Source organism: Sceloporus occidentalis, unplaced genomic scaffold (genome assembly GCF_023333645.1).
Source record: "Sceloporus occidentalis isolate IW3139 unplaced genomic scaffold, rSceOcc1.0.p SCAF_26, whole genome shotgun sequence".
Lineage (NCBI taxonomy): Eukaryota > Metazoa > Chordata > Lepidosauria > Squamata > Phrynosomatidae > Sceloporus > Sceloporus occidentalis.
Genome location: NW_028317006.1, coordinates 8,384,562 through 8,456,650, shown reverse-complemented (window position 1 = coordinate 8,456,650; position 72,089 = coordinate 8,384,562). Strand labels below are relative to the sequence as shown.

Here is a 72,089-nt window from a genome sequence, read left to right as displayed (position 1 = left end):
ACTCCATATCCAGACCTCCATGGGTTGATAAATTTGATTTCCATTGAGAATTTTTGTGTGATTTTGTTGTCAGCACAACTATGTAAAGACAAAAGTCTAGGATGTGTAATCTTAGTGTTCCCTTTAATTTTTGGAGCAGTGTATATATATATATAATTAATGGGAAAGGACAGATGTGCAGCAATAGGGTGCAGAGCAAAGCAGACATACAGCAGGTGTCATATACAGGAGGTCCAGCTTTTTATTCTGTAAACCTCAGTCTTTACAGAGATAATTAACTGGTAGCTAACAGCACACAATTTTCCTAATCAGTGCGGTATGATTTAGAGGGAAATGCTTGTAACTGTCTTTCAATTCATATAACTCTCTGGATTCATGGCCTTTAACTATAACGATTTTGAAGTTTAAAGGATGCAGCCGAAATAGCTAACAATTTATCGGATGTTACAACGTTCTGATCATCAAATGCAGCTCACAGTCCCGTTCATTATGTCCTGGCCCCCGCGAACAGTACACAGGGTCAGCTGCCCTTGATTGATTTACACTTCTGCTCCTGAATGTAATCTCATCCCTTTTGTTCTTTCAAAATAGTTTTTTTTTCTCTCCCGGCCATTCTGGAAATTTGCAGTTTGATAAGTTAAAAACTGTTTTTTTTGAAGCTCTAAAGACAGATAATATGCAACTTAAAAAGGCCAGTCCTCTCCTTTAATGATCCGACATTTAAAAACATCTGTGAATATTGGAAGGAAGCTTGGTATTAATCACAGAATTGATTCTGTTGAATAAAAAAATGAGCTTTCTGTTGCTGTCATTATTATGGCTTGTGGAAAGTCATTGTGTCAGGTAGCCAGAATGTTCGTTGACATCAATGGTTTTGTGCTCTATGAATCATACCACTGTCTTTCCTTATACCTGATGAACATGTGGAGGCTGTCACATACATATTATTTAAGGAATACTAGATTTTAGAGCTATAAAGAGGATCATATGACATAAATAACCCTTATATTTTAAAGGGGAAGTTCCATTGGAAAAACATCTCCTTCAGCATACAATACACAACTGTTAGCCATGTAATATTTTGGGTGACTTCCCCTGTTTTAACACCACATTCAGCTGATTCTTTGTGGCAATGTTGATGAAGTCTGTCCCTCCATAGACTTTCATTAGTCATGGTGTCGTGCTGGGAGATCCATTTCTATAGTTTACCACATTAAATGGAGCCTCCTGTCTTGATGTTAAGTTATATATATATACGCAAAAACTGCAACTGTTTTTAAAAAAAGTTAACTTCTCAAAAAACCCATGGAAAAAGAAACATTCTGTTGGCTGTTATGGTATTAAGATCACTTAGATGTCCATGGCTGTACTCACTCATGCACATGAAGGACACTCTGTATGAAGCTTGTACATATACCGAGCAGTTTGTAATCTTCATTGGCCTCTGGTGCCCATGAAAGCAGGACACTGGCGGAATAACCCAGAAACACAGGGCCATTGGGATCCAAACATGTGTTATATCTAATGCTAAAACTTGGGTAACACGGGTAAATTGTAGCATTGGGGGGATACTTGGGGATACATAGAACACAGACATTGTACAAAAGAGCAATGTACCTTCACCAAAATCAAGCACACACTGACAGTTACTGAAAGGCTTGTTTAGTAGGAGGACCCATTGATGGAAAACAGGATCCAGCCAGGATCATACTAGACATATACGGTCATATGTGGAAATAAATATTAACAAGCACAGGAGGGATGGCACACAAACACATCAATGCCAGCATACAAACACTTACACATACAAATCCATGCTCACACACACAAATGCTTACACATTGTGAGGAACCACTTTTTCGCTGCCTGAACCATGGCTTTTTCATACCTGTGGCATTTAAATCTGCTACCACTAGTGGCCACCCTCTGCCCTCTGGAGCACTCAGAACTCTATTACTAGGATCAGGTGTGCCTTGTTACCTGGGTTGAGCCCTAGTCAACACATCCAGCTGGGCCTTGTTACCTGGAGTACTCTGCCTTTATGAACCTGCCCTTCAGTCAGGGCCTTTGTATTGAAGTCTATGGACCTGCACCTGCACCCCTGCTTTGTGTCCTTCCAAGCGGGCTGTGTGCCTTTCGTGCCCTTCCAAGCGGGCTGTGTGCCTTTCGTGCCCTTCCAAACGGGCTCTCTGTCTGTCGTGCCCTTCCAAGTGGGCTCCCTGCCAAAAGACTTATTAACGGTATTTTATTTTGCTATATGTTTCTTGCTTAGACTGTATTACCCTTATTTGCTGGTCCTGTTATATACATAAAATACACTGCATTACCTGGATTTCTGCTTGTGGTGTCTTTGTTTGCATAATCATGCACCGTGGGTTACAGACTGAACCCCAAGTATCCCCTGCGCATGGGCTCCTACCCGACCTGATCACCCGAGTCCTGACGCACATACTCATTCATGCTCACATACGCATTCATATTAATATATATATATATATTCTTATTCTGACATAAATACATATACCATCCCTTGTCCTCTCACTTGCTCCATCCCTCTCGCACCCCTCTTTCACACTGTGCGAGTAGCCTCGCTTTTGTCATGGGGTCACTATAACCTCACATTATGTGACCCTGCTGTGTTCCTGCCGGTCCAAAGTTTTCCACAAAGGGACAGTGAAGTTTTCAATTCAGGTGCAAACAATATTGCCAAAGCAATATTTTAATTTGTACAGTAACCTTTATGAGGAACTGTACCCAATTTTTTTTTTTTTTTTGCAAAATCCAAATAAATCACATTCACTGCAACCTTATTCTTTGCTGTACCATCCACATAATGGTAAGACACAAGGAACACAGCGTGGTGTTTGAGCTTTAGAAGATTTCTACAGCAGCAATGGTGCTTTATAGAGTGCTGGCATATTTTACAGCGGCTCCTAACAACTTCATTTTCTGCTACAGCGAGTAAAGGACACAGGGCTGCTGATTGATGAGGGCATATTTCAATTACACTGCTCAATTTGCTATGAAAATAGGCAGCCGGACAGACAACACTGTTTGTCAATGAAATGGAAAAGTTGTGATTAAAAAGTACAACACACAGCTTGCTCGAATAGATCATTCTAGTAACCATTTATGTGCTGGCCAGGACTAAAATATAAAAAATAACTACAGATAAAATGCTAGAGAGCAATCAGGTCCATTACTTATGTGACACATGGCCTAATCCAAAGACATATAACACTACGCTATATCAGGTCATTCACACACTGAACATATCTTATGTCCATAAATTATGGACATATTAAATTTGGGGTGGGTAGGGTGATTTCATGGTACTAAAGGCAGTTATTAATTAACTACGTTTTAAGTTCTCGGGAACCAACAAATTCCAAATTGATGGGCTATCAATATTCACTATTTTCAAAAGCCTCCATTGGGGTATACTTATTCGACTTGTGCATTCGTCTTCGGGCGAACATGGAAACGAACACGAAGAGTGCGTTTTCGTGTTCGTTCCGAAGAGAAGACGGCGGCGGTAAAACGTAGACGAAGACACACACCACGAAGATCTTCGTGATCGTCTTCGTCTACCATTCCCCCCCCCCTCTTCTAACTTACCTGGTCTTCGCGGCAGTTCCCGGAAGCGGAAATCCGCAGGTTCGCCGTCACGGGTTACAGGGCAGTGCGAATGAGCTTATTGGTCGCCTACAGGGACCTCCTCTGGCATCAACCAATTGGTTGATGCCAGAGGAAGACCCTGCAGGTGACCAATAGGCTCACTCGCACAGTCTTTGTAACCCCTGACAGCGAACCTATGGATTTCCACTCCCATTAACCCCTTCGATGCTGCGTTAACGGGAGCGGAAATCCATAGGTTAAAGGGCCGTGCAAGCGACCAATAGGCTCACTTGCACGGCCCCTTAACCCTTTAAAAAACAAAGTTAACCCCTAACTAATTGAACAAGGAGGGAGACCAGTGGGATCTGCCGGGTAAGTTGCAGCATTGAGGTTTTAAAACCCCAATGCTGCAACTTACCCTGCCGATGCCACTGATCTCCCTCCCTGTTCAATTAGTTAAATGTCCGTACGAGCGACTTTATTGTTCGCTCGTACGGACATTTAATTAATTGAACAGGGAGGGAGACCAGTGGGATGTGCCGGGTAAGTTGCAGCATTGGGGTTTTAAAAGTCTGCACGAGCGACCAATAGAGTGGCTCGTGCAGACTTTTAAAACCCCAATGCTGCAACTTACCCGGCACATCCCACTGGTCTCCCTGTTCTATCAGTTAATAAATGATAGAACAGGGAGACCAGCGGGATCTGCCGGACAATTACGGCACCAGGAGTTTAACAGTCTGAACGAGCGACCCTATTGGTCGCCAGCAGGGGGCTCGTCTGCCATCAACCAATGGCAGACGAGCCCCCTGCTGACGACCAATAGAGTTGCTCAACCCCGTTTTAACCCCTTAACCGGGGAAAACGAAGAAAACCCGAACACGAAGAATGTCCGCGAATATTCGCCCGAAGAGAAGACAGGACCAGGCGAATATTCGCGGAATACGAAGTTTTGTTTTTTTTTGCCGAAGACGAACATGAAGAGCCCCCTGGTGCCCAAGTCTAATACTTATATATTTAGGGTATATACCAAACTCTCGAATGCTATGGCTTCCAATATGAGTTTCTAAAAGCCGTAATAACTCTCTTTGTTGCCAGATAAATATAGTTTTAAATCTTAAAATAAATACAGCTGAGATCCAGGCCCTAAATATTGGCTACTCCTCCCAGGTAATTCAAACACTCAAGGATTTGCTCCCATATGAGGAGGGGTGACAAGGTTAGTGTTGCCTGGGTGCAGTATTTCCTCAGTGCCCCCCACAGTAACTAAAACCCACGCACACACCAACACCCACTCACTTGAACACCATGCATTTGCACATACTGTACATACATGCACTCCTTCATTCCCCGTACCATTTATTATAGGCTCATCCCTGACTTTCTAACACCATACACTGAGAAACATTCATGCTAACATCATACACCAACATGCTAAAGCCATACACTCACATACTCACTCTAACACCTTACATTTAGACACACACCCACTTACTTTAACATAGCACACTTATACATACATACATATATACATTTTCATTCATCATGAGCTATGTCAGGGTATCTTGCTGTATACATCACACTGAGCTGTTTAGGAAGATTCTCTGAAGATGGTATCTTGTGCCACTACAACTAGAGTAGTTTAGTAACAGCCAGAGTGTTTAGTAATTCTGACTGTTCTGTGTTGGAGAGATTTCGGTCAAAAGGACATGATGCTTCACATTTGGTAGAACTGTCCACCTATTATAAACCTTTGGCTTACAGATGTTTCCTTTACATTTACCGTATTTGCTCGATTATAAGACGAGGTTTTTTTCAGAGCAAATGCTCTGAAAAATACCCCTCGTCTTCTAATCGGGGTCGTCTTCTAATCAGACCTCAAATAGAGGTCTGATTAGGAGACTAAGATCCAGATCCCCCGCACCGCTGCAGGGGACCTGGATCCTCCTGTCTCACCCTACTCCCCCCCCCCCCCCATCATACACACTTACCGGTGCTTCCTGCTGTGTTGCCGGGGCAGCGGGTTGACGTCTACGCGATCCGCGTAGACAACGTCCGCTGCAGCCGGAAGGAGGTGTGGCTAGCAGCGGGGGTTGTCTGCGTCCGTCGCATAGACGTTCCCCGACTGTCAGAGATCAGAGTTCCACGCACCGGTGCGGGGAACTCTGATCTCTGACAGCCGGGGAAAGTATACGCGACGGACGCATACAAACCCCCGCTGCTAGCAGGGGCGGACTGGGCCGGGGGGCAGGGGGGCAATTGCCCCCCAGGCCGCCCTAAATCCGGGCCGGTGGGCCGGACGGACGAGCATTCAATGCGGCTGCGGCCGCAAAGTTAAAAACTAAGCGGCCGCGAGCAGGATTGAATGCGGCCGTCATGCGTACCTGGCGTGGGGGGGAGGGGGGCGGTCCGCCCCGGCTGCCGCTCATCTGAGGGGTGCCACCAGGCCGGCACGCCTTCAGAAACGATGCGCGCGGCACAACATTGAAGCCACGCCCACCGTCTTCCGCGCTCAGTGCACCGGAAGGACAGGAAGAAGAAGAAGAAGAGGAGGAGGAGGAAAAGTGAGAGTGAAAGAAGAAAAGGTAGGAAAGAGTGGATTAGTAAGTGTGTGAGAGTGATGGGTGTTATGCTGAATGTAAGTGTGTGAGAGTGATGGGTGTTATGCTGAATGTAAGTGTGTGAGAGTTATGGGTGTTATGCTGAATGTAAGTGTGTGAGAGTGATGGGTGTTATGCTGAATGTAAGTGTGTGAGAGTGATGGGTGTTATGCTGAATGTAAGTGTGTGAGAGTTATGGGTGTTATGCTGAATGTAAGTGTGTGAGAGTGATGGGTGTTATGCTGAATGTAAGTGTGTGAGAGTGATGGGTGTTATGCTGAATGTAAGTGTGTGAGAGTGATGGGTGTTATGCTGAATGTTTGTGAATGAGGGTTTCAGATAGCATGGATGTGTAAGTGTTGGGGGATAGCTTGGCATAGGGAGTCCGTAATCACATTCCTTTCATGCCCAGATTCCAGCATGTAGTGGCTGCCTAGGCATGGTAGGAGTGTGATTGCTGTTATAAATTATTTTTTGGTCCAACTTCGGTGTGTTAACACTTTTATTGGACAGAATAATTCAATGACAGTATTAATATATATATATATATATAATTGCAAACAGCAATCACACTCCTATCATGCTAAGTCAGCCAGCACATGCTAGAACCTGGGCATGATAGGATTGTGATTGTTGTTATATATGTGTGTTTGTGTGTATATATATGTTAATATTGTTGTTGATTTTTTTGTCTAATTTTGGTGTTACTTTTAATAAAGTATTTTAAAGTTTTTTTTTTTTTGTTTGTTTTTCAGTTTTGGCCAAGTGAATGCTGAATTTTTAGTTTCAGTCCAGAATTTTCATTTCGTTGCATCCCTACTATATACTATGCCAGTCACTAAAGTGGTAAGCCTACACCACATCAATGTTTGGCTTAGTATATAGTGATAGGGGTTGTCAGTGTCTGGCTCAATGTATAGGCACACATTGACGGTGGTACCGCATAATCCCTAAGCATATAATGATAACAAATATGCTGTACCCCTGTCAATGTTTGCCTAACCATAGAAACTATGCAGTTTTAAAGTGTGTGTGTGGGGGGGGGGTGCCACATACAGGGTCTGCCACAGGTGCCAAATACTCTAGGTACGCCCCTGCATCATGCGGCAGTCAGACCCAATGGCCATGCCTCAGCTCCTCTTCCCACGTCTTAAAAGGGGTGTGATGAAGAGCTGAGGCATGCGGTGCGTGCACGCCGGCCACTTTAATTTCATTAGGCGCTGGTGGAGTGACTGCCGCACGACGGCCGCTTTCAATGTCGCTCGCAGCCGCTTTGATGGTGCAACGGGCCAGTTGACTAGACTTGCCCCCCAGGCCTTAGGCTGCCAGCCCTCCCCTGGCTGCTAGCCACACCTCCTTCTGGCTGCAGCAGAAGGCGACGTCAACCCGCTGCCCCGGCTGGAAGCACCGGTAAGAGATGGGGGAGAGCGGGGGAAGGGGGGGGAGAGAGTGTGTGTGTGTGTGTTAGTTAGTTAAATGGGGGTATAGGGTGTGTGTGTGTGTGTTAAATGGGGGCATAGGGCATTTCTGGAGTGGCGTTAAGGGGGCATTTAATAGAGCACTCTGCCTCCTGAAATGCCTTATACCTCCCTATATGCCACTCTGCCCCATAATATGCCTTTTAACCCCCTAAATGGCAGAGTGGCATATAGTGGTATAAGGCATTTCTGGAGGCAGAGTGCTCTGTACAATGCCTTTTAACTCCCTTAATGCCACTCTGCCTCCTGAAATGCCTTATACCTCCCTATATGCCACTCTGCCCCATAATATGCATTTTAACCCCCTAAATGCCAGAATGGGATATAGGGGTATAAGGCATTTCTGGACGCAGAGTGGCACATAGGGGGTCAAAAGGCATACCATGGGGCACAGTGGCATATAGAGGGTTAAAAGGCATATCATGGGCCACAGTGCCATATTGGAGTGGCAAGCCTGGGGGCAGATGTGCGTAACTGGGGGACAGGTTGGAAAATACAAGAAATAAAAACAAAAAAAATCTTTTTCTCAATCATAGCTTTTATTAAAAAAAATAGTTTACATGAATTAACATTTACTGGTAAAACTTTTTTCCTTTGGGGTCGTCTTATATTCAGGCTTTTCCTTTGTTTCCTAAGTTAATATTCAGATTTTGGGGGGTCGTCTTATAATCGAGCAAATACGGTATATCTTCACAGATAGCCCATGTGATATATATATTCATTTATACGTGTATTGCAAGACATTTGAGACAACTGCCTACTATATGGTAGGTACTAGATTCTTTAATTTACATAATCCATAAACTTTGAGTGTGTCCAAAATAGAATAACATTTTATTTTCTTCTCTTCCAGCTTCCCTAGTTTGATATTTGGGGAGGAGGGTGATGGTAACAACAAAATAATATCACTGTAGAGAAGATTGGATGACGCATTGCTAATAACCAACATCAATGGGACCAACGTACTATGGTGTCAGTGTGTTTTCAACAGTGCAGTATAAATTATATATAGCTGGAGCCAGAGTATAGAGGGGGGAAAATCTGTTCCTCCCAGTGAGTGGGGACACGTGGACTGTAATAAAACCAAGCAATTGTTGGGTTAAAAATGGAAGTAAATATTTTTGACTACTATTATATAGGGATTCGCGTATTGTTAAATGTAACGTGACCACACTAGGCTAAAACACATGGTATGTCAGGATATATTATAAAATGTAACGTCAATGTATTACAATGAATCCAAAAATATGTTTACATTTTTTTTTATCTTTTCTACTGTTTGTTTATTGTAAAATAAAAAAAAGATAGACTTCTCAACACATTGATTTTCCTGTTTGTATAACAGAATACTCCACTGAATAAAGACCAAATGCAAAAATAAATATGGACTGCTTGAGTGAGGAATTTTCAATAAATCTATGCTTTACTGTTCTGATGTCATTCAATTGTCTGTACAACACTCCAGAACATATGGGCTATCCAAATGTGATATGAACCGCCATTTATGCTATAATGATCCAGTGTTGTCTAGCTCTTTACTTAAGACAGCTGCATACTATTAAGAAACACAGGTTAAGGGGCCAGTGACATTAGTCATTAAAGTAAGAGTTTGCATGTGATGTCAACTTTTTAACTTACCTACTTTGCTGCTCATTAAGAAACATCGACCATATTGAGACTCTCATGTAATAAGGGTGTAGCGTACAGTACAAAATGCATAATGAAAGGAACACACCAGGAGTGTGATCTTACATATTACTTGTTTTTATTAAATGTAGATGCATAGAGGAATTCATTAAAATCCTACTCTTTTCCCCACATTCCCATTTTTCCTGAATTTACTCTATTCCTTATCCAAGCGATTTGTCTTTCTGGAGATGTGTTTCATCAAACACTTATTACCCATTAGTACGTATGTTCAGATTCTCGCTGGCAGGCAGCCCCAACACTGGCTAACATGAGATATCCATGGGGTCAAATGAGGGGCTCAAGCAGCAAATCGGGTAAGTCTAGCACTCAAGCAGCAAACAGGGTGTTGGGCTATCATTTGCCAAGTGTGTCAGATGGCCAGCCTGGACATGCATTTCATTGCTACTCTTTATTTAATTCATACCTAATTAGACCTTTGTCCTTTACTCATATCATTCCCTCCATTTAAATTCCCAAATACCATCTCATTTCACAATTCCCCCTCCACCCTGCATTCCAAGACACCCCACATACCAAGGTAGGCAAAGCTCCAGGAATTGGCCTTGCCTGTAGACATCCATATTCTTTATCTTATAAACTGTTCAATGATCAGAATCTGTATTATCTGCAAAGCTGAACATGGGGGTGCTACCACCTACGGTATGTCTATGTTACACAAATCGTGTAGCTTTCTTTAATTTTATTTGCTGTGGGTTACATGAAACAAAACCAGTTTAGCACAATACCAGGGCTTAGAAAGTCATTCCTTTAGTAAAATCCTTTTAGTGACAAGTATGTCAGAATAGTACAATTCAAGAAGATCTAATTAATGCTGTGTTTGGTTCACCTTCTCTTTTTTAATCCTCGAGAGTGACTCTTAGACGTCACCACTGTCTGCGACAGAAACAATAAGCAGACCTCTCACATGGTAAATATTTCATTAGTGTCGCTTTCTTTTGCCGACAGTAGAAATAGCTTGATGCGTGTCACTATTTGCCATCAACATTCAATGTTCTAAGCCTAGAGGAGGGCATTGCCAAAAAAGACCATTAGTGAGATGAGTTGTCTGGATTTAATAAATCAAGTTCTATTCATGGGCAGATTCACTCCGCAGTGCACAGCGGTGTCCTCTGTCTGGATGAGGAATCAGCAGCTATTATTGCTTTCAAATGATGCTATTTTAGAAATGTTTCTGGTTAGCTTTTGCCTGAAGGTGTTCTGATACTAACACCAATTTGCAAATATGGAAGGTCTTTTGGACAATCATTTTTAACCCTTTCTCAAGTCAGCAATGAAGTAAACATCCATACAGTTGTGTAATAGCCAAACAAGGACAGCCGTCAATTTATACAAATGCCAGTTTTGCTCCAGAGGTGAAAACCATAGGACGCTCTCACCTATTTTTTTTAAACCTTTAGTATTATTTATTATATTATATCTATTATTTATTTTTGAAAGACTAAACTTGGAACTAAGGAAATACTAAGAGGATACAGATTTTAGAAATTGTACGTTAAGGTATCCCTACTTACAATAAACATTACTAAAATGTTCATTATTAACCCCACAGAACGTAAAGACTTATAGTTCTCCAGCAATCACAATGCACGGAGCGTTCCACCCCAGGTCCATCACCCAGAGACTGTACACCAGCCGGAAAAAAGGCGAGTGGGGTCTGGTGTCAAAGCCACCATCCTGGATGAAACCCAGAGCATCAGTAAGGTGGCACTCAAAGATGAGCTGCTTAAAGAATGCCTGAACCAGCAAGAGACATGGAAGGAAGATCAAGTATTATTATTATTATTATTATTATCTTTTATTTATATAGCGCCAACAGTTTACGCAGCGCTTAATACAATACATAAATTCAAGGGATATGACAAGACAAGAATTGACAGACTAAGACAAACCGATACATTTGGTGGAGAGAGCCCTGCTCGCAAAGAAGAAGTATCATGGCAAGCCAAGGCCCTGCATTGGATGTACCATCGACAAATAGCGCAGATGGCTGACATTGGAAAATCCTACTAGTAGCTAAACAGGGCAGGACTCAAAAACAGCACTGAGGCACTGAAAATGGCAGCACAAGAGCAGGCACTAAGCACCAGATCCATTGAGGCAGGCATTCACCGCATCAGGCAGGACCCAAGGTGCAGACTATGTAGAGAGGCTTCTGAGACCGTCCAACACATAGTTGCAGGGTATAAGATGCTTGCAGTAACAGCGTACACTGAACGGCACAGCCAAGTGGCTGGCATTGTGTAAAGGAACAAATGGTGATAGAGAATAGCAGGGCTAAGATCTTGTGGGACTTCCAGATCCTGACAGGCAAGCAGGTACTGGCCAACCCAACATCATGGTGGTAGACAAGGACTAGAAGACAGCAGTGGTGATAGTTGTAGCATTGTCAAACGACAGCAACATCAGGAAGAAGAAGTATGAGAAGCTGGAGAAGTATTAGGGCCCAAAAGAAGAATTAGAGAAGATGTGGAGAGTGAAAGCCAAAGTAGTCCCAGTGGTCATAGGAGCATTCTGGTGGCAACATCAGATTCCAGGAACAACATCAGAACACTCTGTCCAGAAGAGTACAGCACTAGGAACAGCTAAGATACTGTGCAGAACCATCAAACTCCCAGGCCTCTGGTAGAGGACTACAGGTTGAGGAAGATACATACCACCCATAGGGGTGAGAAGGGAATTTTATATATATTTTATATATATATATATATATACACACACAATATACACACTTACACTCAAATAACGGAGTTAAAATCTGTGCAGAACTGCAGACTATATGGAAATGTGGTCTGTGACTGAGATTTGGACTCAATTAGGATTACATTTATATTTTTGTTTGGGCTTTAATTAATAAAAAATGTTACGTTTCGAATATTGTTTTTTGGAAGCAGGGATACCTTGGTATGCAGTTTTTGTTCAGACAACAGATGAATTATCTGTAGATAAAATAGAATTGCTGTATATGCTTCCAACTATCTCATACAAAGGAAGAGTAGGGAAATCTAGACAATGTGTTATCATGACACAGACTGTCTACATACATTACCTTTTACTTGCAGAGAAACGACTAACCTTCTGACTAACCACTACCTAATAACTGTGTTAATGAGGACATGTTCCTGAGAGCTATTTTTTAATATTGTTTCTGCAAGAAGCCACCATTGATATGGGAACCAGCTGGTCAGACTGACTACACGTAGATTGTGCTGAAATGTCTGATGATTGCCTAAAGGCTGATTTTTTAACCCTGAAATTATCCATGTTTTTACAATGATCCTTTTGTTCCAATTGTTTGATACAGAAGCAGACCAGAGGACAAACTAGAGCAAGAATATCAGGAATGTAACACATAAGAATAGCCATTTTATATGAAGATTTTGCCACACAGTGATTTGTGAAAGTCACAGAAGTCATTGAATCAGTTACAAAGATTACAACTAGCAAAAATATGAATTTAAGACCCAGGACGATTAAGGTTTGAGTCTTTACAGTAGATGACATAGACCGATGGTTCTTATCTGCTGTCAGATTCTATGCATCAATGTGGTTTTGTGACACTCCTAAATTTAATTTTGAGTTTAGTTTTAATTTGATATAAGTGAAAAAATATTTTGTAAATGACAAATTTCACATTTTTAATATAATTTTTTAAATTGACACCCAATAACAACCATTCAGCCCATCTAGTGTGCGCAGTATTCATGCTGTAGAGACCTTAATCAGTCCTTGGTCTTGTCTTAAATTCAGGATAGCTATATGCCTGTCCCATGCATGTCTCTCACTGAAAAGAAGCACAAAACAAGGGACAAAATAAACTATTTTAATGTCTAATTTGATTTCATGTGGAATATTTTTTTACTGCAGAATAGTGGTTCAAGCTTTGGTGTTTAATATGGTTAATGTTTTTCTTTAATAAAAATTGTTTTCTGCACAGAGACCTGTGAAGAAAACCATGCTTCCAGTATATTGTAACCTTTATTTTTTATGCATGTATTTTTTGGTATGATCCAACAAATTGAACAAATTTACTGTCTAAATAAATGACTACTTTTATAAGGTATCTATAATTCATTGCTGTCAAAATAGAGGATTTGGTTTTACGACACACATTTTATTTTATTGATTGGGTAGTTTCCCAAAGTGTAAAATTAGTCACAAACCATGTTCTTCAGTGTTCCTTGTCAGATATTTTTCTATTGACTGTGAAATGTACCATTGCTTGCCAGTGGTAGACAAGTGAACGTTTTATATAACTTTTTATATAACTAATATTGCGATAGTGGCCACAGAGAAGATAAGCCAAGAAAGGCTGTGGTACTTTTTAGTGGAGTTTATAAGATAAGATAGACTTACAAAAGCTTTGTCAAAGGTACCTTCTTCAGATGGGATCTGTGACATTAAAAGCTTATGTGACTCATCTTACTCTAAGAACGCTGGTATTCCAAAGAAAGTTATTACAAACATCTTTGGAGGATCTTCTCTGGGCAGATGTTACTAGGGCTCTTGGCATCTTGGCCAGGGACAGAGGTCTCGCCCTGTGATGACATCACATCTGCTTCTGGAAGTAGAATGAAGTGGAAGAAGGTTGCAACCAGGCAGCTCAAGTAAGCCCCTCACCTTGTGGCACCTGGTGGGAGCTGCCCCTCTTGTTCCGCTGGTCTCTGGGACCAATACAGTGATATCCATTTTGTTGCACATGTCAAAATCATTCACTACAAAGTTATTATTTTCTATAATTCTCAAACAGTGATGCATTTCACAGTCAATAGAAAAATATCTAAAGAAAAACATTAGATAAGATTGTTTGGGGCTGATTGTTCTCTTCAGGTGACTGTGTAATCAATGATATAATTGAATGCTTTTCATAAAGCCATTGCCTGAACCAGATTTAATTGCAAAGTGTCAAAGCTGATGCCATTACAATTCTACAATTAAAATCATGAGCACCAATAACTGGACTTGGACCCATACTGGGTAAATGTGTAAATACTGGGTAAATACTGGACGAGCAACCAACGTCCAGTCATTTATACAGGACTCACTGTATTATACACATGTACTCTATTCCCCAAGCCTCAATTATTCTCCAAGCAGAAAAACAAGAACCCTGTACTTACAATCCATGGACACCAATCAGGAAGTTGGCATAAAGGTTTCTTCTTTATTGCTCGCAATTGTAGCACATAATGTTAACACAACCTTCATGTAAACGATGATAAACCTGCTGTATGAACGCCAGATGTATCTCGTCCCACCGAGGGACCTTAGTCACAGAATTGTACAAGGCATTTAACAGCCTAAGTTTAAATGGCGAATATTAAACATGCAGCAACAAATAATTACATTTGTAGAGCTGAACCTTCCCTTATGTATGATCATTTCTATGACTGCCTAAAATATAATCTGGTAGGAAACTGGTGTAAATCCCATTGTTATAGCAGGTAACATACATTTCTCTAAGCACATCTTGAATTATTGTTATTTTTCTCCTGATGGTTAATTTTGGGCTAACTTGGAGTTATTCCGTTGCGGTTATAGGAAAGACAGAGATGGATTAAGAGCTGTTTTATCCTGTCTTTGAGTTATACTGTTTTGTATTGTCATTGGCGTTAACACCAGTCATAAATCATTACGTAGGCTGTCTGCTTGCATTACTTCTTACTGGAAGAGAAATGACTCACCTGTGAGGCTGAAGGCATTTGAGTCACTCATATTACATTATAACAATGGTACAGAGCACACGCTCGTGAGAGATATTTATAGATATTATAGATATTTTTGGTGCTGTAGTGTGCATGAGCTGGTTGGCGTGAGTGACTACACTTTGACCTAATGTGCCAGTCGATGACCTAGTCGGTGATTCCTTAAACTTGATGACTTTTCACCTTGCTTATATCAAGTAATCTGAATTAAATACAGATTTTAGGGTCAGCTAAGGAACAACTAAGCTTTCAGTCCCGACTTATTCGTGGAGTTGCATCAGACTGACAAAACAGATAGCCTGGGACTCATTAACCTTATATTTGCTGTATAAAAGTTGGAGTAAGAACACTGTTCAGTAGGAAGCACTCCAGATGTCAGTCTCCTTGACAAATCAGCACCTCCACCCCAACTATTGACATCAAGTCGGAAACAAACCCAAACACATCCATGCATTGGCTAGTCTTCTAAATATAATGAACTAGCGGACCCAGGGCCTCTGTGATCGAGTTTCCCTGTACTAACTGCTGAGGGTGGGTTATTGCATTTTAAGTCATACTCTGCAAACTTGTTGAGTTGCCAATTGCAGCATAAGAACAATTCAAGCTTGTGAGTCACTACAACTCTCCTTGCATTTTGCTTTTGCCTAAACTTTTTATATAAAGAAACCAATCCAAAGTACGGCAGAGGTGCAAGGTGTCTAGAATTAGCTACCCTTGGAAAAAAGCTAGCCTTGGATTTGGAAAAAATCTTATAATAATTTTTTTTAAATAATATCTTAAAAGCAAAAAAACCCCAAAGAACAACGATGACAAAGAGGTTCAGCTGAATGAGCTCCTTTTAGCTTGTAAGGCAGCATCAAGCAAAGGGTGAACCTATCCAGCTTAATATTTTCTCCCATTTCATCTGCAGGTCTTGTGCATGTTGATCACACAAAAAAACGCCAAAACACGCTCATTGCACATATTACATGTATGTAAATGTACAGTACACCTATAAAATGTCTGTGACAAAGGAGGGGATCTGCCCCAAATCTTCGCAATCCTTGTGAAGACTAAACCATGAGTAGTACAACTTTAACACCAGTACCAAATTTATGGGATTGAATACATCTCATAATAATAGTAAATAAAAGGCTAGACAGAGTACACAAAAATTACAACATGTGTATGAAACAACATGTAGCATTACATAAACTTTCAAAACCCAATAAAATCTTTTTTAGATGCAGCTGGGTAAAAATATTCCAGGGAGCGTTTCCCACCAGTTTCCATGGTAACTTGGGGCATTAAGGAGGGCAGAAGTGAAAGGAAACCACCAGTTTAGGCATATGATGATGGTGGAAATTTGGCAGTAGAAACAAGATTGTTTTGGAGATGGGTATTTGTTTTTCTTCTAGTTGTAATAGTGATCTCAGAGGTCTTAAAAGCTTCCTTAACTTTACATCCTGTTCTATAAATATGTTTTCCCACAAAAATGTATGGTAAACTTCCGAATGACTAATATAATATCCATGTTTGTGTATTTAAATCAAATATGACAAACACAGATATTTGTGTAAATTAGATTTTGCTCTATTCAATGTATGAAGTATCCCCTGCGAACTGCCACTAACTGTATTCTAGAGCTACAGTGTATGACACTATATATAATTCAAAAATTCCATAATGGCAAATAACAAAAGTGGACCTATCACCATGTCAACATACTGGGCCATCATTACTTTAGTTGTTATAGTCCACTTCCAAACTTTGCATCTGAATTTCACTTTGTAAATAACTCTCAAAGTCTTCATTAGAAATCCTAAATATAGCAAGGCAGCCCCCAACACCTAGACATCACAATCGCAAGCCCAGAAGACCCAACACGATGCCTGCTATAGGAGGGACGTCAGCCATAGTCAGCATTTCTCAGTAAAACACCGCTCATTTAGCACAAAAATAGCTATTAGTGAAGCAAACGCTGTTTACTTAAAAGCTGCCCTTTTAAACAAACTGATTGACTCTAAAGGAATCCACAATAGCGCGGTCATTTTACTTGGGCTCTGTAGGTCAGTAGGACAGCTGATTAAATGATGGGCTGCGTGTCAACCCATCACAAAACAAATGGACAAAACACAGAACTAGACGGCTGATAGATGCTACAGCCCTGAGATGCCAGACAGGTTAGGTGGAATTATGCATTGCAGCCTTCTGGAAAAGCCTTGAGTTAGACTTAGTATAGATCTCTAGAAACAAATACAGCAGTGCTATAGGTTAGTTAACACATTCTATTACTAGTTCTCTCTTTTAGCATAAGGAAGGATCCGAAGTGTGTGGATATATCCCGGGGCATTCCCTGAAATAGTTTTCTAGTGAAAAGTTACCAGTGCATATTGCACTATTCCTGGCACTGAACTTTGATATAGTGGGCCCCGGATACACAAACATCAAAGAAGGGGCCGCATGATCAGGCCTGGATCATGCTAGGGGGGCATGATCACCTCATGGCTAGGTTGCCATAGGTCAAGAGTTTATGGTGGGGTGGGGTTAAGGGTCTTTAAATGTGGCTGCTTTTCTCTGACCCTCTACCATTTTTTCTTTAAACAGGAAGGAGAGGCAGTGAGAAGCGTTTCCCTCCCACCCTCCCTTGTGTTTTTTCTGATGGTTTTTTGGTGTGGCGGGGAACTGAGGTTCCCGTCAGGTTTTATGGTTGGTTTATTCATGGTACGAGGTGAAATTGTCGCGGTTTTCATCCGAGGTATGGAATCCGTGGTTATTGTGAGTTATGGTGGGCCTTTTTTCCACGGGCAGGGTCCCATGGGAAAGGGAGGGCCTTCGTTTACACCACGAGCTAGTGCAGCTTTACGGCTTGTGGTTGGTGTACGCGGCAACATGTTGGTGTGAGTTACCTGTGTTGAGGTATCGATGTTAAGTCACTTAGTTGTCGCACGGTCGGTGGTTGTAACCTCCTTGATTCTAAAGGGTTAAGTCTGGCGGTTCGTACACTAAGGTTGGAGGTTACACAAGTTTAAGGAAATGTATGTTTTAAAGTTTGAATAAAGTTTTTTACGTGTCACAGTACTTTCATAAATAAAACTGTGGCCTTTCAAAATCCAATTTGGTGTCTGTCGTTATTTATTGAACATACACTCTCAACATGACCCACAAATGTATCTAGTGCCTTGATCATGTTGCAGGATCATTTTGGTATTGAATATCAGGTAGTAAAGGGCTCAGATTTTTTAAATTGCGCATGCACCATCAGTCCAGGATGGGTCCAGAAGGTGAGTATATTTGGGATATTCTGTTCACCTGGGCAGGTTCATGCACTTTTACTAAGTCTTGAATGCAGACTCCAGACTTGCTTCATTGCGTTGAGGTCCACTTCTCTTTGAAAGCATATATTTTCAGGTACACCATTACTTGGAGCACAGTGTGTCTATTTCTGCGCAGAAGATCACTATGACCACACATAAAGTCAAAGACCCAGGAGTCGGACGTGACTGGTGGCCGAGCATATCAGCACATAATGGATTCAGTTCAATGACCAGTTTAAAAACTTAAATTTTTAACAAAAATGTATAACTCTGCGGATAGTGCTTGGTACCTGGTGGTGTCCCATCTTCTATTATTTTACAAACCATTTATAGAATAGGTTTTTGTCAACAATAAGTCAAAATCAAAGTTAGAGGAAGTGGCTGGCGTGCCGGACTTTGTAATGCGGATTTAGATTATTATTATTGAAATTATTGCTGTGTCATGTTTTTAGAAACTTTTTTTTATAGGATATGGTGTTGGAAAATGTATTGTTTGATATTAAACGCTCTGTCTAAAGGCAAACTCAGATTCTAAACTACGAACAGACCATAAAAAAACGTTGTATTGAACCCATACACCATGCCTAAAGAATTGTAATGATTATTCAGAAGCTAAAATAAACACCTTACACATGCACCAGTAACCAATGTATGATCTGTTATTTTTTAGATAATATCTAAACTGCAAAAGTAAAACAAATGTATTTATTCTTCAGGAGGAAATAGACACTGAAAAATATCAGCAAACATAAAGGTCCACATGTGCCGTTGTTATGTTCATATTGTTAGTATATTTTTAGGTATATTCGTATAGTTGCTTATAGTTATGCCCCATACCTAGTAACTGTTCCCTTAGTCCCATGAGCCACTTGATGCCTACGTGGCCACCCTCATGTCCACTCCCCGGGACAATAGTCACCATCCCGATTGATCCCCCATGTCCCACCTGTCCCGGCTTGACTCTATTGCCACTTTCAAGCAACACACGCCTGTCACCTTTGTTGCCCCATTGGCCATAGATAATGATAGACCAAACCAACAGACTGAGCCAATTTTTGTCTTGTCTTTTTACCCATGATTGTTTCATCTTATATAAAAACCCTGTGTTTTCTCCCAATAATAATAGTCTGTTTATCATCTGATTTCGTGTTGTGACATTACTCTGGAGGCTTGTTTTTTTCAGGAGAAATACTTGATGTCAAGAATAAGAGCAGCTACCTATCTGTAGCCGGACAGAGTGTGAGGACGGCAGCAACGACAGCCAGGGACGGCCAGGTAAGTCCCTTTGTACCCTTTACAAGTCCATGCATTATATTAAAGCGTATGAACAGGACTTATGTTCTAAAACATTCCAGCATGTGATCTGTTTCTGAGCCGTCATTTTATTTTATTAACCATTTTGTAGGCTTAACTTCTATGTAAGGCTCACAGATGTTCTTTGTATTATGACTGACGCATGCTGAGGAGCACATGCGAATATTGGCTTGGGCACAGATAAACTGTTGGCCATCAACCGGAACCCATGCTATACTCTCCTTAAAAGAAACTAAGTTGTTCATATACCCTGCTTTAAATCAGAACTGCCTATATTATAACATGTATTTACTGAGGATAACTGCATTATTTCCACTAACAGTTATAGTGCCAGGAGATACATTGTATAATATATACTGCAGTAAGCATGCTAACAGTCCTCGCTGTGTACATCAATTCAAGATCCCTGAAACGTGACCTCATACACTTGAAGAATCTCACACAAGCTGTTTCATTGGCTTCACGGTTTAAAGTAAGGGGGTTACGTTAGATCTTCTAAATATTGTGTCTGCCAGAGGCGGGGGCGGTGCATTTAAGTGAATAAAGTACTCAGCGGTGTGTTTGAATAAAGGAGTGATGCTTGCATTTGAAATATGAATTAACCAGGCTGTGTCTATAATGTTTATAGCAGAAATGTAAAACATTTATATATATATATATATATATATATATATATATATATATATTATACACAAAGCAAGTAGAACTGCATTATGTATAAAGGCACACACTGTGTATCATTAAAGCTAAGTAACAGTACAGGGAGAGACATTCCCTGCTGGCAATAAAGTACAACAAATTGCATAAACATTATTCTGACATAGGGGGCAAAGGGGGCAAAGGGAGAGAGAGAAAGTCAGCAGGAATGAGAGAGGGCAAAACCTTTCTTGTGCGACATGAAAGCGAGTATTTTGTGAGCTAGGCTTCCCAGAGTCAGAAACTTGCTCCGGTACAAAATCGAACCTAATATTTAAAAACAATAATGATTTTTTTATGAGCCCTTCCTTAACCATGGTCCCATCATTTTCTATATTTTCTATAGCCCACTACTTAGAAGGACTTTGTCCTAGTTTTGAATTAACAAGACTATTTTAATACATATTGCACTTTATGCATTTCTTCAAATTCTAAATGTTATTAAAAATACATGTTCTGTAAGAGAGTAATTGCTGCTCGGTAAACTTCCTGGAAAAAAAAACCACATTTTAAAATGAATAAATAATAATTAATACTAAGACACATAATAAATATTATTATTATTATCTTTGATATGGTAACAACAATTTATGCAGCACTTGTATAATAATAATAACATAATAAATCTAAAAAGAACAGCACTGATGTTTACTTTGAATACAAAATATAACCTGAATTGCATTTTTAATATAAAAAACATATTAGTACTCAAAAATAATAAATAGAAGTTAAAATGGCAGAAAGCACAATAGCTTTGCCATTTTAATATGTTAATTTTTAAGTAAAAAAAGTTACTTAATAAAAGCACACACATATAATCAGCTCAGTACAAGCTGCCTCGCTAGAATTACATTTTATATATATATATATATATATATATATATATATATAGCTTGTTCTCTATGTTTTTATGCCACGGACCCATACTGAACCTATACCATCGGCTTTATCCCTCCTAGACTTGGGATGTATCTGATCTGCCTCGCCTGGTGGTTTTTCTGTTTTGCCCTAACCTTTTCATTGAAATTCCCCAAGGCGATTTTTTTTTGGAAACTTTAATCATCTTTCCAAAGTTTTTTAAAATAATTACTCCTTTCTCCAAAATGGCGTATGGAATATCATGCTTTTCCACCATAAATTCATTCCATTGACTTATTCTTTTTTTAATTAAATGCAGTGATGTCTTTATTGGCATATAATCCTGTATTTGTGATTTGTTTATCTTTTGTAGCCTAAGGTGTAAAGGGACTTTATGACTATTCTTGCCAAGAACTGATCATTCAACTCCTGGAGTTTATATATTGTCAAATGTGACTCCTCAAGTGTGGAAATCTCTGCCTCGGGAGGCTTATAATGTTCCAACTTTAGTGCTTTTTTTTCATGATTTGGCCGCGATACGTTTTGTTGATGTGGCTTGTTTGCAAATTCTCTTCGAAATGGAAATCATTTATTTTAATTTGTAGTTCGGGTAAAAAAAATGTATTTTTTTCTTTAATTGTTTTTTATTTTGTTAAAGTGCACTGGCTCCGACCTCAATAATGGAAAATTCACACTAAAAAAACAAAAGTAAGCTATTTGTAAGTGTGGGTTTTGCGTTGTCAAACAGAAGTGTATATATTACAGAAATAAGCGAAAGCACGTCTGGCCAAGGTAAGCTGTAATTAGGTCCCCTTGTCTGCCCATGCGCTCACTTCATTAAAGGGGAACGGTTTGGTTCCAAATCATACCTGATTCTAAGTCTCACAATTAAATGCAACTACTTTACAAACAATATCCAGAGCTACAGCTTTGTAAAAGCATGTAGAGTCCAGGATACATATTACATTGTCCTAGTGGGGCTTCCAATAAACTAAGGGGCATTCGTGTATTTAGCTTGTGGTTGCCCTAGGCCTGACTCAGGACCCCCAGCTGCCCCAAGCCGCTGTCCTCACTTCTGAGCGCATGGGTATGACATCATACCCCAGCGCTATACATCATAGATCTCCAGTGCCTTTTATGAAAGTTGTGACAGATGAAAAGCTTAGAACTTGAACATTTAATAAATACATTCAAGAAGGTAGCGTAGAGGTGTGTGTGTGCGCCAAAATAGCAGAACATTTCATACAAATTGCATGCTGACGTTCATCTGGTAGGCGATTACCCCCAGGATTCCATGGACACTTTTCTTTTACCTGTCATTGTTTCCACCTCTCATAGATCTTCATCAGGATGGGGATATGGGCTACATTTTATAAAAACAAATGAGTATAAGTTGTGGTACTTTTGTCAGTTAAAGTCAGGAGGCTTGGGGCAGAGGAAGCAAATAAAAGATAATACATTCTGCATAATTAGGTCTTGGGAAGGATGCTGGCTGTTATATTTGCAGGCAATTTCTAGGTAGTCATTTACATTATAATCACAGTAATAATGTATAATATATTAGGTTGTTTGGTGTGAGCACAACATGTTTCAACATATATATATATATATAATATAATCCCCTTCTGACCTAATACTTGACATTTCTAATGGCTTTGCTAAATGCACCTTTTAATAAGATGTTGCACTGCTGTCTGCACCTTTATACCAAATGCACAGCCCTTTAGGGAGCAGCTACTTTATGTGCAAATGACAATTTATATTCCATACACATTCCGTTTCTCCGGCAACAAGTGGTTAATCTCAGCAGACCTCCCATACGTCGTTGTGAGAGGCATGGAGCGCACAGGGGGCGCTTTATTGGAAGATCTTCTGACGACCCCAACGCCGCAGGCAAGCTCGAAGGGACGTCGGGAGTGCCCCCGTATAGCGTGCATTACGGTAAGCGCTGCGCTCGCTTTCCTTATCATTGCGGTACATGTGCAGATGAGTAAAGTTGCAGTCACATAATGCGGGCGTTAATGTGAGGATCAGGCGGCGTCCTCCCGTACGGCGGTCCTATGGATCCTATAGATCAACAGGTTATCTACTTGGGCTCTTGCGCCAGGCTTTAGATAAGGTAAGTGACTTATTCATTAAAATGCTTAATCAAGTCCATTTAACCCTTATGTGGAAAGAAAAATAAAAAGGATCACTCTGCAGATCCATTGTAAATGTGTTGTTACTTTATAGCGATCGCTTATTTTATTAGAGCATTTATCTTGGTATAGAATAATTGGCAAAACTTAAAAATGTGGCGGAATTGGAATGGTTAAACCCCATCTGAGAGCTGGAGCTGTAGATCGGTGTTGAGTATGACTGCAGAGTTTCGTGCTATTGACAGTTCACCCTTTCGCTTCCAAGGACATTGGCGATTTATTGAAGAGAGAGAGAGAGAGAGAGAGAGAGAAAGAAAAGTAACGTGGGAAGAGGCAGAACGGTTTGATGCCAGGAGTCTGGAAAAGGGGTTTCTTGAGTGTTTATTCGTAATTAGAAACGTTTAGACACGTGATTTCTTTTAGTAATTAGAAGCACTTAACCCCTTTTCTAAAGGCAGAGCTGTGAACTTGGCGCACAAGGCATCTGCAACCTATTTCCCAGCAAACTTTACTGATCTCGGCTCAATCAGCAGGCTGCAAACTGTCAGGGACTCGGGGAGAGTTATTAATGTCATATGAACGATCTGTGCTCACACCTGATGCGTCCAAATGCCATGCTGATTGACTCCATGCACAGATTGCCGGCAGCACTCCCTCACACCCACTTACATGTGCCACACATTCTGGGTTATATAGGAAATGCATTCCTGGCGCAAAGTGCTGAAAGTGGCACAATCACCATAGCAACCAATGGGATGCGCCTTTACTGATCTTTTTGCAAAACTGTGTGTGTGTTAGCCAGTAGTATACATTAAAAAAAAAGAGTATTGCAATAAAAAGGGATTTTAAATTGCGATACTCATTTCTTATATATATATATATATATTTACTTCTATACTTCTATATATTTACTTCTGCCTGCCTGCCTGCCTCTATACCATTTAGTTAAGGTAAACACATATGTGTTCATTCAGTTCCTATGTATCCTTAGGTTCAGTAAACTGGTGTACAGTGCTGAGTATGTTACTGGCATTATATTAATATACATTTAAATCAATTTAATAGCAAAATAGTGTGATGGTGAAAAAGGTCCATTTTTATTTTTTTTACACAAAATTTTTTAACTATACTAATGCTTTTAAACACCATAAGTGCTGCAGTAACACAGATAGTCGTACAAAACGAATTGCGCAATCAGGTTCAGCGTGAATCCATATGAAAATTAAACAATACACAGTGTAATACAATTAAAGCTATTCAGACACTATCGGGTGAAAAGATATATTGATCGTTATCTGTATGAAGCCGTTGCAAGACAACCATGTCCGCCTCTACGTATAAAATGATTACAACCTGTAAATAGGTGGAACGTCTGCGGAAATAGGAAAGTCCTCTTCAAGAGTTCCTGCTGATGGTACGAATATGAATAGTTGCCAATCTCAGCCGTTTGAGCATCATCTGTAATTATTTTATATTATCTGTAAAATATTCTTTGTAGAATACAACAAAAACCTCAAACATTTAGGATTAAAAAGTTGCAATTGAGCCTTTTTTTTGGTATAAACCCAATTTAGATGGCTTTCTACAGATCATGCAGACACGGGGACAAAGCTCATATTAAGGGAGCACCGAAAGTACCCCATACTGTAACATGATTACCAGCGCTAAGACACGCGTTCACGTTAACTCTTTGGGTTCCAGAATAGATGGCAATAACGGCTTCCTACTGTGAACTCATTCTGCGTCCTTAACATCCGCTGGCATGCAGACACTCCGTTACTCATTCATCTGGAAACAAAACAATGACATCCAGAAGAGTATGAATTATACAAAGGTGCCAAAATGCCTGCAAGTGATGCACGTGAATTAGCATAGGGCACGATTTTTACATCTTTGGAGCACTTTACTGCATCAATGCATAAAAAGATGTAGCAACGTGCTGCTCACATGTATATAAATACATTGGGAGATAATAATAAGTATTTATTATCTTTGACTGTAAATTGCTTGTGCTAAATAAATAAAAGACAAACCGATACGTTATGTCGAGAGGGTCCTCCTCGCCAGCTTAAAGACTTAGTTGCGTTTGCGTTAACACACTGATTCAGACACGCTTGCACGTATACGTGGAAATTTACCTGTAACGGCACGTATGAAACTTTCCATTTTTGTGACCGATAGAGCAGAAAATGACAGACGTTGCCATACGTTCAGGAGAAGCATCGTGTGCTGCAGGAAATAAATCTATCTCTGGGAAAATAAAAGCGCTGATCACAGTTTACTGAGGGGAAGCAATGGTGACCTCACCGTGGCAGCCAAAAGCTGGAGCAATTTGTATGTCGTATATTATTAAGAATGACGATGTAGAGAACTGGCCGAGATTATACAGGGAAAGGCAATGAGAATATAGACCGGCTTTATGCTTTGCAACAAGGGCATTCCAGAGATCGTCGCTGGAGCAGCAGTAGTCACATCAATAATGCTTACTAAACAAATAAGGCGACCAGATTCCCCTTTACTCAGATGCCGAATGTATATTCTCCAATAAAATCACACCTCTCCTTGGCAAGGCTTGTTTTATTGGGGCCAATTAGCCGTAATAGTATAACTAACCACTGAGAGCCTTCAGCACCTTATTCCTGATTGCGTCTGCTGGTGGGAACTGGTTTATCATGGGTGGGCATATCCCAGTTGAGATTAGCTTCCCATAGTAAATTAAGTGAGCATCAAGTCGCTAATTTAAACCCATCCTGTGGGTTTATACATTCCCAATTATTGCAGGGATCACTTAGTGCTGGTCAGCTCCGTGTGAAATGTATAATTCATTCTGGGAATAACAGCTAATGTTCAGGCTATGTGTATCCAGCAGGCAGCAGCACGTGTCATTTACTGAGAGCTGGCATCAACGTTCCAAGGCTGATCCCTTGACCATTCCGCTAGCGGATCCCTTTAGTTTGGAAATGAATGCAACCACTCATGGAAAACGTGCAAAGGATGCATAGTTTTTGACCGTAGTAGTGTAAGCTTGCGAGACTCTCCACCTAATGTATTGGTTTGTCTTAGTCTGCCAATTCTAGTCTTGTCATACCCCTTGAATATATGTATTGTAAGAAGCGCTGCGTTAGTTGTTGGTGCTATATAAATAAAAGATAATAATATTAATAATAGTAGTAGTATATCCCCTTGGTTCCTCAATTAGTTAAGTGTTACATGTATTGAGATCTAAAACTAAACTTATTCTCAGATCCCATCAAACTGATATTAACCAGCAGGTTAACTGTGGGGGTTTCCTTCCCACACATACACTGTACTTGATGAGTTGCTAATTGTTGTAATCCAATAATTTAAAGTGGAATTCCTGTCTGTGAGACTGACGGGGTTAAACCTATGCTTTATTGGGTCACTTGAGTCTGGGATTTCCTCTATTAAGTGCTAGCAGGAAAAACCCCAGCTGTTGACGCTGGTTCCATCAAATTGGTGTAAAGCAGGAAGAAAGCAACTCGACACTGTGTGACCTTAACAAGATCTGGTACCTTGAGATTTTCTTTAAAACATTGAGGCTCAAGGCAAACCATGACAGTTCCCAGGCATACTCACCAGAATAATATAAATTGACCTCCTATGCATCTCCAAATACTGCTGCTGCTTTCCCACAGCTGGGCTGCGTCGCTCCCTAAGCTGCAAGCCATCTGCAACAAGTACTCCATAAAGAGATTTTAGTCATCCATTTACATTTATGTGTTTTATGCACAATAAATTAATAATAATTCTAGTGGGATCCCTAGTCTCTCCAACCGTAAATACTAAATTCTGATATATGCAAAGGCGAACCTGTGTTATCCAGCTGGCCGTTTATTTACTATCAATCTCCCGTGTTGGCATTTTGCGTGTTACAGACACAGGGTTACTTTGAATTTTATTTAAAGCAATGGAGTAATGTTTACTTCTAATACACAATTGCTCACTGTTGCAGTGAGAATGCTGTTCCATTTTAGGTGTAAACCCCAGCAGAACTGAAATAGTTAAGTGTGAATTTTTGAAAAATGTGTATGATGACATGCATTGGTAATGCCAATAGACCCCTACACTGTATACTTTCATTATACTCCAAAATAACCCTTAGTTTAGGGCGGTAATGAAATGTTTCTCTAGCTTTTTATAGCATATGTCCCAAAATATATATATATATATTTTTATTTTTTTTCATTTTTTTTTATGTAATTAGCTGTCAATATGTCCCAAAGCCAAGTACCCCCTGCTAACATCTGTAATGAAGCAGCATCTACAATCACCTTCTTGGATATTTTAATTCTAAAAAATGGGGCAGCAGCTCATATGTAGAGATACCCCGTCTGAAGCAATTCCAAAAATAACCATGAAAAGTACCCTTTAATTACATTTCTTGATATTCTTTTTTTTTTTTTTTTCATTCTTAAAAATGAATTTCCCCACTCAAACACTTGCTCTTGAACAGTAACGATTGTAATAAGTTATTTTCTCGTTATTCCGTCATTACATACACATTAAACTGTTTTTTAGTTTATGAAGCATTGTTTACGCTTATGATTTTTAAAGGGTTAAGGCTCCTTTTCAGCTACTGATTTGCAGGCACACAGTGGTGAATGCACTTCATAAGTCTCAAAAGCAATTAAGATAACTTGCACCCGTGAACGAATAGAATTTGTTCAGTTGTACATTATAGAATTTGATCAATAAATGTAAAGCTATTAACTGTGGGACGGCACCTGCATCAAACATTGACTATACCTTAATTTTTTTTATTCTACCCACCCTGAACAATACAGACAGAGGTAGAGATGTAAGACCTAGACATTTCTAATAAAATCTAAGAATAAAAAAATATATATTTTATTTTTTTTATTTTTTAAGCAAATCTAATGATGCATTTGAATGGTAGATGAGCATGTTGTTGTAGACATTAGAAGCTCCCCCTGAGACAAGGGACCAGGGGTAGCTAAGAGTTAAATCTCATCTATTTAAAACTTCCATGATGATGCCCAGCCAGCCAAAGGCACGATCACGGAAGATAATAGCCCCACAGCTGGAAGCTCTTCACCAACCTTTGGTTAGGAAGCTTCCAATTCTGCTGTTACAAAGAACTACTTTTCCGGGATCACGTGAGGATCTACTACTAACCACCTCCTTGCCTGGTGATGGGTGGGAGGTACGTGGTGCCTTTGTTAGAGGGCTCTGACGGAATGTTGGGGCCGTTTCCAGACGCTTTTCAGTATGTTTTACTTGTCATTCTACATAAAACATCAAGAGTGTCTAAAATAACAAAACCCGGTATGTAACCATGACTATGAAGGAGTCTATTCTTTGAGACTTCACTCTTGTTGCCTTCTTAGTTCTTACTGCTGCTTAATCTGTACAGCCACATAATAGATGAGCTTGTAGATTGTAAGCTCTTGCGAGCAGGTCCCGCTTTACTTTAAAGTACCGGTTTGACTTATTCTGTCTATACTAGTCTCGTCATCCCCCTTGAATATTTATATTTGCAAGAAACGCTGCCTACGTTATTGGTGCTATATAACTGAAAAATTATAATAATTCACCTTGTCCGTTGCTTTTTTTTCTGGTGTCCAATATGAATTAGTAAAATATGGTTTTATTATTTGGTAAATGGCAGTTGTGGTTTTAACTCTGACGCAATAATGAAGGCCGAACACTAGCAGGTTTCTCCAGTAGGAAAGGCTGAGTTGGATAATGTATAATTTAATGAGACTGAAGAATTCTCAGTGATTTAACTATACACGTTACAGGGCTGGCCAAACATTTATTGCTAAATACATAGTGAAGTTAAATGATTTAAATTACAACTTTCCTGCAAACTCTGCTGTTAACTCAATGTTTAGTGGAAAGACCTCCATGTGATAGCATTATTGCTTGTCAAATATATTCCCACGTACACTAAATTTGGAAAGTCTGACTTAAAAATAAAGCCAAGTTTATATTTTAATCCTAAAAATACATAATAATAGCCGATAACATTTCAAACTCATCATTACTTTGTGTTAAACATCTCCTGAGCCTTACTCGGGAACCTTCTAAGAAAATAACAGACAAAAAACGGGGGGGAGGGGGGTGGAGTGTTTTCTGTTAATCAGTTTTTTTCTACTACAATTGAATGCGCTTTCTTCCAGTTACATAATGATAAAATGATGTGATTACAACATTCTGCTCCGCAGAATTCTGGCATTGAAGAGCTATTGATGAAATTTTATTTAGATTTCAGAGTTCCCAAAAACCTCCATGATCCTCGGTGTTGGATAGCGCTGCCATATACTTGTCAACAATTGTGAAACAGCCCTATGAATAAGTTCATGGAGCACCCTACATCCTGATAACTGTCATATTTTAAGGGTGGACTTAAGTGAATATTTCATTTTTGATATAGAAACATAGACTTTCTGGCAGAGAAGAATCATTGGACAAATCTTGTCTGCCTGTTTACCCTCTCACGCTCATGCAATCAACATAGTACACTAAATAGTCATGGGAGATACCACCAATTTCAGGGCTATACCCTCAGGACTGTTGGCAGGTACCAGGTGACAATTGCCGTACCTGGGAGCTTTCTGACCCTGAATCTTAAAAAATGTAAACCTTTGGTCACCCGCCGTGCAGATTCTATGTAGCAACTCGTCAAATGTGCCTGTACCTACCTTCATGGAAACTTTGGTTTCTTATTATTTTAACTTCATTGAGTAGCATGCATTCCAACAGAAACATATCATACTGGTAGCAAAAGCACCAATTAGAAGCCTTAGACATCATCAGATGTAGAGTATGAATGATTCAGTTCCAGACTGTGTGACCCTGAGATTTTGCCCCTTGGCCCTGAGACCTTGAGATTAGAGCAAAAACCCTGAGACTCGGAATCAAACCCTGAGGGTTCTCGGGTATGGTAGTCACTTATGGTTCACCATGATGTGGAGTACTTATACAGGTTTCATGACACAACATCGTGAAATAACCCCCTTAGCTTTATCATATGCAGCCAACAATCTCAGGATCTGGCTGGGGTACCTAAGCATTTGCAAATAACTGTATGTAGCCAAGTGTTGGTACCATGAGCAAACAGTACCTAAGCAGTGAAATCCAGGAGCTACTCACAGATTTACATCTATCATAAAAAGGAAGTGTCACCCTCGCTGCTTTTTACCATAACTAAGTTAATTTATTAAAAGGCACACTTCTGAACATAGAATGTATTCACTAAACCGGAAGGAAAAACACACACCCAGCCAGCAGTGGATCTGAGAGGCATGGAGTATATCGCGTGCTATTAGATAAGTTTGGCTAAACAGATCTCCTGCACCCCAAATAGCAAAGGACCCCATGCATTTAGAAGGGGGACCACACGGAAATTTTAATTCAGCTATCATATGCATAAAAAAACATTGGGCTTTTTGTTTGTCAATTGTCATTGTGTTAATTATTAACCCATGGAAAGTAAGACCCCCATTATTCTTTATTTTCATATAAACAAAAATGGCGTAATTCGTAAAATAAAGCAGGCAGTGAGTATTATTATTATTTGTAAAGTGCTTTCAGCGCCATATAAGGCATATTTGATAATATTAAACGGGGAAAAAAAGTTGTAAGCTTGCATTGTACTGAGACAATACTGGTTTAACATTTAAAGAAGGTAATGTTGAGTGGAGAGAATATCTGAGTTTGACTTTTTTTTTTTTTTTTTGTGATGGTTGCTAGTGTAATTAATTGTAAACTGTTTCAAAGACCAGAATTTGGTGGGACATGATGGAGGAAGCAGACCTTCAGGGTTAGTCCATGATAGATCTTTTAAACACTAAAGGGAGGAGAGCCATAGGTCATGGGAAGGGTCTGGGGGCAGCGTATAGGGGACTGCTTAGTACTGAAATGTGAGTGGGAGTCAGGAGTTAGAATTTGATACCTGAAGTAGTGGGAATCCATGTCAGGACAAAGTGGACAAATGAATGATAAGTAACTTGCATATGACCCAACATTTCCAATACATTAAAAATGTTGCTATGTTGTCCACCGATACATGAATCCATTCTTGAACAGTTCTATCTGGGTCCTTTTATTCTTTCATGCTCAGACCGATGTTGCTAAAATTCATACAAACTAGGCTTCTGAGACCAATCCTCTATTTGTATTTGATGTATCACCGGTGATGGCATACAGTAGGCCAAAAGTAATATACCAGTAATGATGTTTCGGGAATATTTGTTAACATTGCTTAATGCTAAAGGGGAAAAAAAAGGGGACATGTTTACCCAAGATTTGTGCTGCTTCCGAGCAATCTACTTTAAAGAAGATTGTGTGGGAGGTTATGAGAAATACTACAAATGGCTCCCTAGTATTGTCATAATGGAATTGACTTCACTTTGTTGGAATGAAAGAACGTCGGCTTGGTTGTGGTTTCGAAAAGGTAAGTACAAGGGGTGCTAAGCCTAGCTACTGGGATGGAAGCCTCTTATGACATCTATGACTGAGACTTTTGTCCAGTGCCATGCCACCTCAACTGTGGTGGTGCTGTCTTTGGGGTATGACATTTTCAGTAGGTAAAAGGAGATGGCCAATACTGGTGCATGGAAAAAAGTCTGAATTAGTGTTAAAGTAGTGTTAAACTGAGCAGAAAGCACATTGTAGCCATTCGATCCCCTTGAGAGGGAACGCAATGCGCCAGCTTTATAGTTGGTAAGCAGGAAGCTAGCATAACGCTCTACGTAAATGGCTTTGTTTGAGGTATTGCTAAGAGGTGCATTAAATATAGCCTTTAGATTTACTGCTTCTTTAAAATGTTTCTTATATCAATGAAAAAGCAATTCTGCATTTAGCGCAGGTTTATGGGTGTCGGACACATAATTCGTGAAGCCACATTCAATGGCGTTTACATACAAAACACAGATAAGGTGCTGTAGCACCACGCGAGCTGCGAGAGAAATATCTCAGACATCAGGACATCGGATAAATAACATAAACATCACCGTGCTTATTTTCATTAATATTCAGCACGGTGCCAAACACCGTGTGATTTATTTACAAAGCCCATCTGGCTTCTTCATTTGCTTTGGGTAGTCAACAGAAAATTGTTTGCTTTTTATTGTAAATTGTATTAAAGAAATTTCACGGTTTATAGCAACAGATGATATTTCTGCAGGACAAAACATTGAGTGTCTCCATATGTGGTTCAGGTAATTTGCAGATTGCGTATACATCGGAGTCTTGGGTAATGCAACGGCCTAACTCTGGAAAAAGAATTGAATTACTGTTTGCACGCTGAGCTCCCGTTGGATTAGTAAGGTTTTAGTGTGCCGGTGTATCAAAGTCTTCTAATCTATACCAATTTCTTCAAACACTTGTGTAGCATTGATTTCATGTGTTTATAACCTCTGGGTACACGGTCAGCGCAGAAGCGTGAAGGAGCTATACATATGTGACAGCCATGTGAAGGTATAGTTGTAGGCTGACATATAGTAATGGCTAATGCAGTAATACACGTGACGGGGCCCTTGTGGTGTTTCGTTCCTGGGCTCTTGTAGTTTACTACCACTTGGGATCCATGTGGTGTAAAGGGTGAGCCAGGCATGGGGTAAGACATATGTTGCCCTGTTGAGGAAGAAGTAGGATGAATGGTGTTGTGATGTTTAGGGAAAGGTCGGGATGGGTGGGAAGGGGATTGTGCCAAAAGAGAAGGGAGAAAAAAGTAAAAGAGGGAGAGGAGGGAAGAAAAGAAGATGAAAAAGAATGATGGAGGTAGAGAACCAGGAGAGTGAGAGTAAGGGGAGATTAGGGTGAGGGAAGGAAGAGAGAGAAAACAGGAGAGGTAGTGGGAAAGAGGTGGTTATTGTGTATATAAACACTCCATGTCTTAAACATCTCATTAACGTTTAGCCTAGAGCTTCTAGAAATGCACACGCTCTACTCTTTGATGAGGTATTATGAAGAAGACACATACATTTTCAGATCTCAAGAAGGGACCACAGGGGTCCAGAGAGTGTATGTGACTCCACATTTCATCCTATAAAATGTTGGCCCTTTCATTTCAATTCTGAGAGTTCTTCTTATTTAATCTGTGGGGGATTAATCTCAGGGTTTATCCACAACGCGTTTGATACACTATAATAGAAAATGTGAAGATAAATATCATTGGTAATAAAAATCCAGCATGAAGCCTGAAGGTGACGGAGACTCTTAATAACATAATGCGCTGGCTGATAAGAACCACTCGACCCATCTAGTCTGCCAATTATCTCTGATATAAAGAATCAAATCAGTCCTTAGTCTTGCCTTATATTTGATATAGCCATATACCTGTCTCATGCATGTTTAAATTCTCTGGTTTTATTAACCTCTACCACTTCTGCCGGGAGGCTGTTTCAATTATGTAGCACCCTCTTGGTAAAGGAAAATCTTCCTATATGACAACTAAGCCCCCTGGCCTTCTAAATTTAGACTTTACATAACTTACATAGCATCAAATATAAGTGTGACAAGTAGTATTGGGTCCAAAACCCTTGTTCATTAACTCTTTGAATAACCACAGAAGGTTGGGACACAATGGTTTAGTTTCCTTTAGTTTATATTTAGGTTGATAAAAGCCACCATGTTCACGATATGCAGTTGGCCCGTGGGGTGCATAACCATGTATCACGTATGGTGGGTCTTGGGGAGGGTCATATATCGTCTGATGTATTAAAATGTGTTGGCTCAGTGTTATGTTGATCTGTCATTAAAAAAAAAAAAAAAAAAGCTATATTGTACAACGCTATGTTATACGATGGTGACATAAAAATCAGTGAAGAAGCGTAATATTGTGATACTGATTGATGTCACTTGTGTTGGATGGCTGGTCCACATTAATGTGCATCTACAACAGAGATACTAAATCTAAATAAATGTTTTTATTTCTAAATTTCTGAGCTTTAGCGATACCCCCCCCCCATGGCTCAGAGGCTGCCCTATTGTGGCACACGGCTACCTACTTAACATGGATATTGTTAGCTAAAGGCCTAGTTTATCTGGGAGGAGGGTTCGTATAGGTGGTAAGAATATTCTTGATATTCTGCAGCGGTGGTTGGGAAGGCAGCAGGGTTTTCCAGCCGACAATGAAGTTTCATCTAGAGGACAAAGGCAACGTCTGCAGATGACAGAAAGATCAGTAATTGAGTTCAGAGAAAAAGCATATGCCTGATATGGCTCTGGGTAATTCGGCGTTCCCTTATCTCCGCTGCTTTATTACTAATAATAATAATATTATATTTTATTTATAGAGCCTCGGCAGATTCCATTGCGCTATTACAATAAAGGTGAATACAAAATTATAATTATAAAAAAAGAACAATATACAAATGAACAATTGAGAGCGGGGCCCTCGTTACCTAATTTATAAGTTTGTCTTAGTCTGTCAATTCTAGTTCTGTACCCTTTGAGTGTATGTAGGTAAGAAGCACTACGTAAATTGGTGGTGCTATACGATATGAATAAAAGATAACAATAACATTAACAAATATTGATGATAAACTGGTGCAAAAGGAGAGGAGGGACTTTGAGAGCTTACTATCTAATACATAGGGGGAAACGACCCCAGGCTTCGGAGTAAGATACACGCTTGATGGTTAAGAATAACTTAGGACCTGCTTGGGGACACTGATTTCCATATTCCATGCTACAGCTACAGTACTCCTAAAGACAAGACATATAATGTGTTGCCTAAAACCAAGGGCTATATATATATATATATATATATATATATATATATATATATAATAAAAGAAAAGCAAGAATAATTGAAATCTGTGCTAAATAATAACCAATGAAATATTTACAATGAATAATCAAATCCATAATATTTTGACAAAAAGAAACAAATGCCGTGGGGAAAACATTTTAGAATGATCATCCCCCATAGAGGTTTTGAGGAAAAGTATCAGGCTGTTAAACGAAGTCCATATTTTTAAAAAAAATAAAAAAAAAATACATACACACACACACACACATATATATATATATATATATATATATATATATATATATATATATATATATATATAATATTATGTATGTGTGTGTGTGTTTTGCTGTAGGCTTGTCCTTTTTGCCATCGCCACAGAAGCACAATATTTTATAGATTTCATGATTATAAATGTAATTCTTCATGCATTGGCCTGTCTGGGTTATTTTCTCTATTTTTGATTGATATACTTTGTTTTCCTTGTTTTGATCTCTTGGTCCCAAAATAGGGAGGGAAATATTGGGGGGGGGGGGGGGTAGGTTCTTGCCATGTAAACCCAATCTGTATAGCTTGGAGGAAAGAAGAGAGCGGAGATTTGATAGACATTTAAGTGCTAAAAGGGAGCTCATGGAGGGAAAAACTCAAAATAAGAAGACTTGTAAGAACAGGAGGATATCATCTAAAAGATTAGAAGTTTCGATGTAATGTAAGGAAGTTTTACTCTACTGAGAGGCTTCTAGATAAGTGGAACAGCCTCTCAGTAAAAGTGGTAGATGCTAATATAGTGATGGAATGTAAACATGCATAGATGAGTATAAAATAGAATAAAGTATGAGTGATCGAGCCATAATCATCAATATAAAAGCTGAAAACAGTATTATTTATTGATTTATAAAGCGCTATTATATTCTGCATCCGTGGAAAGCCTTAATTTATTACATTTTATCAATAGCTCTAGCTTTCTCTTGGCGTCCACAAAAGTGTTTTGCATTTGTATTAGTATATTAAGATTGATGATTAAACACTAGTCTGTTAGGGCAGAAGTTTTGACCTATGCATAGGTCCTCCATGTGTCACGTCGTGGGTGCTTTAATGTCACCCTTATCAGTGTGCCTTGATTTCATTTATTAAACAGGCTTGGAGTTGCATAATTGATTTTTTTTCTTTATGGAAAGCTGAAAGACGGTAGAAATTAAATCTGTTCCCTAATGAAACAGGTAATTGCTATGTCTGTAAATTTTTTTTTTTTTGCTAATAAAAGACTTTTGGTTTTTATTTTCTTTTTTATGTCTGATCCATGAAACAGCTTAGAATTTTAAATACCTAGAGAGGAATTTAATAAAATTGGTATTACTCAAGCTGATCAAATGTTAAAACGAAGTTGACAATCAAAAAAAATCACAAAATTCACCGGAGAATAAAGGAGCCGGTTAATCTGTTTTTCATTCGTTATTTTAATCCCACCGATTACCATGAAACCTACATGTATTCAAGAGCAATTTGGTTCAACCTCAAGCCAGTTAAGACTATAGAGGTTTAACTGGAAAAATACATTCCAAGCATTCTTATTTAACTTGTAATATATAGTGTGTTTGAAAGAGGGGTAAGTATTATTCTACTGTTTTTTCCGTATAGCTAATGCTCGTGTTACTGGCCGTGATGTAAGTAGAGTTTATAGTGGGAAAGATGTGGACCTCTGTCAGTTACTCAGTAGATGTATATGATCCCCTTCATTCTGCTTCCACAAATCACATATTAGGGCCTGAGGTGGACATCCATGCATCTACCCACCGGACAGAAACATTAAGTAGCGATTATCCAGGATTCTGATTGTCTGTTCCAATTTGGTTCTCAGTTCCAAGAGAACTCTGGCATCTCACATCTCTGGGATATCCTAGAATATTTACATTTATTTATATAGCGCTAGCAGACTCTGTGACGCAGTTGGAATAGGGGAGAGTGAAAGTTTTTAACAGTCTCTTTAAAATTGGCAATCATATTAATATATACTTGTACAGATATGTTGATATGGAAGGACAAGATGGCCCTGCTGTATCCCATAAGTCACCACAGCCCATAAGAATGCCTGGCTGATATGTTCTCAGCTGAGTGAAAGTGTGGAGCATCCTGCACATGATCCATTGCTGAGCACTAAGCATACCTGGGAACTTTCTAGGTGGGCCACCGGGAGATCTCCCACTTTAGGTGGTGGCATGGCAGCTGCATGTGGGATGGGCCCTGGGCATGGACAGGACCAGCTCCAGGCTGTCTTAAAAGGCTGAAAATAGGAGGGGGAAGTACGTGGTGGATGGGTCCAAATGCTGCTCCTCTGCACAGATGAAAAGGAAAGTGACCCAGAGACTCACAAAAGCTGCAATTCACCCATAGGCTCCAGGTCAAACTTGTAAAGTTCCCAGGTAGGGTATTAAGGCTAGTTGGGGTAGCCATGAATGGGCTTCCTTATTCACTGGTGCAATTTAACACTTATGTCCTGAAACGCAGTGATATATTTACCTTTGGGGCTGCTATAGGCCCGACATGGGGCAGCCCTTCCACTCGCCTCCCCCTCTGCGGTCGGAATCCAGGTACAATAAAAGGTCTTGATTTATTTTTTCCTCTTTGCCCTGATGAAGGCTCTGCGTGGCCGAAACCTTGGAATACTAAATTATTTTTGTTTTTAGTCTTGAGTGTGCATGATATTTGTGTTGCCTGTACTGGCATAGTCTATGGGGGCTGTGCTGGCCTGGCATGGCCTCCATAGTGTAAGTAGACTGGTTGAGGGGATTAAAGATCTCTCTTGTAACTATTGTGCACCAGGACACCGGGTACTTGACGGGGGAAACATCACTGATGAACTGACCTGCAGAATGCCATTTCCAAACTCAACCTTGTATTCTAAGACTTGAGGATTGCATTACCGTGCTAGACCTAATATTTTGAATCGAGGAATTGTACTCTCAGCTACCTCCTGAGATAAAATCAGAAGTACATTCACCGCAACATAATTGCATGAGTGGGTAAAAAAAACCCCATAATCTTATATATTTTTCAGGTAAATTACCAACAAGCATTTGTGTCTAATGTAAATCGCACCCAAGGTTTAGAATGAAGAAAGGGCTACCATCAAAGAAATAGTTACATTTCAGTGAATGTTATAAAAGGCAAAACAAAACAGCCTGCAGACAGGTTACCGTATCTGATGTTATTTCATCTTTTCATTTGGGTTGAAACCCAATACAAACATGAATTTTATGGTCTGTATAAAAAGAGCAATAAAGGTTTCAACTACTATCGAGGTGCTGCTATTGCGCAATCGCTTACTAGATTATGTTTGTGATAATTACGTACAAAGATGCGTTTGTGTTACGTATGCAAACTGTTACATTATTCATGGTTGTTTTTAATCTGACACAGACCTATCTGAGAAAATTGCATCCTTGTGTAAAGGTCAGCACAGCCGTCAAAGCAAAAGTCATTCAATCATAAACATTTATTGTCACCTGTATTCCAGGCAGTTGTTTTTTTAACGGCTAGCATCGATGGCATTTATCTTGTATGGAAAAATCAATATATATATATTTATTATTATGATTATTTTTTGGTTTTTAAATACTTAAAATGAACCAGTGTATAAATCACAAGTGTGACAATCGTATAGTTCAAGCAGCAACTTTAAAAAAAAAAAAATGGATTTTGTATTAATGAAATTGCATTAACCATATTCATTATCTAAATAGTACATGGGACAGGAACATATAACATACTACACAAACGCTATATTGTGCATTACTAAGACCTCCTCTCTGGGAGAATATAGATATAAAGGAAAGAGTTAAAAGGAATGCTACTGATGTGGCGCATGGTTTTCTTAAAGGATCTGTATAAAGGACATGTATAGCTTGAAGGGGGGGGGGGTCATAAAGCAGGAATTATCAACATTCAAATAGATAAAGGGGTTAAACCGGGGCGAGCATTTAAGTATCGCCTCCAGATGTTATGGAACTACAACTCCTATGGTGCTCCTACAAAAAAAATAAGCTTAGTATAGAAGGAAAAAAATACTTAAAAGAAAGCAATTTTATAAGATTTAAGGCAAGCGAGACTTAGATGCAATGCGACAAAATATTACTTCACTTAGATCATGCTGGATACATATAATCCCTCAGAAGTGTTAGAGAGAATTTAAATTAATCTAGGGCTGCAACGAGATTAAGTTTAAAGGTTTCGACTCATGTAGCTCCCATGTTTCTGTATTGTTATTTCCCTGGTTAAATGTCACATCGGATCTTTTCCTTTCTGTCATTCCGCTCACGCCATATTCCAGCCGTGCAGCTCGTTATTTTTCCAGATAATGGTACTATGGTCTCTAAGGCCAATGGACAGAAAAACGTATATTTATGTATTTATATTGACCGTTTATCGGATCTTGCCGCCAGGACAGTTTATGAAACAGAAGGAGGCCATAGTACAATTTATAAAAATAGAAACAAGAAATAAATAAATAGAAACAATAGAACATAGTTCCTTTTTTTAGTAAAAGAAATGGGTAATCACATGATAAAGCATTTCCCGGCAAGAAGCTTCCTTTAGCAATATTTGCCCTTCAATTACGGCAAAGGCACCTCGGTGTATTTAATAAATGTTGCCAGAATAATTTTAGGGGGCACACATTTCTCAGCGAATGCTCAGTTAAAAATGAATTGCATGCCTTGCTTGGATCTGGAAAGGATTATAGTGATTGCATGTCCCAATCAGAATGTGTAACTACCAAGCGAATCTTCTCCGTATTCTGTTTTATTATTCTGCGCATGTAAGAAGCTATATATATTCTGCGCAGCCTAGAAGCTATATATAGATAGTAATATAATATGAAAAACTGTCCCTGGTGAAGAGAATAGAAACCTCCTAGTAGACATTCCAACAGGGGCTTCCAGAATAAGTATTTATTTTTTAAATGCAAATATTGCGTTTTTATTATTTTAATTGAATATCCACTTTAGATGTCATTTATATTAACATATAGTAAATATCTCATTTCATGATACTGTTTTGTTTTTTTCTATGTTGATTTTGTATTTTTTAAGAAGTGGCTAAAGGCAAATTCTTTTTAAACTAATTACATAAAAAAATGCCACGGTGCCAATTCTTTATAGTCAAGAGACCGCTAGCGATGTCGTAGATTAGGAAAATCATTGTTCCGGTAAATTCATTGGGGTTAATAGAAAAATATATACTTGGAACCTAGATTTGTGTGGGTGATCGTTGCTGCTTGAAGAGATGTTTATCGCTGTGGTGTTGCAGCGGCTGGAATTGGTGTAGAACAGAACCCTACTCAGGAGAGTTAACCTATTGACGGAGGTAAAGGTTTCTGTAAATGACAGTAATGGCATTTAAAACCCACGCGGAAATTATACAGTATTAATTGCCCAGCGGTAGAAGAGTAAAAGATCTGTTATCTGTGACGTGAAATGGCAGGACACGCTGTCCTTGAAATGGTAGATAAACGCAGATTTCAGGATTGTGGCGGCAGGGGCTGGCAAAAAAGCAGGAGGTCAATTGCTTCTTAGGCTTAGTCCAGTTTGAGGATAAAATATGCCATATTACCTAAAATATACCTGGGAACTCTCCACGCTTTGTCCGGGGAGTGAAGCACCTGTTCTCCTCCGACTCTTTGCCCACCTCCCCTCCAAAAACGTGTGTACTCGACGTCAGAGGGCCCACCACTGACATCAGCAGGGGCTCCTACAAGGAGGGGGTCCTGGTAGCTGAACCAGAGAGTCCCCAGGTATGTGCATGATGATACATCAATAGTATCGTTATCCATATATTTATCAACATAAGCATGTCCCTGAGGCAGATACACATGCGTTATTTCCAAATACCCATTCAGATGCAAAATTTTAAAACTGGTCTAATCACCATAGAAACAAACAGACTGTTCATGTTGACTTGACTGTTAAATTAGTTGCTATGGTGATAAAGCCACTTGTAAAAACGGCATCAGAACTCCGGTTTAGAAACGACCAGCGTCTATCGGAAAACAGTGCGCTGGTGCTACCGACGTTTATTCAACGTGTACTGAGCTCTCGAGACACATTGCCCTTTTTGTCAGCGTGGTAAAGCCTTGATCCCAGCAACTTAATTCTTTACATTTATCATCATGTCACTTGGAACCGATGTTACTCCTGCTCACGTCTCACGATTTCCTACAACACATACGAGCGTGTTCTCCAGATTCCAAAGGCGTATAGGTGTGTTTGGACATTCTAGTGCAGCCGGTCAGCTTCCTGTTTTGCAATAATTGTATATGTGATGAGTAAACATATTTACATTTTTTATAAACTGGATCAATTTTAAATGGCCTTTAAAAGAAATTTTATGTTGATTGGAAATTTGAGTATCGTCTATTTTCTTTAAAGATCTCGTTTTGCTTTTCTGGTTTTTAGGAGATATTTATGTTTCTTCAGTTAGTTTAAAGTCCATATGATGGCTGGAGTATCCCTTTTAATACACCCTATTATGATCTTATACTCTACATAGGAAGAATAGCCATAATTGGGACATTTTTCATTCAGAAGTCGCTAAGCCAAAATTTCACTTTTTCAAAATCTGAGAATTTCGAAAACAAAAAAGCCCAAGCGTTATTGTAACTCCTCGTTCCAGAAACCAGCCCTTATCTTCAGGTGAACTCAAGCTTGATGGACATTGATTGAATACGCTGACCCTGACTATTTATATCTGTCTCTCTACAGAGAACATTGGCTTTCTGAATTCAAATTTTTCTGACAGTGACCAGTACTTGACCTATTTCAAGCTTTAGTTCTCTTATCAAAGGAGGAACATTGGTGTCTGAAGCTAAGGACAGTTCTTGGCAGCAAGTATTTATGAAGAAACAACAATGTGTATGTAAAGAAATGTAGCATCTCCATCTCGTTATTTAGCAGGATCATACCTGATCATTTTGTCTCGTTTTTATTTTTTGCTGGAACCACTTATTTGTCATGTGACACAAAAGCAGACACTGATAAAAACAACTGTATGTGAAGCGCTGCGTAAACTATATAAATAAAGGATAATAATAACTGTATTTTATGTAATTAAACCTTCAAAGGAAAGATAATAGAGATCTGTTAAAAAGATACTAAAAAGACAAGCCCCTTACTTTAGCATGCCAACTAAGGTGTGAATGTAATTAAATGTAATTAATTTACATGTAAAAAATCGAGCAATCATTAAAACTGTATTTTGCACCGTTTTGTATAAATACACATCATATTGATATAAATATGAGCAAAGAAGACAGCAACACAATCTAATTGGTAATTATGGAGCAAGACTGACTAAAGAAGTCGTATTAAGTGCATTTGTTCACTGGGTGCTCAACCATTTCCACTAATTATATTTGTCTGTTTTGCTAATGATTAGTTCTTCATTAATAATGAACAGAATTGTTTGTCTAATTTATTAAATGTGCCAGTGCTAATTAATTCTCTTTATCCCAAGAAGGATTGGCTGTTATCTTCATTCACAGGCAAACTGTAGCAGAAGCTGAGACAGAATTTGCTGCTATGGTTTCCTAAATGTTTCTGACAAATGTCAAAAGCCGTACAAATCTGAGTCTTACTTTTCACGTTTTTGTTATAACACTAACTATAATTTATCAGAAAAACTCTTCCTTCATTGTAAGATGATTTGCAATGGGAACATCCGTATGTACGCGGGGAGTCCTTCAGCTTCCAGCCACGGCCACGAGACTAAATGGTTTAAACACATCCCTGCATTATGTAGTCCTACCTAACTCTAATCATTCATTGAGAGACACTGCATGCACCCCCCTTGACACAATGAATCTGTGTAGATGCTACCTTGTCACGCTATATGGAAAAACACAAAAGTTGTATTGTGGATCAAAAATGCTTCCCTGGCCCTCTTGCCGTTCCTTGTTTGAGTGCATCAGGTTCGAAAGAAAGCCCCTCATCTTGGGGGGAAAAAAAGTTGAATTTTCTGTTGAAATGTAATGATTAGAATGACAGCATGCCCCGAATTGTTAAATAGTTTACAGAAAGGTAATTGGTTGCATGGTAGAACCTTCAAGTATGGGTTGTATAAGGGCAAATGATGTGATCGTGGATACCTGGCGGAGACACACTGCCACCCCAGTTGTTAAATCTAGAAGTGGATAACTTTGCTTTCAGATAAGAAAAACGCATACTAAATTAACCAACTGGCTGTCTTTTTGCCAACAAAAAATGAGAATTAATATGTATGTATATGATGATGAATGTTGGATGAGAGACAGAATTCTTTTGTACATATAGATTGGGAAAGGGTAAAGGGTCATAGCACCTGTCACCAACCCAGACCACCAACAGTCCACGATTCGGAGACCACTCCATTGTATTCCAGATATGCCTAAAACCTGATCTTTTGATTTAGGACTGGTTCCTTTCCTAGAGAAGGGAGATACATGAATTATCTAGCTCTGGATGACGTATAGTTACCCTAATGTGTATCACCTGCTGAGCTGTAGCAGCACGCTATTATTTGCAATAACACATAATGAAGATATTGGGCATCTGGAAATGACTTATGTGTTGCATGCATATCTGACATTATTGAGTCAGGGAACAGCTTTGCATATTCAACATATGATGAGAAATTAAAGATGAAAGACTATTTTATCTGTGTTTTCTTTGCTTCTTTCAGTGGGACACATGTCTGAAATAACATGAGAAGATCATTTTTCCATAATCCTAACCTCAATCCTGGTCCAGAGGTCACCCTGGAGAGCATACAGTGTGAGAATTATACCTGGTGGTTTGCTCTATGGAACTGGCTTAATTCCAACAGTTTTTTTTTGTTTTTTTTTTTATATAAAGATGATCGCCCATCTTAAAAAGGCTTTCCAGAGTTCATAACCGTGTTCTCAAAAACATAGTAATATGTTTGTGTTTAACAACCCAAAAACAGAGCAACATATCTGAACTAACATCCAAAAAGCTATAGTGAAGGAAACATTTGAGCTGCAAGAGGGCTGTACAAGTACATTTTGAACACTATTGAAACACAACAATTAAGCCTGTAAACATCTGTGAAGCATCCCTCCAACCGAAGCATGAAGACAGATCTAGGTTTCTTTCTTCAAATGAATCATACAGAGTTTAAACATTGCATTGGCTGTGCTTTCTAATCATTTGCTGGATGTATTTTCTTGTAAAATAAGCATTTTTGACCTGGGTTCTGCAGAGTTTGATATGATAGAAAGCAGGAGGAAAAAGTCCTGAGGCAGAACATCCCACACCTATATCACTATGGTCTTGCTTAACCAGAATAACACTGCAGAAAGTATCCCGCTTTGCATAAACTGCACGCAACATGTGGCCACCATTAATATATCCAAAGCCATTGTGGTGGGAGTTATCTTCGGAATGTTCATCACGTTTGGTGTTTTAGGAAATATTTTGGTCATTCTTTCGGTTGCCTGCCACCGACATCTACAGACTGTGACTCACTATTTTATTGCCAATCTTGCTGTGGCTGATCTACTTTTAATGTCTATGGTGCTTCCATTTTCAGCAACTTTTGAGATACAAGGATATTGGCTTTTTGGTCGCATCTTCTGCAACATATGGGCAGCAGTAGATGTTCTCTGTTGTACAGCTTCCATCATGAGCTTATGTGCCATATCAATAGACCGGTACATAGGGGTTAGTTATCCCCTGAGGTACCCAAGCATTATGACTGAGCGAAGAGGTCTCCTAGCTTTGCTTTGTATATGGGTCTTGTCGCTTGTGATTTCAATTGGACCTCTGTTCGGCTGGAAAGAACCAGCACCAGAAGATGAAACAATCTGTGAAATCACAGAAGAACCAGGGTATGCTCTTTTCTCAGCCTTTGGATCTTTTTACTTACCTTTGACTATCATTCTGATCATGTATTTCCGGGTATATATTGTGGCCAAAAGGGAAGGGAAAGTTTTAACCTGTGGGATGAAGTTTGAGAAGTCAGACTCTGAGGAAGTGACTTTGAGAATCCACAGAAAGAGCACCCCAGAAAGTATCAATTCTAGCACATGCTCAAAGCACAAACCCCACTTTTCGGTGAGACTTCTTAAGTTCTCCAGGGAGAAGAAAGCAGCAAAAACACTTGGAATTGTAGTGGGATGCTTTGTATTGTGCTGGCTTCCATTCTTCCTTGCTATGCCAATAGGTAAGTGACAAGATTTCATTCTGAACTCTATCAAAACGTACGCTGATTGGGGTATACAGTATGACTTATGTTGGTTTATTAGTTTGGTGATGTCGTGTGCATACAGAGGGCTTCTGAATACTAAATCAAAACTTTATTATTATAGGTTGAATTTTCCGCGTATGACCTGCTGCTATGTATGAAAAGCATTCAGTCATAGCTTTTTATGTGTAGCATATTGTGCAGCGTGGATCAAATTAGTCTTGTGATGCAAAAGTGTATTTACGTTCCCTTTAACATTATACGTCTATTTTTGTTTTCTAACTAGCCAGGAGTGCCAGCATTGTCAGCTGTCCTAAAAACTATATCTAGATTACAGTTTATGGCATTTCTGCAGAGCCTTTCCATGGAGGCCACCTGGGGATGACATGTACGATGTCTGTATTGCCATATTATGGATAAAACCCTTATGTTATATAGCTTATATGTTTATATAGCAATAATGTAACGCAAGATATGAAAAGATTACAAACTTAAGGTTAACATCAGAATTTTATTCACGTACAATATAGTGTTCATTGGCGGTATTTAAACATACAAAGGCAATGTATATTTATAAAGCCAACGTTTGCTCAAGGTATGAAGCTTGCTTAATTGTTGCCTAGAATAGAGTCACCGGGACCATCTCTTGCAGGGGTTAGTACGAGCTATAATGCATACTGACTGCAAAATGTCTGTCGTCTGAAAAAACTTTCCAATTCCTTATATTATCCACCGAAAGTGTTTTTTTATAAATATGTCTAGCAATTGGCTCTGCATGAGTTACATAGATTGTGCAGAGAAAAAAACAGGATTTACCGACCCAATCGCTTCGCTCTGATTTTTAATTCTGAACTATATTATCGCAAGTCTTTTGGTTTTCTGGCATAGAACATTGAAAATACGGCAATAAAAGAGAGTGTATTTTTCTTTTCATTGCTTTATTTGTGTAGGTGAGGCACGCATGTCTTTTGTCAGTTCCACAACATTTTTAATTAACGTGCAAACTGAGATTTTTGTTACTCTGTCCTTCAAAGACTTAAAGAAATGACCTCTGTGGATGATGAAAACATAGAATAATGTTTTATGTATACTTGTAGTGAACAGAAATCCGGGAAACAAGATAAGTTTAAGTGAATATGTTAGTAGCCTGTTTAATTAAGAATATATTCTCACTGGCGACAGATATAACAATGCCATTTTTACAAAATATCAATGTTGGTTGATGTGATGTCATCCCAGGAGAAGGTTGAAAGCATGTGTCCTTTTACCGTGTGCATGAGCAAGTCCTGTGCTTATTTATGTACCGTTGATTGACAGACACCATATCTACCCATCATTTTGCAGACCATGTGTCAAGAGTGTTGGAAAAAGTAATTAGCATGCATTCTAACTTTGTAGACCTCTCTTATCCTAAAAATGAAAACTTACATCCTGTAATCAAGAGTCCATTAATGACTGAGCAGCACAGACAGGTGTTCCAGTGTCCCGTTTGTAGGGCACAATTTCACACAACAACAAACTGGATGTTTGTTGGCGCTTGTCCTACCAAAGCAGTCAGTGGATGTTGAGTGAAATAGAATTACAGTGATGTATGTATGGCTGTAAACTGCAATTGCCTTGTTATTGTAATAATAATAAAATAATAGAACACACTCCAAACAGAGAATTGTGTGTTATACATATGATGCTGTTACACAAATCATAAGACATGACTGACAAGGTCTAACCAGGAAGGGGGGGCTAGAAGGGTCTAATGACGCTCATGTCTCCCGGGTAATGTCAGTGACGAGCTCACACACATCCTATTTTAGCCTCTATTCACAATCTAGAAAGGACACCTGATAACGCCCAACTGTGACTTATGTATCTTCATGGACGCAACTGATACAAAATACTCTCATTTCAAAATATTTAATAAAATAGAGGTTCAACAATATATTTTTGTTTCATTTTTATTCAGATTTCAACAAATAAGATTGGGGTTTACTTAGTTAAACATTTAGTTGTCAGAGGAAGGGGCAACAGAAAAACCTTAACAGTAAAGTTAGGTTGACTAAAGTTAAGAATAAGTGGTTTGCTCCAGGGTTGACATTAAACATCGACCCACCCCTTTACTACAATCTCACCCACAAAGTCAAAGCAGAGCATGCGCTTTCCATTGTAGCCCCACTCTGCGCTTTAGGGTGGAGATTTAATATCCCAAAGGTCAATTTCTCTTCTACTCCTTCAACCAGTGCAGTGGGAAGAGACCCCTTCCTCCAGAGACCAAATTGGAACAGTGTGTAAATGTGCAATTTCTAATCTACTGGTGTAACCAGGGGCGTTCATCCCAATTGTGTTCGATGGGGTTGAAGTCGGAGCTCTTATTATAATATGTGTGTGTGTATGTATGTATGTTTGCGTATACAGTATATGTATGTGTGTGTATAAATATATAAATATGTATGTGTGTCTGCTTCATTTCTTAAGGGCTAGAGAGGGATAAATGCATTGGGTATGCTGCTGTTAAACATGTTTAATAGCTGTGTCTGTTTGGCTTCTGGGATTTATCCAACCTTGCATCTATACATTTAATGGAACATGTATAGATCGAAATAATATTTACTACATAAAACAGACCCTGTTTTTCATTTGTGGATGGGAGGTCCACCTTAATCCACACCTTAAATATGCTTCTCTGTAACATTCCAAAGCAAGACATATGAAGCTGCCTATAGAATAAATAAACTGTTACATCGTTGTAGTAATGGAAGGTCCACAAAATACGAAAGTCATCATTCAACAGGCTTTACCTGCAAATACATGGAAAGATTTACTTTTTTCACTAATGAAATTTGGAACGAAATTTGTTTACACACATGCTGTTGTGTTATTTTTCGTAGAACTATTTATGTGGAATAACTCCTAATTGAAGGGACTATTCATCAAAGGTTCACATTTATACATAAGACATGTTTCTGTGTTTTAGAGTGTATTCATCAAAATGCCTAAAACATTTCATAGTTTTAGTTGCCTCTGTTAAATGACATAAAAATGAATATTCCTAATATGTGAGAGAAAACGCAAATCAATGTGTAATTCTCCACCATAACATAAACAGTCTCCCCTGTTTTGCTGAACATGTCTGGTGCGTGTTGCTGGAAGGAGAAATTCTCGTAAAAAAAAAAAAAATGTGTGTTTTGTAAAACATTTTCCTGATGATTTAAAACACAAATGGCCACCCTGTTCTTCTTCTTTTTTTTTTTGTTTGTTTGTTTTTTCAAATAGAAAACAAGCCATCACATTGTATTAGAGCCTTAATACATAGCCGTAAAATATATTTTTTAAATGTGCCAGGGTTCTGGAAGCCCCTTGAACAACAAATGCATATGGAAGCATATATGAAATACATTTGCAAAAAAAGGAAATAAATCGCATGCTTTAAGAAGGAGCTGCAGCTCCAGAGGTGCAGCAAAAGCCACAATCTGTCTGTAGCTTGGCACATATCATGCATGGCATATAGCTGGGGGAACAGAAAGGGACAAATGCATATAAGTACGTTCAGCAGAATGCCTCCACTTGCAGGGGGAACACAATGAAAAGTTAAATGGTCCCCTCGGCTATCGTATGCATTAAAGTGTATATTATGGCTGGAATGTCCCCTTTAAAGGGAAAGGAAGCATCAAGGTGCCTAAGGACTTTTGTCATCTTCTGCTAATGACTTTTGTCATTTTTTATTATTATTATTATTACAATATAATATAAATATGGTACTAATTATTATAATTACATAATTTTACATTGCTGGAAAATTGCATCTTGAATTTACTTTATCCGTTATATGTAATAAATACAAATATATATTTTTTTAATGATATGATATAATTCTGTGTAGGATTTGGGCCTTCGGCAATACTACAAATTATACCTTTAATGCTGTATTAAGTTATTGATGTATTAAATGCAGCCCTTATTGGGTATTTGCCCACCAAAGCTCTCAATGGGCTGGTTAAGGAGATAATACGGCTCATAAAAGGATTTGTACTTCAAAAGCTGTTTCCATCCACTGTATCTTAATGTTAAAAATAATTGAAATAACTTTCATAGGGGCTTTTCATTTTTACATGCTTGGATTATGTACTCATCTGAACAGGATGATACATTATATGTGCCATAAGGAACATAGGGATTTTTATTCTTGCTGGCACCGTGTCCCATGATTAATGCTGAAATATGTAGGAAATGACAAATGTGCCGCGTCCTCACATGAATACGTTATCCTTAGGATATGCAGCTTTGATGAGAATTTTCTAAACACTACTGAGTCATGAGCTTTTTTTCTTGCTTTTAATTATACTCGTTTGATTAATGGAATGATTAAGTATATATGTAGTTGATTAAATACATGTTTTTTTACGGACTGTCGTACGTAATTTGCTGTCTTGATGTAATCTCCTTTTCTCCTTATTCCATCACCCTTCGTGTATCCCTTTAAAACTGCTCCCTCTTACTGGGGTCATTCCTGAAACCCCCTATATTTCTGCCCTTATTTCCAATATTCTCCTAAGCGCTACTTATCCTAACTTTAAACATTCACTAAAACCCACGCCTATCCAAATAAGCATGCAGTTTGTCCTAATACCCGCAACCGGTGTCCTGAAAGAAACCATCTGTTCTCTCTTCAGCTCTCCGTGCCACATACCTCCCCACATTACCTGCGCGATAATCAAATTATCTTTGCATGCATACAGTCCCTCTCCTTCCATCTTATTTCCCGCTAAATGTCCCAGTAGATTATATGCAAAGATAGAGGAGCACACAACATAAAAAGTTAGAGTCCTGAGTTGCTGCTAGAATAATAATGGTGATAAGTACACAAAACAAAGCAAGAATTCAGCGCATGTCCGTGGAATACCATTCAAAAAACCACCTATCTCAGGCATAAATATTGGGAATTCCGTCACATTATATGGATATATATTGCGTAGCCCGCCACTACGTCAAAGTACCCCAAGTTTGGTGAGTCCTATATAATTTTTCATGGCTATATTGCTTACTAAGGTGTTGAATCAGTGGGACAGCATATTCTCATAATGCACTCTTTCCTTGCCCTCCAGGGGCAGGAGAGAGAACGCATAGAAACATAATTTGACGTATCGGTGAAGTGAATCTTTCTTACATTACAACCTAATCTCAGACCATTAAACTTTACGTGCTGCCCTCTTGAAAAATCATGCTTGTCAACATAGTCATCATCATCATCGTTGCAGCACGATGGAGTGTGTGTCAAGGGTGTTCATAACATACATTCTGATTATTTATTCCATGGACCCGCTCTTAGATTTTAGCAACACTTAGCACTGTAGATAAGGCTAGGAAAAGGCTCAGATTGTGCCAGTTGCCCCTCTGTCCTCTTCTCAGCCCTTTCCTGGGAGATCCATTTCATTGAAAAACAAGGTTAACACATGGAAGGGCAGCATTTAACATCAAGCCATTATAAAAGACAATATAGTATATAACATTGGTGCTGTCAGAAATGGAGGCCTCAAATTACCGTATTTGCTCGATTATGAGACAAGGTTTTTGTGGTCATGTGATGCCGGCGGAAGTACTGGCCACCAGGAGCGGAGGTCTGTATCGCACAGACCTCTACCGGCTGCCCCACTAAAGTGCATCCCTTTACTTGTGACTGAACACGGGTCAAAAGTAAAGGGATGCACTGGTAAGTTGGGGGGTTAAGAGTGGCATGGGGGCGGGGTTCAATGGTTTTCTGGAGGCAGAGTGGCATTTGGGGGTTAAAAGGCATATCAGGGAGGCAGAGTGGCATATGGGGGATTAAAAGGCATAACTGGGGGCAGGTTGGCAAATAAAAGGTAATAAAAACAAAATCATTTTTCTCATAGTTTTTATTAAATATAAAAAAATAGTTTACGTGTGAAATATTCAAATTTTGGGGGCGTTGTCTTATAATCAGGGTCATCTTATAATTGAGCAAATACAGTATGTTGTACCTTCAACACAAATCTATGAGCTCCGTTCCATTTCCAGCCTTCATAATATATGAATTCCTCAATCACTGCACGTCCCCCTAATAATTTCAAGAAGCATTGTAAAACTTTGCCAAAATAATAAAATTGTCACCTTCATGATCTATTACAACGTATTTTAAACAGAACAAAATATTTAAAACATTCAGAATGCCCTCGTAATTTACCAGAAGGAACTAAGCCTTTGTCCTCTGAGTCTGGAAATATCGGCTGTCATCTGGAACATGGGATTTGTGTATGTTTTCATTTTTTTTCCGTAAACTCTGTCTATTTCCATAAGTGGAGATGTCAGGGCTTTTTATCACTTTAAATACTAGTGTAGAATGCGGCAAAAATTTCAGCTCTAGCTGCTTTGAGGTGTTTAAATTATAGCTCCGTTAACCAGCTTGTTTCCAGCAGCTGTAAATGAACTATACAAGGCGAAATGGCCCTGATGTGTATTATGCCGCCATAATGATTTGTGATTTTTGTATATTCTTTATATAACAAATATTGTTCCAGTTGTAGAATTAGTCAAATATTTTCTTCTTCTTTTTTTTTTCTCTGGTTCTCCCCAGCATATTTTTACTTTCTTGGTTCAGAAAATGTGACTCTGAACATAAACCATTTCAAAATGTATAGCTTACATCTTTCCATAGAAGATCCATATCAATATTCTACTCTATTAGTTACGCTGGAAATCTGTTCTTTTTGCCTACTACCCTCTTGGTGAGGCGAAAATTTCTTATATTACATATAAGTAGGGCTGCAACTAACGATTATTCTAATAATCGATTAGTTGGCCGATTTTATTTTTTCGATTAATCGGATAAAAAAATGCAATTTTTTTTTAAAATTTAAAATAATGTAATAAAAAACTTACAATTTACACTTTCATCTCTTTATTGCAATGGCCTCTCTCTATTCACCTTCTTATTTTACTGACATAATAATAAAAGCTACAAGAACCCAAACACCGTGTTTCTCAAACTAGGTTTTAATACAAAGTTATTAGTAAATATTAATTCATACGTTAACTATTTTTCATATTTAATAAAAACTATGAGAAAAAAGCCTTGTTTATATTTTCTTTTATTTACCAAACTGCCCCCAGTTATGCACATCTGACCCTCAGCTTGCCACTCTGCCCCCATATATGCCTTATACCTCTTATATGCCAGATTCCACTGTGCCCCTGATATGCCTTATACTCCTTATATGCCAGTGATATGCAACTGAGCCCCCTGATATACCTTTTACCCCAGATATGTTTTATGCCCCCCTGATATGCCTAATATCGATATGCCTTATACCCCCTATATGCCCTGAAATTCATAATACCCCCCCATACACCACTATAACTCACCCACTCTGGCTCCTCCCCCACTCCACTCTGGCTCCTCCCCCTCCCATACTCCACTCTGCCACCTCCCCCCTCCCATACATAACTGGCTCCTCCCCCTCCCATATACCACTTTGCCTCCTCCCATACTCCACTCTGCCTCCTCCCATACTCCACTCTGCCTCCTGTCAGCAACGGAGGTTCACAAGACACCAGGGAGCCGGGTAGAGAGGCAGAGTGGCGTATGGGAGGGGGAGGATGCAGAGTGGCGTATGGGAGGGGGAGGAGCCAGAGTGGTGTATGGGAGGGTGGCTCCCATACACCCCTCTGACTCCTCCCCCCTCCCATACACCGCTCTGCCTCTCTACCCGGCTCTGTTACTGACAGGCACTTTCACTGCTGCTTCATAGAAGCCTCAGCGTAAGTGAAGGGCAGTAACGGAGGCTGTCTGTGCGATGCAGACCCCCACCTGGTGACAGAGAGGATGATCCTCTGTCAGCCGGTGGGGGTCTAAACGATGCGCACAGACAGCCTCCGTTACTGTCCTTCACTTATGCTGAGGCTTCTATGAAGCTGCACTGAAAGTGCCTGTCCGTAACGGAGTCGGGAGAGAGGCAGAGCGGTGTATGGGAGGGGGGAGGAGTCAGAAGGGTGTATGGGAGGGGGGAGAGAGACGGAAGTGAGAGACCGGCCGACAGTGAGGGGAATCCTCACCTACATATAAGATTTACCATTCGTGGGCAGGCTTGATGGTCCAGGTGGTTTTTAGCTGCCTGTCAAATTCTATTTTTGACAAGTAGGTAAAATTTTGGTGCAAACAGAATTGTATAGTAGAGGCTAAATTGTTCCTTGTTTTAACAAACACCTTTTGAATTCCAAATGCGCTTTAATTATGCATGACTAGTTGTTGCAAATGAAACCCACAAAACCTGAGCCACAAAGCCAGTGGCGTCGCTACAGGGGGGCAAGGGGGGGGGGCTGTTAGCAATCACACTCCTATCATGCCAAGTCAGCCAGTACATGTTGAAACCTAGCTAGCTGCCCCCCTTGTGTATTGATGCTGCCAGCAGTATGGGGTCTGCACATCACTTACAGCCACCCTGTACCAGCATGTACTGGCTGACCTGGCATGATAGGAGTGTGATTGCTAACAGCAAGCACAGTCCCATCATGCCTAGGTACCAGCATTTACTGGTTGGATGTGTAAGTGCTGGAACCTAGGCATGATGGGACTTTGATTGCTGTTGGCATGATAGGAGTGTGAATGCTGAAACCTAGCTAGCTGCCCCCCTTTGTGTATTGATGCTGCTAGCAGTATGGGGTCTACACATCACTTACAGCCACCCTGTATCAGCATGTATATCTATATATTTCCATACATTATTTATGTATACCCGCAAATACAGTGTTTGTATGTCTTATTCAGTTGATTAATACCTGCAATGCTGTTTCCATGTATTTATTTGATCTATACCTGCAATGCTACGTTTCATATACTATTGTATACCTGCAAATACAGGATTTGTATGTCTGATTCTGTTTGTTTGATATATACCTTCAGTGCTGAGATCACAAGTGAATTTCAGTTGATCTATACATGCAAAGCTTGGTTTGTGTGTTGATCTATACCTGCAGAGCCTGTCCTGGTGTGTGTTTGGGTGTTGGTGTGGCAGAGCCTGTCCTGGTGTGTGTGTCTGGGTGTCAGTGTGACAGAGCCTGTGTTTGGTCATCTGTTTCCTGGCACTTAACTTACAGTAGGAATTATTTAATTTATATTTATCCAGAGATAAAATGCCCTCCTGAACTTGTAGTGACTTCAGGGGACAAAACGTTCAATGCCCTGAAATCATTTAGTGGAAAAGTTATTTATTGTGTTATAATATTTATTTCAAGGATTAGTCACACTCAATCGTGGCTTCAGGCTTCCCATGTTGAATGATCAAGTATTATTTTAGCCCAATAACAAAAGTATAATTCCATAGCACATTACTTTTGGAAATTATGAATGCCCCCCCAGTTTGACTGTGGTATCTTGTGTGCCCTCCAATATATTGTTTCTAGAGTCGCCACTGCACAAAAAGCCCATTGGAATGTACGGTTACCTGTCTATTGACAGCCTGGATTCCCCCCCTTTGGGCAGAAGCCAGCATGTTTGATTGCTGATCTTGTAAAACAGTGCTCTCCACAAGCACAGGTTCACCTTCATACAAGGAATGCCTGAACACACGATCGGACATTCCCCTCCGGTACATGTCACTACCGACACCCACTGGAAATTGCCAGATTTTACTAGTTTATGACGTAAAGTCATGATTTATAAAGACACGGAGGCGAGCATTATGCTTATCTCTTTTCTTTATTTCCCTCAGCAGCAAAGAAAGAGAAAACATTTTCAAACGAAAAATATATATGCATAAACAAATACACCAATCACAGGTATACATATATATCCAATGAGGGCCCTCCAAAGATACCCCTCCTTCCTATATAAGCGTCTGTATCCTGAACACCTTCCTCTTTTCTTTGAACGGAACCGAAGAGCAGTAAACAGTCGAAGCAACCTGGAAACACCGACGAACTGAAGAAACCGTCACATCAACCAGAACATGGACGGAAAAAAGGCAATCAAACAGGAACCGGAGTTCACGAACACCTCACGCTGAAAATAAAGAGAAATCGAGACGTTGAGCAAAGCAAACAATCACCATAAATACAATCATGGCCAGAAATGGAAAGAAACCCATAATAAAATGGCAATACAAAATAACCATAAGAAAATTAATTAGAAAATTAATTAGAAATAATAATAATACTATACAGTACACAAAACCCAAAATAAACGGGAGGGAATACAAACCCAATCCTAAAAGAAGAGGAAAAAACAGATCAGGGTGGGAATAATGCTCGCCTCCGTGTCTTTATAAATCATGACTTTACGTCATAAACTAGTAAAATCTGGCAATTTATAAAGACACGGAGGCTCCCATTATGCTAGTTTAAAGCTGGTCCACAACGGTAGCAGAAAAATGAGTCAAAGGCTTAAAATAAAATTCCCTGAACGTAGACTCCCTGGACCAATCCGCCGCCTTGAGGAGATCTTCCAACCGGCATCCCAAAAAAGCAACCTTAGACGCCATGGCCCCTCTAGTAGAATGAGGGCCAAAAATGGAAGTATCGATGCCCGCAGCATCCAACAACCATTTGACCCACCGGGCCAACGTAGTGGTCGACACAGGCAAGTGAGGTTTACGAAAAGACAAAAAGAGTTCGGGACGTGAGCCGTCCCTAAAAACAGCAGTCCGCGCCTCATACGCCTTAAGACAATCCACAGGACACAAGCGTGGCTGAAGAGGAAAAAAGGGATAAAAAACAGAGGTAAGAGAAGTTTTGGTACGTCTGGAAATGTCGAACCGAACACCCTCAGGGTAAAAAATCTGGATGAAATATCCAGCGCCCGAACGTCCGACACACGTTTGCAGGATATAAGACAAAACAGCATAACCAACTTAGCAGATAACTGTTGAAGAGACAGTAAAGCGTTATCGGGCCACAAAATTAAAAACTCAAGAACAATGTTCACGTCCCAAAAGCCCGAATACCTAGGACGAGGCGGGCGAGACAACCTCATACCCTTAAGCAAACGGCAAATAACCGGCTGTTTCCCCAAAGGTACCCCCGCAAAACCTACGTGTCCAGCGGAGATAGCAGACCTATAAATGTTGATGGTGCGATATGCCAAACCATTGTCGAACAAATCCGTGAGAAAACGCAACGCCATCGTTACAGAAGCTGAAACGGGATCCACACGTTGTCCCACGCACCAACGTTCCCACATGTGCCAGGCATAACCGTAAGCGCGTCTAGTTCCTGGCGCCCAAGCTCCAGCCAAGAGATCCTGAGTCGATCTCGAAACACCATGGACAAACCAGGGTCCCCGGAAACCTTCCAAGCCAACAGGGGAAGAAGGCCCTGACAAAGTAGAGGATGAGGAGACCCCTCCAAATCCACAACCAGGTCCAGACTGTGCGGAAGCAGGCGCGGAAAGTCCACGACCATCTCCAACAACGAAGGGAACCATGGTTGAGCGGTCCACAAAGGGGCAATGAGGACCAGAAGGGTACCGCACCGGCGAAGATGGAGCAAAGTTCGTGCCAGAAGGCAAAAGGGAGGGAACGCGTAACTCCCGCGGCACGACCAGTCCTGGAGAAACGCATCTGACGCCAAAGCCTCCGGGTCCGGCCTCCAACTGAAGAAATTGGGAAGCTGAGTATTCAACCGTGAGGCGAACAGGTCGATCTCGAACGGTCCCCAAAGACTCGAAATCCGGTGGAAAACCGAGCGAAGCAGGCGCCAATCGCCGGAATCCTTTAGATGGCGTGAGTTCCAATCGGCGACACGGTTGCTCAGTCCGGGGATATGCTCTGCCTGAACAGAGATACTGTGAGCCAGGCAGAAGTGCCAAAACTCCGTCGCCAGACTCGACAGCGCCTGAGATCTTGTCCCGCCCAGGTGGTTGATATACCTGACCGCCGAGACGTTGTCCAGCCGAAGAAGCACGGAGCAGTTTAATGAATCTCCCAAAAAAACTCCGAACGGCGAAAGACCCCGCCAGAAGCTCCAGACAATTGATATGGAGCCGCTTTTCCTCCAACGACCACTTGCCTCCTGTAGAAGAGTGACCGCATCTTGCTCCCCAGCCTTCTAGGCTGGCATCGGACTCTATGACCACGTCGGGAGTTGTGCCGAATATCGCTCTCCCGTTCCATGCATCCATGTGGGTCAACCACCAAGAGAGCTCCTCTGTCGCCTCGCAATCGAGAGGCACGATCGCGTCGTAAGAAAGGCCTTGTAGCAAAGAACGGTTTTTCAGCCTCTGCAACGCACGATAATGGAGAGGACCGGGAAAAATGGCTTGGATCGACGCCGACAGAGTCCCTATAATCCGCGCCAGATTGCGGACGGAAATAGTCGGCCGTCTCAAAATCCTCCTGATTTCTCTTTTGATAGACTTCACCTTGGAAACCGGGAGATGCATGGACCCTCGGACTGAGTTGATCAGGAATCCCAGAAACTCCATAGACTGAGAGGGATGGAGATCCGACTTCTTCCAATTGACCAGAAAACCCAGGTTCTGTAGAAGGGATATGGTCCACGACAGATGAAGCTGCAGAGTACGCACGTCTTGAGACATAATGAGCAAATCGTCTAAATAAATGATTAAACGAACTCCGTTTGCGCGCAATTTGCCCACCACAGGCTTCAGAAGCTTGGTGAAGCACCAGGGCGCCGACGAAAGACCGAACGGCAGGCTTGTGAACTTCCACCGCTGGGACCCCCATCTGAAATGAAGGAAATCCTGATGTTCCGCGGCTATGGGAACCGTCAAATAGGCATCCTGGAGATCGAGTTTGACCATCCAGTCCCCCACCTGCAACAGGTCCCGCAGACAATGAATGCCCTCCATCTTGAAATGTTGGTAGGAGATGAAGGCATTCAACGGACGGAGGTTGATCACTGGACGCACCCCGCCGCCCTTTTTGTCCACCAAAAACAAGTTGCTTAAGAAACCTGGCGAGGAGTCGGGAATGGGACATGTGGCCCCTTTTGTAAACAGAGCTTGAACCTCCTGAGAAACCAGCGACCTGTCCGTCTCCGAGAACTGAATCACCCCGGGAAGCCCATATTGAATCGGGGTCTGAAGGAAATCGATGTGATAGCCCCGCACCGTATCTAGGACCCAAGGATCCGCTGTCAAAGATCTCCAGGCCTCGACGCAGAAACGCAGTCGGCCCCCGACCTGAGAGGCGGGAGGCAAAGAGGTTAGATGTGTACTCACCATAAGGGCGCCTGCCTTGGTAGGATCCTCTAGCTCCTCTGTTCTGCCAGGGTCGCTGATGCTGGGGGAAGAAGGCAGAGGACGCTGGCTTGTGCTCCTGGAAATGGGATCTGGAAAGACCGGGGCCACGGGGACCGTGATACGGTCCTCTGGAGTGACGGCCTGGTAGACGGCCCCTGTGTCTACTGGCCCCGCCAAAAACCTTCCCTCGAAACACCTTGCGCATATTAGACTGCGCTTTGTCCAAAGCCGTGAAAGTATGGACGAACGAACCAAGGTCCTTGACGAAAGAATCGCCAAAAAGCAAACCTTTTGCCTGCGGGCCAGGCTCAGACACTGCCATATTGACAAGCTTTGGCTCTATTTTCAGGAGAATGGCTTTGCGCCTCTCTGAAGCCACAGCAGTATTAGCGTTGCCAACCAGACAGATAATGCGTTGGAGCCATCCACGCAATTCCAGCAAGTCCACCGGGGCATTATCAGAGAGAGCCGTCTCTACTGTCTCAAAAGCCTTAGTAGCTGGACCCAGGATATCCAGGATTTTATCCTGGCAATTTCGAAGGGAAAACTCCAAACCCTTCTTAGACTTCCAGCCCGTCTTACCCAAAAATTGGGCGATCTTAGGATCAACTTCAGGAGTGGCACAGGCGTCATCTGGTACAGACGGCCTAGGGCATTCAGCCCGCAACTTATTCCTAGCCACTTTATCCAAAGGTTTACGAACCCTGGAGGCCACATATTGTGCCACGTGGTGAGGGAAACCACTCCGCTGACCTGGGGTTGTGCAAGTCATCTGGATTAAACATGGGCTCGCCCTGAGGATCCATAATGGCATCCTCCCCAACAACATGAAGGCCGGGGTCATCTACTCCCCCATCCGCAGGAGCAGCATCCTCATACGAGGAAATCTCAGCCTGATCCGAAATATCGGATGCCTCCTCAGAAGCCGACTCAGAGTCGGACGAATCGGAAAAGGATCTTGCCTTTTTCCATTTTCGCACCGATTTTGCCCGATGGTGGGCTCTCTTACGTGGTGCAACCACGTCATCAGTGACAGGGCGTACCTTGTCCGTCTTAGTTTTGGAGGTCAAATGTGTAACATGGTGAGTCTTGGCCGAGGCCTTACGGCCTGAAAGACCGTCTGAAGTGCCACGTCCACTTAGGTCAGGATTAGGAGTAGTGGCCGGGAACTGAACAGCCCGAAAAGCAGAAGCAATGGACTGAGAGATGTTGGATGACATAAGACCCATAGCAGACTGCAGGGCCTGGTTAACTGACCTGGACATAGTGGCATCCAACAAAGAATGAAATTCCTGAGAGGTGAGGGCATCCCCTTGGGAATCATTAGGGCCCGAACCCTCAGCACGAGTGTCATCAACAACTTGGCCAGACATCATTGGCGATTCAGCTGAAGAGGCAGTTTTGTTGGGGAACATAATAACAAAAACCAGTCTGACCGGGAGAAAAAACAAGTACAAACTAGCAATACCGTGAAAAAACGGCAGAAATCCGAGCAGCCGAACCTGAAATACCACAAAAAACCCGCGCGGCACTGAACTAAAATGGCCGCCGCGATGCGAAACGGCCGCGCGTAAGGTCTGGCAAGAGAGGAGAGAACTTACCTCAACAAAAATGTCCGCCGCGCGTCTGACACAGGTCGCGCATGCGCGAAAAACCTAAGGAGAGAGAGGAACAGGCCGCCGAAGACAAAACAAAAACGGCAGATAAGGAAGGCCGCGAGCGGCAAGGACGCACAGAAAAGGTAGGTATCACATAGAAAAAACGCGTAAATACCAAAGGGAATGCGGGACAGCCCCTCTGGACAGAGGGAGGGGAGGGGGGAACCCACAAATGAAAGGCAAAAACTACCGGAAACCATACACAAGACCAGAAAAAAACGGCAATACTTATCTCTGAGGGAGCAGCAAAGAAAAGAGGAAGGTGTTCAGGATACAGACGCTTATATAGGAAGGAGGGGTATCTTTGGAGGGCCCTCATTGGATATATATGTATACCTGTGATTGGTGTATTTGTTTATGCATATATATTTTTCGTTTGAAAATGTTTTCTCTTTCTTTGCTGCTGAGGGAAATAAAGAAAAGAGATAAGCATAATGGGAGCCTCCGTGTCTTTATAAATTCACTTAAGGATAGGAGAGCACTACTGGGCTCTGCCATTGACCCCCCCACTGAGCGATCACTTGTATTGCAATAAGCAATGCAGGGCTATGGAGACATGCTTGCTGATCACAGTAGGATCAGCACAGACGGATCAGTAGGAGGAGTAAAATGAAATATAAACAAATGTAAAGAAATAATCAAATGTATAGGAAGCACAGTGATGTCACCATAACCTAACATTATGTATTTCTATGTTTTAAAAGAAGGCTCTACTTTTCCTGAACTAATTGATGTATAATTTTTGAGTTTATCAATTATGATTTAACAAACTTATGGTAGAATGACAAAAAAAATCTCGTACTTAAATTCTGAAAACTCCTAGGGCTGAAGGGGTTAATGTTGTTTATATATTTAAATAAGAAATGTATTGTAGATGTATATCATGGAGTAGCTATCTAAATTTCCTGTTCATAGACGTTACATGTTTATTCCTCCCCATAAAGTTATTTCTCTACTTCTGTTGAGTTATTCTCTCTCTTTGGAGGTAGCATCAGGGCCATAAACAGTTAATATGATTTTGACACAAAGAGCAGCTTGCATAAGGTGAAAACCAAAAATCCATTTAGGCATGCACCTCAAAAAAAAAATAAAAAAATACAATAAAAAAAATAAAATAATACTAATAAAAAAAATTAATAATAATAAAAAATATTTATATATATATATAATATATTTGCAGGTATTTTAAATCCATTCACTTAACGGTGATAAAAGCTATGATGCTGGTAGTTCCTCACGTCTAACCTTACCCACAACTCAACTCAACTCTTATGTGACATCATACTTTTACAAGTGCAATCATATAAACGTTTCTTTATTTCCACTACCTAACTGTATATACTGCATTTGCTCGATTATAAGACGACCCTGATTATAAGACGACCCCCCAAATCTGAATATTAATTTAGGGAAAAAAGCCTGAATATAAGACGCCCCTATAGGAAAAAAGTTTTACCAGTAAATGTTAATTCATCTAAACTATTTTTTTTAATAAAAGCTATGATTGAGAAAAATATTTTGGTTTTATTTCCTTCTATTTTCCAACCTGCCCCCCAGTTATGCACATCTGCTCCAGAAATGCCACTGTGCCCCATGATATGCCTTTTAACCCTCTAAATTCCACTGAGCCCCATGATATGCCTTTTAACCCTATATGCCACTGTGCCCCATGATATGCCTTTTGACCCCCTATGTGCCACTCTGCCTCCAGAAATGCCTTATGCCCCCCATTTAACACTCTCCCCCCCCCCCAACTTACCGGTGCTTCTGACTTCCCTGTCATGTAGCCGGGGTAGCGTGTAGATCCCACGCGCTTCCGCTGCAGCCGGAAGGAGGCGTGGCTAGCAGCGGGGGTTGTCTGCGTCCATCGCGCAGACCTTCCCCGACTGTCAGAGATCAGAGTTCCCCGCTGCTAGCCACACCTCCTTCCAGCTGCAGCGGAAGTTGTCTACGCGAATCGCGTAGACATCTACACGCTGCCCCAGCTACACACCCGGGGACTCAGAAGTACCGGTAAGTGGGGCGGGGGATGGGGCGGGGGAGGGGGAGACAGGACATAAAAGCCTCGTATCCAAGTTGTTTAATAGGATCACTTGAAGGTTTTGGAATTAATTTCCATTTTCTTTTACTAAATCAAAAAACTGAGATAATGTTTCGCCAACCTCATCTGTTTTACTAAACCATAAAATTCTATTTTGTTTTATATGATTCTGTAACATGTGATTCTAAATCCATTTTTTCCCACAATAATCCAGGCTTCTACCACAAATATAGATATACATTTTTATATTGCGCAAGCACAAACACTTAAAATAAAATAATGGCTAGCACTTGATAGTCCCTTTGTCGGCCACATGTGGCCTCGAAGTGCTTTTGTGAAGTCTGCTGAACGCCTAAAAAAACCTATAAGATTTATTTAATTACACACGTGATTAAGCAAGTTTCCAGTAATTAAATTAACATCTCTGTCCTGCCATGTTAACAAGTTAGACTATATTGACCTAGCAGATTGGTATTTTATATACCTGTCCTCAAGTAGAATTAACTCTGCTATTTTAAAAGTTCCTTGTGCTCAGATGAGATAACATGCCTCAGGTTTGTATTGACCAAAGCAGGAGGGTTTTTTTTGTTGGTGGTTTCAACTCACTGACTTCACTAGAAATGATGGGCCATTTCTGGCCTCTCCTTGAAAGAAGGCTGAGCTGGCCACGTACAATCAGTGAATCGAGGAATCTCTGTGATTTAACAATCGCTACTTTGCATTACGAAGAGCCTACCAAGCTGTTTTTGCAGGAAAAGCCCTCCAGGGTTGGCCCTAATACATAACAAAGTCAAAATCCTCCAGATCCCTACCAATGGTGGGTGTGAATCTCAAAAGGTGGTTGTAGGTGCACATTGATTAAGGGGTGTACCCCGAAACATTTGTTCTTCCACCTTGTCCATCATCACACTTATTAAATGTGTGAATTCACTTGCAACATCCCTGGAGTGCTGTGTTTTCTATTCTTGGATTGGTGGCAAAAGGTAACGGTAAGGGAGGTTAGATTATATTAATCGGTAAAATTAATCACAGTTGTGTAAAAATTACCGTATTTGCTCGATTATAAGACGAGGTTTTTTTCAGAGCAAATGCTCTGAAAAATACCCCTCGTCTTCTAATCGGGGTCGTCTTCTAATCAGACCTCAAATAGAGTCTGATTAGGAGACTAAGATCCAGATCCCCCGCACCGCTGCAGGGGACCTGGATCCTCCTGTCTCACCCCCCCCCCCATCATACACACACTTACCGGTGCTTCCTGCTGTATTGCCGGGGCAGCGGGTTGACGTCTACGCGATCCGCGTAGACAACGTCCGCTGCAGCCGGAAGGAGGTGTGGCTAGCAGCGGGGGTTGTCTGCGTCCGTCGCGCAAACCTTCCCCGACTGTCAGAGATCAGAGTTCCCCGCACCGGTGCGGGGAACTCTGATCTCTGACAGCCGGGGAAAGTATACGCGACGGACGGATACAAACCCCCGCTGCCAACTCCACCTCCTTCCGGCTGCAGCAGAAGGCGACGTCAACCCGCTGCCCCGGCTGGAAGCACCGGTAAGAGAGGGCTGAGAGGGGAGGGGAGAGTGTGTGTGTGTGTGTGTGTGTGTGTGTTAAATGGGGGCATAGGGCATTTCTGGAGTGGCGTTAAGGGGGCATTTAATAGAGCACTCTGCCTCCTGAAATGCCTTATACACCTATATGCCACTCTGCCCCATAATATGCATTTTAACCCCCTAAATGCCAGAGTGGCATATAGGGGTATAAGGCATTTCTGGAGGCAGAGTGCTCTATACAATGCCTTTTAACTCCCTTAATGCCACTCTGCCTCCTGAAATGCCTTATACCTCCCTATATGCCACTCTGCCCCATAATATGCATTTTAACCCCCTAAATGCCAGAATGGGATATAGGGGTATAAGGCATTTCTGGAGGCAGAGTGGCATATAGGGGTATAAGGCATTTCTGGAGGCAGAGTGGCACATAGGGGGTCAAAAGGCATACCATGGGGCACAGTGGCATATAGAGGGTTAAAAGGCATATCATGGGCCACAGTGCCATATTGGAGTGGCAAGCCTGGGGGCAGATGTGCGTAACTGGGGGACAGGTTGGAAAATACAAGAAATAAAAACAAAAAAAATATTTTTCTCAATCATAGCTTTTATTAAAAAAAATAGTTTACATGAATTAACATTTACTGGTAAAACTTTTTTCCTTTAGGGTCGTCTTATATTCAGGCTTTTTCTTTTTTTCCTAAGTTAATATTCAGATTTTGGGGGGTCGTCTTATAATCAGGGTCGTCTTATAATCGAGCAAATACGGTATGTTAATCAGGTTTCTACCATCATATACACTGCCGAAGCAGACATAATCAAAATATCGGGCTTTAGTCTTCTACCACCCCACCTCCCTCCCCGAGCAAGTTGAAGTTACATTGATCAGCGTGGATGGATAACTGAAGAATTATATGGCCACAAGGGACCATTTAGTGCAGGGAAAGTAATAGAAAGCTTTCATGTGATTTAGAGAGGCTCTTATGGCTTTAACTGATTTGCCCATCATTCACAGAATTGTTTTTGTACCCTAAAAAACTATTGTCACCAGAAATAAACTTTTACGGCACAAAAGTGGCCAATAAACCGTGTCTATCAAAACATGTCCTCTGGCATACTCTGTCGAAAAAGTGAAATCCTTGCAAAAAAAATAAATTCTTTTTTTTTCTTTTTTTATTGTCAAGGAAGCGTCAGGGCACCCGTTTAGTTGTGCAGTGGTATACAAACATTTGCTTTCCAATATTATAATTATCCATAATTACAGTAATAATTAAAATAATGATGTTTAGTCTTCCCAGTGATAAAACATAGCATATCAAGGGTGCAATGATGAGATATACTCAATGATTGTTAGGGTAACAAACAGGAACCCACTATACAGGTGAGGAATCCCTACATAGCAGCACAGAGAGTAGGGAACTGCAGTTGTAGCAAGGCAGGAAATAGTTAATGGTCGGGGCCAGGAACTTCAGAAAAGCAGCATAAACGGTTAAGGTTTCCACAGTCAGGGTTACAGAGAAGCAGCATAAACGGTTAAACAATCCGGGTCAAAATTCATAGAACCAGCAAGGGAACGCTAGGTACTGAGGCTTACGAGACACCAAGCAAGGAACAACAGGAACTTTCCCAGAGCTTTTTGTCAGCGGTGATCAGGGGGCGGGCCTGAGCGGCCTTCGTTCCTGCTGCCAATGTGCAACAGCCCACAACGGTAAGTATCTGAGGGAGGGCAAGACGCTGCGCATTGGTGCCCGATGGGCACTGTGACTCTGTACCCAATAAGCACCGTGAGCGCCCGCCAGATCGGTGCGGCGGAGAGGCACCTGACCAGGGCCGGACTGGGACTGAAAAGCAGCCCTGGAAAAATTTGGAGACCAGCCCCATATAGTTTATCTCACGGTGAAGCTCTTATACCCACACGCACCCCTTATACACACCCGAGTCACACTATGTGCAATTCTTTTTATCTCATTATTTGTATTAAAATGCCAGAAAGCAAAAGTGTTAAAAGGCCCTAATAAATTAAATACATTACACATAATAGGATCAAAACATTTACTACTGCGAACATTGTTAGATGAAAGAGTTCCATTTTATTCAGTGGAACAAAACACTGATCACATTATTCTTCACGATATTCTGGTAAGAAACTTTTATTTCTTTATTAATTCATGTAGACTATTTTTTTCCATATTTAATAAAAGCTATGATTGAGACATATTTGGTTTTTATTTCCTTTCATTTGACAACCTACCCCCGAGTTATGCACCTCTGACCCCAGGCTTGCCACTCTGCCCCCCTGATATGCCTTCTAACCCCCTATATGCCACTCTGCCTCCAGAAATGCCTTATACCCCCTATATGCCACTCTGTCCCATGATATGCCTTCTAACCCCCTATATGCCACTCTGCCATATAGGGGGTTAAAAGGCATATCATGGGGCACTCTGCCTCCAGAAAAGCCTTATGCCCCACTATATGCCACTCTGCCTCCCTGATATGCTTTATACCCTCTCTTTATACCCTCACTCTGCATCCAGAAATGCCTTATACCCCTATATGCCACTCTGTCCCATGATATGCCTTCTAACCCCCTATATGCCACTCTGCCATATAGGGGGTTAAAAGGCATATCATGGGACAGAGTGGCATATAGGGGGGTATAAGGCATTTCTGGAGGCAGAGTGGCATAAAGGGGGTTAAAAGGCATATCATGGGGCACTCTGCCTACAGAAAAGCCTTATGCCCCCTATATGCCACTCTGCCTCCCCAATATGCTTTATACCCTCCTATATGCCCCTCTGCCCCATGACATCCCTTTTAACTCCCTTTATGCCACTCTGCCTCCAGATATGCCGTTGACCCCCTATATGTCACTCTGCATCCAAAAATGCCTTATACCCCTATATGCCACTCTGGCATATAGGGGGTTAAAAGGCATATCATGGGACAGAGTGGCATATAGGGGGGTATAAGGCATTTCTGGAGGCAGAGTTGCATAAAGGGGGTTAAAAGGCATATCATGGGGCACTCTGCCTCCAGAAAAGCCTTATACCCCCCTATATGCCACTCTGCCTCCCTGATATGCCTCAACCCTCCTATATGCCACTCTGTCCCATGATATGCCTTCTAACCCCCTATATGCCACTCTGCCATATAGGAGGTTAAAAGGCATATCATGGGACATTTTTGTTTACTTTATATGGCAAGCCGATCCAGCTTGCCATATTAAATAAAAAATAATATATGCCACTCTGTCCCATGATATGCCTTCTAACCCCCTATATGCCACTCTGCCATATAGGGGGTTAAAAGGCATATCATGGGACAGAGTGGCATATAGGGGGTATAAGGCATTTCTGGAGGCAGAGTGGCATGAAGGGGGTTAAAAGGCATATCATGGGGCACTCTGCCTCCAGAAAAGCCTTATGCCCCCTATATGCCACTCTGCCTCCCCGATATGCTTTATACCCTCCTATATGCTCCTCTGCCCCATGATATACCTTTTAACCCCCTTTATCCCACTCTGCCTCCAGATATGCCTTTTGACCCCCTATATGTCACTCTGCATCCAGAAATGCCTTATACCCCTATATGCAACTCTGGCATATAGGGGGTTAAAAGGCATATCATGGGACAGAGTGGCATATAGGGGGGTATAAGGCATTTCTGGAGGCAGAGTGGCATATAGGGGGACACACTTACATACACACACATGCCGATTTTTTTTGTTTTTAACAAATACAAAAAACATTATACAGTACAAAAAATACATTATTTTACTCACCTTCTACTTCTCTTGACTTCCTGGTAGCTGCACACTGTTCTCCTCTATGCTGACAGGATGCCACTGACCTGACATCCGGTGCTGCAGCAGTCTGAGTGCGAGGGGGCGGAGCTTCCACCTCACGCTGCTCCCATCACTATGCAGCCATCAGACTGCTGGGAATGTAATCTAAACGGCCGGTGCGTGCTGATGCCGCCGGCCGGAGCTACTTTAACACTTTTTTTTTAATTTATATGGTAAGCTGGATCGGCTTGCCATATAAAGTAAAAAAAAAGTATTAAAGCAGAGCCGGCCGGCGGCATCAGCACGCACCGGCCGTTCAGATTACATTCCCAGCAATCTGATGGCCGCATAGTGATGGGAGCAGCGTGAGGGGTGAAAGGTCAGTGCGAGGGGGCGGAGCTTTCACCCCTCACACTGCTCCCATCACTAGACGGCCATCGCACACGGCTGCTGGGTGCTGATGCCGGCCGGCCGCATCAGCACCCAGCGGCCGCTTTGGTTAGATTTCGGGAAGCCTGGGGGGCAATTGCCCCCCTGCCCAGCCCGCCCCTGGCACCGAGGGAGGCGTTCATTGCCATTTGCAGCCGCTCAGCGGCTGTCTTCATAGTAAGTCTGCCGGCCGCCCAGCCCACGGACCTTCCGGCCCACCGGGAAATTTCCCGGTATCCCGGTGGGCCAGTCCGGCCCTGCACCTGACAATGAAATGCATTATATGGCATAAAGCGTGTTGTAGGCACAATAGGGGACTCGAGTCTCAGGGGACGCTTTCTCTGTGCTCGAGCAGAAGGCCTGGGGGGTCTGTGGTTCTGTTGGGACAGATCATTCCGCCCTGATCCAAGTTACTCAACTTGGAGCAGCAGAGAAAACAGTCAAGTGCACTGAGCCCTAAAACAGAAGCTTAATATTTTTTCATTAATGAAACATTTCACTGAATCTCACTTGCATGAAACATAACATTGTATCTTTATTGTCTTATCACATTCAATAAAAAGTGTCAAAGCTAATATGCTTTCAGCACCTGTTTCCAGTAATGTTTTCTTTAAGTCTGTTGCGGTGGGCAGAACTGGTAGCAGCAATTCTAGCACTAGCGGCATCGGATCTTGTATTTATACTGCCAACCTCTGTATACTCCGTTACCGATTGTGATCGCTGCAACAGAGCTAATTCATAAGACGGGTAATTTATAAAGACACGGAGGCTCCCATTATGCATAACTCTTTTCTTTTCATAATAAAGGCATTTTTTTTTAACATATGCAACAAAGTTCAATTAAAGATTTCATCAGCAAACTGGCCAGTGGGGAGCTGGAGATGAGATATCTGTACAGACCATTGTGTTTTTTACTTAAAAGTTTTTACTTGTAAACTAGACACCCATTGATATGCTCCTAAATTGTGAAAATGTGGGTGCATTACCAAAATATAATAGGTATGTAAATTAAAATGTATTAACAGCATCTCTTATAGTATGTACTGCAAAGGGCACACGCTACACGTTATCGCTGATTAGAAGGTAAATGGGGCAATTATTCAGTAGGATACAAAGTGGGTGAATTGTGCATAAGCCAATTTCAGTGTTATTGGCAGGTATCCTCTGTGTCCCGATCTTCCTCTGGACAGTCCCCAAAAATAATGCTTAGAGGTCCTTAGTTTGATTAAGAAAAAGAAGCACAATCAGAGCCATCGTTCAACTGTAGCTAAATGGAGTTGGAGGTCCACCACGGTATTCATGTCTCCTCCGGCTAGGTTCTGGGATTTGACATCAGAGGCTTGGTCTCACCAGCTACATGAGGCGCACAGACCTCTGCTGGACTCTGACGGCTGTTGAGGGGCCCCTAGGGACAGCTGCAGTGCACCCCTGAGGTAGGGTCTGGGCCTAGAGTAGATACCCCATTGGTCTTGCGTCGAGTGATGGCCCTGAACATTACAGTGATACGTTTTAAGAGCAAATCATGTCTCGCCTTCCCAATGACAGCATCAGTTTTTGTCAAAGCAGGTTTAATGAAGCAATGGAAACTTTCCATTGTAAACACTGCGGAAAGGACAGACACAATATTTTGCTTGTGGGGTGTCTCTAAGGAATTTCTGATGTGTTTACTAACACTGTCATCTTGATTTTATTTTACAGGTTCCCTTTATCCTCCGGCTAAACCTTCGGATACTATTTTCAAGATTACGTTTTGGCTGGGTTATTTCAACAGCTGCATCAACCCAGTGATCTATCCTTGTTCCAGTCCAGAGTTCAGAAAAGCCTTCCAAAACATTCTCCGAGCTCGCTGCTCGCACAGGAGGCAGGCAGCAAGCAAATATTCCTCTGGGTTCATCCTGAACAGCCCAGTAAACCGTGGCTCTGAAGAGCACAAGCACGTGGTTCGAATCCCAGTGGGTTCAGGAGAAACTTTTTATAAGATCTCAAAGTCAGATGGAGTTTGTGAATGGAAATATTTCACTCCATCGACCAGCCCTTCAACTCCCTACGGGGCACAAAGGGACTTTTCAAGCTGCTCTGCTGCTAAGATGAACAGTAAGTCCTTTCTTCGGACTTGCTGTTGCATTGGCATAGAGAAGAAACCCATGTGCCATAATGTCCCCACAATCAAAATACACACAATATCAGTGAGCGAGAATGGGGAGGCTGTCTGAGCACAGGACCTTATGGTGTTTTAGGGATTTGGGTAATTCTTGGATGGAAACCATTAACTGACTGTGTAAGTGAACTGGTTCCAATCCAGCAGAACCCGCATACATTCCGTTGCCTCTTTCTGAGCCCAAACTTGCAAACCTGGTCTTTTGGTCCGTTTTTATCTCAGCCCGGTTAACCAGAACAAACTTTGCTGGGTTTTTTCCACTGTGTAAATCCACTGATATGCTGAAGAACCTGAAGGTGCTATGTAAAGGCAAAATTAAATTTTCAGGAACTGAAAAGGGAAATTGTGAAAACCAATCAATAATCCTTTTTTTAAACTTGTATACAGTGTTGATGCAAATGTCTTATGCTTTGTGACTTCAGTTACAAGAATAATTTCAGGTGACTCATCTGTAATGCACTTGATGTCTTCAAAAATTCACTTTGCAAACTAATTTCATTGAGTCTGCCCCTGGTCCATAACTTGGCAAACACTGGGGCCATGTAGCTTCATATGCATATGAAAGAACTGCATAAAAAACAATGTCATATCTAATTATTTCCTAATGACTTGGGCTGAGCACATTCCAGTGTCTGTTTTCCTTATAGCTTTTTCAAAATGTTATATGGATTTGAAATAGGGAGAGTTACTTTGAAAGGATCAATATGACACTGCCGACATCCTGCATTACGTTTCAGTTTTGCGGATTAATAAACATTATTTTTTTTTCATTATGGGAACACATCATTTTTAGGTTCACATAAACACAGGCCCCAAATCTTGGTATGCTCTGTACCTATTTTCAAAATAATTCCCATAAATGTGAAGCTATATACTAAATCCCCTGACCACGAGGCATTGTTGTAATTGCTTTAATTCCTGTCTATGTTAGGACAATTATGTGAAAACAAAATTAAATATCACCACCTGCCCTTTTTATACCAAACCTCACCAGATAAGATTTTGTATGATACGTTGTCAGGACCTAATATTTGAAATAAAGTAGAGTCTAGTAACCTTCTTAAAAGGAAAAGGTCTCTAAGATGGACGTTTTACTAGTGGCCTTAAAATTCCATTTGTAACCTCTGTGGTGTACTAGTGGCTCCTTTGAAGCTGACACAAAGCCAAATATTACCTATTATTATATGCAAGGTATTTAGTATAATATCAGTTTCTTGTTTTGGCACATACCTGTTAAATTGGTCAAATAACGGACATTTAATGGCATGTTGTAGGAGCCATATAGATCCGCAACAGGATACGTAAAGGGTTTCCACAACAAAGCGTGCAGGGTAGGCAGGTTACACCTATTCTTTGTCCACATCCCACTCATTTCAAGTCTTTTGAGGGCTAGCTCTACTGCTAGGCAAGACTAATCTGCTGCCCTTCATGCTTTTTATATGGAGCATGAAAGGGAAAGCTTTGGAGGGATCAACCCTGCAAAGTTCTGAGGTATCAGTTCAGTAGTAAATTGGTTATAATTGGATCATTCCAAGCACTAATGCACATCGTGACTCTCCGTGCAATTCTAATTCCAAAATAAAGATTTATTTGGTGTGTGTATATATATATATATATATATATATATATATATTTATGTATTTATGTTGGGAGCTTTCCTAGATCCAGGGCAGTGGCTCCAGCCACCACCTCGGTGGCTGCCGTCCTTACTGCTGAGTTCTGGGGTATGATGTGCCATCCTAGTACTCTGCCGCTTAAAAACATGTGGCACTGGGTACAGCGTAGCGTTATAACTCTCCTATTAAGCACCAGGGAGCCTGATCGCACAACAGGACAAACTGGCCCTCTTTTTTCAGTCCAAGCCATAATATGCCGCTGAGTATATGTTCT

At 40.9% G+C, this 72,089-nt stretch overlaps 1 protein-coding gene across 1 annotated transcript; it reads left to right on the top strand.

The window, feature by feature from the left end:
- Positions 1 to 44,464: 44,464 nt before the first annotated feature.
- On the top strand, positions 44,465 to 70,254 carry LOC149300125 (alpha-1A adrenergic receptor-like). The gene is made up of 2 exons (XM_089485671.1): positions 44,465 to 45,362; positions 69,740 to 70,254. The coding sequence occupies exons 1-2, from the start codon at positions 44,465 to 44,467 to the stop codon at positions 70,252 to 70,254; spliced, it is 1,413 nt and encodes a 470-aa protein (XP_089341797.1).
- Positions 70,255 to 72,089: the final 1,835 nt, after the last annotated feature.

What these genes read in the sequence shown, in the direction of transcription:
- LOC149300125 (XM_089485671.1), top strand. Translation starts at nt 44,465, where the DNA reads ATGGTCTTGCTTAACCAGAATAACACTGCAGAAAGTATCCCGCTTTGC. An exon ending in CTTCCTTGCTATGCCAATAG is followed by an intron (nt 45,363 to 69,739) that starts GTAAGTGACAAG and finishes TTTATTTTACAG; the next exon opens with GTTCCCTTTATCCTCCGGCT.